We start from the raw sequence: 72,089 nt of genomic DNA on the forward strand, positions 1-72,089 counted from the left end.
TAATCATCTTTAACACATATGAGGTTTTAGATGATGTAACCAACACTTTGACAAGTGAACATTAGTTCATCGTCAAGGTTGTTTACTTAGATAATATATAGGATATATAATATATTAATATGTCTAATAGATCAAGCATGAGGTATGAGGATAAATCCTCCATTTAGGAACCTCTTAAGTATCACAGAAATCATGTAGGAGGTAAGAAGAAAAGTCTTCCATTTAGGCACCTCTAAGTGTTCACCACTACACTTGATGTTATGAACATTCAAGGAGGGTCATGAACTTACAAGTAATACAAGAATATGAACCACTAATCTATGAGAAATCATCAAGTAATGTGTGGATTTTATATAGGATAACCGAAGTAAATCCTAAATCACACAAACATCAAGTCTTGAACTTGAACATCACTTGTGGGTTAAACCCTTGAACAAAACAGAAAGTTTGTGAGGTTTATACCTCTGATTTTGAATGTCTCAACCTTGTTTTTAAGCCTAACTAATCATAGAAGTGGTTATAAGCATAAGGACATAGGTTTGAGATGAGTTAGACTTAAGTTTAAACAAGTTTAGTAAAGATTGAATCAAAACAGAAACAACCAGTGAACTTTGGAGCCCTTTTTGCGACGTTCCAGGGACTGGTTTTCTGTGCAAAAACCCATGGAATCGAAGCTAGGTTAATCCAAGCACATAGGAAAAAGAATGAGGTAAATCGGACAAGAATTTAGTGAGTTATGCTCACTTTAGTGAAGAGGTAGCAATCTGTCCGAACTTCAGAACTCAGCTGCGTTTTTGAGTGATTTGGGAGTAAGATTTGAGTTTGTAAAGTGGTAAGGAGGCTGATTATAAGTTGTATTTATAGGGGAAAGTATTAGGGTTAAGTTGGGTTGGCATTTAATACTAGTAGTTGGGTGGTAAAGTAATAAAAATAAATAAATAAAAAGAATGTTGTTGCTGTTTTGACACTTGCGGCCGGAATGGAACTTAGGTTTATTATGTTAGGATAAATTATTAAATCAAATGCCTATTCATTGGATTCTATTTTTAATATATATATATATATATATATATATATATTATATATATATATAATGTGACATTATAGTTAAGTGAGAGTTTAGTAAACAAAGCAAAAAAGAAAGACTTAAATGGCAGCCTTATTCCTATCGAGCTATTGACTTCTTTCTTTTTTTATTTTTTTTTTATTTTCTTTTTTTTTTGTGCAAGATAACATTTGAAACAATAATAACATCAACTTTACATTGATGTTTATTATTATTATTATTATTATTATTATTATTATTATTATTATTATTATTATTATTATTATTATTATTATTATTATTATTATTATTAGAATTAATCACGTATTTAATAGTTAACAAGCATGTATAAGTCATAAGTACTAGTATGTCGGGTATCGGTTGCGCTTATGCATTCGAGATTGGTAACGTATAACCCAAGTATTGCGATACGTATAAGCATAAAAAAATTTCTTTACGATCGAAGTCTCGGTTTGAAACGAAATACGAAATACAAAAGGAACAAGCTTCCAAAAATAGAAATACAAGACACGTTTTCTAATTAAGGAGGGTTACGAAAAAGCGGAGCGTTACAGTAACTAAACTTACTAAACAACATGTTAAAATACTACAAATTTTTGCAAACTTTCAAGTTCATGACAAAGTGTAAATTGCATGATTTTGGCTCATGGTAAGTCTTGATTTAATTGTTGATGATTGGTGATAAATTTTAAAAGAAAATGATATGCTTTTAAAGCATGGAAACCTCCATTTTCTAGGGGAAACTATGGCAAAATTTTTGTAGAAATTAAACACTTAGAAAAATATTTTTAAATAAGTGTTTACAAGTAAATTTTGATCAAGGATTTCATATAAAAATTTGCCATAATTTTTGTTACAAAAATTACAAATATTGAAGGTTGGTTTTTGATAAATAAAAATGACTAAGTATATATTTAGGAGAGTATATATTTAGATATCACAATTTGTGTGCTACTTGTATATTATGTGTATTAGTTATATTATTTTTAGGAACTTGAAAATAATATAACACACCAAAATACCAAAATTGTAATACAAAATATTACCAAAAATTCCAAGCAAACAAATATATAATCTATACCCAAATATTGGACAAACCGGACAAGGATTATGGACTATAAACATATATATATTCCGGAAGTAAATTCATATTTTGACAAATGTATTAAACGGTATTTTGGAAACCAAAGAAACGAAAAATATGGATTTTTACAAGTATTACAAAAATATATCATATTCGTCAAATAGGAAATATATTATTTTTGGGTGGAGAAAAATATATATTTTCTTAAACAAGTAAAAATATATTATTTTGGGTGAAAATGGAAATATAGATTTTCTAAAGTAATCTTAAAATATATATTATTTTTGAGATATATAACAAGGTATACTATTTTTTCAAGAAAGATTTATAGAGATTTTCTATAAAATTCTCTTAAAATATATGTATATTTTGAGAATATAAATTTGGTGATTTTTAGTTGTCTAAAAATGTATTCCGGAAAATTAAATACAAAATTAAGTATAAAAATACTTAATAAATACAATAAAATACGTATTCTCGTACGTACAAATACATACCGGAATAAGCCACCAATACTTGGCAAAATACACAAAGTACAAGTGCACCCATACTTGGGAGAATACATATGTAAAAATACATAATTCACCAAGTTAAAATATATTATTTTAACAAATATTCCAAATAATTGATAAATATAATTTAAGTTAAAATATTATTATTTTAACCAATAATTATATACTTTGGAATTATACAATGTACATCAAAGACGTAACTCAAAGGATACTAAGTCTCAACAAAACAACTAAGACTAAGAGTCGTCACACGACCTAAGCGTCTAATTAAACACAACACGTGTTTATGTAGTGATACGACCCAGGAAGTGAACCCTTTGAGTATACGAGACAGCAGGACGCAAACTTGTGAGTTCATGTCCCCCTTTTCTTTTAACTGTTTCCAATTTTATAACTTCGTAGGTGAAGTACATGTTTCAAATATTTCAAATGTTTACAAATGGTATGGTTAGCTAAGGAATAAACTGTTAGATCATGTGAATGGGTAGGCGCACACTTAGACCATTAATCCTTGTATAAGGACAGCGGGGCATGAGTGATAGATCTATTTGGGTGTTGCGAGCCCCACCCCTGGGCCGGAAGTGGCCGAAGGTGGTGACTATGTCTTCCAGCCGGAAGCCCGGTACAAAATCTGCTAGGTTTGAGCCTTCCTATGCCATTGCACACATATTAGTGTATTAGCTACACATTAATTGATCTGTTCATAGACGCGTTCATACCGGATTACAAAGGCATACATACAAATGTTTACAGGATTGTTCGAACTCTTACAGAAACACATGAACTCGCTCAACTTTTGTTGATGTTTTCAAAATTACATGTATTTCAGGAAACAAGATGGATCTTGGGCGTTGGCGTTGTTTTCAAGACATAAATTTTAAGTTTGGATGTCATCCACTTTTGTTTTGTAACATAACTTGAGGGTTTTGGTTGAAATTTAAATGACTTGTGTTTGTAACATTTCAAACTTATGGATGGATGAACATCATGTTTTAATCATATAGTTGTTTATGATAATTGAATACAATGATATGAAGCAAGTCACACATCATATGCTTCCGCAAAAGTCAGGGTGTGACACCTTATGGTCACGTCATTTGGTTAGTGTTATGATAAGTCGTTCCTATGTTCCTTAAAAATGACCAAAATGCCCTTTTTGCGCATAAATCCATTTTAAACATATGTAACCAAATTTTTCACATATAAACTGATGTTATAACATTTTCAAACATGTTTGGGCATCTAAGACTTATCATAGGACATGTTTAACCATCCGATCACGCGTTTACGCACACGACCCGTTAAAGTAGCATAAACTACCATAACGAGTCATGACGGGTAAAAAGCACTTAGGATCACTTTCAAATCAGAATGATAAGTTTATTAAATCATGCCATGTGAGTTCCAACACTCATTTAATTTATAAAACTTCATTCTATCTGATCCGCCGATTAAAGTCCCGACTTATTAACATAGTTATCCGATATTAGGAGCCACTTGAATCCTTGATCCTCCAAGCTTTGCTTGATCTTTTATGCAAGACTTATACGCAATCCCAAGTGAGTACATAGTCCCTTCTTTTATGTTTTTCAAACGTTTTGAGGTGATTCACATGTGCCTATCACTACTTTCTAGTTTTCATTGACATTATATATGCTTTGATTACATAGTACATATAGTACATGATTTAATTGCATTTTTGCTTCGTATGTTTACCTAGCATGCCTAGCACATTGATTTCAAATACACTTTTGCTTCGTATGTTTACCTAGCATGCCTAGTACATTGATTTCAAATAGACATTTGCTTTGTATGTTTACCTAACATGCCTAGCACATTGATTTCAAATACACTTTTGCTTCGTATGTTTACCTAGCATACCAAGTACATGATTTCAAAGACGTCTTGCTTCGTATGTTTACTTAGCATACCTAGCTCATGATTTCAATGACATTTTACATGATTTCAAAACATTTTCATGACATGCTTACATTGTTCAAGACGTATTGGTGCGTTGAATATACAATGATACATTCATTAACATTGATCACGCCGACCGGTAGTATGTAATGGTACCATAGGATTGATAATCCCGTTCCCGCTTCATAGGTTTGTTTGGAAGTGACCTTAGGGAATGACAGAATCCGATGAACATTTGATAAACCTTTGACCTGATAAAGGTTTATCCGACAGTCAACAAGGCTTGAATGTATTCGCCAACAATCCTAATATATGTTTTTACAATAAAAGTGATGGTTTATAAGACATAACTTTTGATTTAAACAAAACCTTTGTTTATTCAAGACATTTTCAAGACATTATTTCCTATGGTTTAAGCAAAGACCTTTTTGTTTACCATACAAGGCATTGGTTTATACACGATATTTGAATTACACAAGACATTGTTTATACATGACATTTGTTTACACAAGACATTGTTTACACATAGCATTTGTTTATACAAGACATTGATTTTAGTAAGTGACTTAGATAACGAGGAATATGTAATATGGTAAAAGCATGGTGGATACACCGCTGGTACTTCCTATATATAAGTGCTTTTATTATATTACATATCGTAGCGTTATCTATATCACTTCGAACAAAGACATCTTTGTAGCGTTATCTATATCACTTCGAAAACATCTTTGTAAGGGTTCATGGCTACTTTTTAGTTAAACATTTCTTTTAACATTCAAAGCCATGAATCTTCAACACAAAACCTATGTTACTCACAGGTATTTTTATATTGACGTATTTATTTTCACATATGTTTCTAGAGCAAATGTTTGATGTTGAGCATGCTACACTTAGGGCGGACTTGGGCCTTAGTGACTTAAAATCATGGAAGACAATTTAATTTATGTTATGTTATGTTTTCCGTTTAATCTAAGACAATGTAAACAATTTAAATTCAATAATACAAAACTTTAAGTACCATGGTTGTGAAACAATAGTTCTATTACGTGACTCCCCGACGTTTCTGCCGCGGTTTTGTTGTTCTACGCCCGCTTTTGTTAAAACTTTGGTCTAGGGCTTGTTGGGTCATTTTGAGTTTCTTTTGGCAGACGATGTCGGCAGCAGACTTCTTCACTCCATCGACATACCTCTTCACTTCATCCAAACATTTTTCATTTCCAACTTCTTTTGGTTGATATCATAAAATCGAGCGTTTTATGATCTTTAATACGAGTACCCTATTGTTATACTTTTCAAAAAAAATCGAAAACTCAATTGCATAAAACACAATGAGTATCAACCTAAAAACACAATCAACAACAACAGATAAAAGACGCAAGGGACAACATACTAAAACACAATGCAAATAATGTAAAACCCAATTACTATCAAACTAAAAACGCAATGGAAAGTAGACTAGAAACATAATAGATGACAGCCAATAAAAGACACAATGGACAGCAGACTAAAATACAATGGACAACAAACTAAAACACAATGAATAACAGACTAAAACATAATGAATAGCAGACTAAAACACAATGAACAACTGACTAAAAACACAATGAACAATAGACTAAAACGCCGTGAACAAGATTAAAATACAATAGACAACAGAACAAAATACAATGAACAAAATACTAAAACACAATGGATAGCAAACTAAAGACAATGTATAGGAAACCCACCCATCTGAAAAACACAATAATCACAACCAATAACACAATGTATAGAAAACCTAAATATAACACCATTTTTATTGTGTTAGGTTTTGATAAAAAAAACACAATGGACAAAACCCATATTAACGCATTAGGTTTTGATAACAACACAATGTATAAAAACTCTTAGTAAAAAACGTAATGACCAAATCCTAGTTAAAAAATACAATGACCAGAACCCTATAGCACAATGCAAAGAAAACCCAGTAAAAATGATTTTTTTATTTTATTTTTATATACCAATATCATACTTATATTAAAGATAGAAAATGTTCGTTATTACGGTGTGATTATATGAAAATGCTATAAACGTTTTAAAATGATGGGGGATTGACAAGTAGAGAAAGAAAGAAAGTCAATAAATATAGGATATTCATTTTATGCCCATCCACTAAATTTTTTCTCAAAAACTAATTTCAACCCTTTAAATCTAAGATCAATGGATTAAAATCCTTCTCAAATTTCTTATTTATTTATTTATTTTGCACTTTGTATTTGATCATAATCGATATTAACATATATTGATGACATTCCTATAGCCGATCATATGTGTAATTAATGAAGATTAGTTACTTAATTTTAGTTAATTACATATCTCTCCTAATAAAGTTTACAACGAAATATCATTTTCCCTATTAATCATAGTCAGTCGAATTTCAAAATTTCAGTTTATATTTTGCGGGTTCACACATTATGACGCATATGCATGATTCAATGTGTCTAATTTTTGTTTGTTTTAAGGTCCCGTCGAAACGCACGGACCCTAAATATTCGTTATTACTATTATTAAGAGTTTAATTTAATTAATTATCATCTTTGTAAACTTTATATAAATCAACTTATTCATTTAAAATATTTAAATTCTTTTGCCTAGTTATAAATCCTTGTAATAAATATGTTACATATTATTTGTAGTTATAAATCCTTGTAAACTAATATTATTTGTTTACATATCATTTAAATCTCTTTATCATTAAACAACTTATCACCTTTAACTTAAATGAGTTTTCACAAGTTGATATAAATACGGTCTCGAGATTTTCATTTTATTTTACTTTCTGAATATTTATAATCTAAAAGTTAAAGGGGCGGTTACGGCAAAGAAGGTGGTGAACCCCTTTATCACACGAAGAACACCGTCACTCTTCCCCTTTGCCACGAGTGATGGTGTAAATTCGGGGACTAGGGACCAATCCCTTTTGGATGATTTGACCGTTACCTTTTGAACGTTGAGATGTTAGATGACCGTTTGAGGGTATTTATAAAAAAATTGATTTACATATATTTAAACTATGTAAATCAACCCAAATTATAATTTATCTCAAACAATTCCACATCAAATTCTCACCAACCCATTTTCTCATTTCTCTAAAACTAATCTCTACCCCTATTTTAGAGAAAATTTCACTTTTTGTCCTTTATGTTTGTACTGAATTTTGAAACGTGCCCTTTAAAAGTTTTAGTTTCAGTTTATGTCCAAAAAACACATATTTTGTATCACTTTATGTCCTTTACACCAAACTGAGTTAAATCACTCAGTTAGGTTTATTTAATGCAAGGGTATAATTGTCATTTCATGGATGAGTTAAGTATTGTTGTTTAAAAACAAATAAAACCCACAACCCAACCATCTCTTTCTCTAAAAGTGCAGACTTTTTCTCTCTCTCATTCTGTCTCTCTCTCCTAGCCATGACCATCACCACCACCACCCCACCATAACTACCCAGCCACCACCACTACTACAACCAACTCCACGCAACAACCATCACCAGCCTGCCACGACCACTACAACCACCATGACGCAACCACCACCACCACGCAACCACCACCAAGCCTGATTCAGTCATTCCCACCACTATAACCACCACCACGGAAACACCACCACTACAACCGCCACCACACAACCTAATCCAGCCAGATCCCGTCGAAGTCGCCTGAGCTCGATCCACACTGATTCAACCAGATCCAGTCACCGTCATCAATCCACACTAATTCGACTGTATGTTGTTTATGTTCGCCGCCACCTGAGCTCGAGATCCCGTCGACCACTCATCGTTCTCTCTATGGGTTTTTTTGTTGGTGGTGAGTAAATATGTGGGGGTTAGGGATCTTTATTGTGTTTGAATTTGAGGTTTTTGTTGTGTTTGAATTAGGGATTTCGTAATTTAAATCCATATTGGTGGTTTGTTTGGGGGTTAGTAGCTTGAATCTAGATTAGGGATTGAATATGGATTTGAATCTGGCTTGGATGTTGCAGGTCTTGAGATGGTGGTGGTGGTTGTAGGATATGGGTCCGTCGCTGGGAAGAGAGAAACGAGTGGTGATTCTTGGTCACCGGAGGTAGGTGGTGATGGTGGCGACCGGAGATCTTGGTGAAGGGATTTGAAACCCTAACCTAATTGAGGAAGAAGATGAAGAAAGGGGTTATAAAGGGGCGATGAGTAAAGTAAAAACATGAAATGAGTGAGCTGAAGGCAATTCTGCAGTCCAGGTTATAAAGGGAGGGGACCGGCGGACGTTAGCCGGAAACAGCCGCTGGTGGAAAGAGGGAGCGGTGATGGCAAGAGTGAGTTGAAGGCAATTCTGCAGTCCAGTTTGTCATCAAAGGTTGTCAATATAAACATCCGGAGCCTCGGTCTCATTTTTATTAAAAAGAAGAGTTGTTTTTTGAATATTCTGCATTTTTTAGTCAAAAAATTAATGGTTTATCTTTTGTATTATTAATTAGAGTAAATTTCATTAAAATACCAATAATACCCTTGCATTAAATAAATATAACTGAGTAATTTAACTAAGTTTGGTGTAAAGGACATAAAGTGATATAAAACATGTGTTTTTTGGACATAAACTAAAACTTTTAAAGGGCACGTTTCAAAATTCAGTGCAAACATAAAGGACAAAAAGTGAAATTTTCTCCCTATTTTATTTAAAATGGTGGAAAAAATACCATTGTTTATTCCACCATATAGAAGTAACGACGAGTTAGCTTAAACCGATATTAGCATAATTTTTTTTCCAAAATCTCATCGAGGAAGCCGAGCTACAAGACACGGACACGTCTAGCGAAAAACGTTTTGTTCGTCGTAATTGTGAGAATGGCCACGAAACCTTTATGGCGGATTATTTTGTCGAGGACCCGAATACAACGAAGATATTTTTCGTCATAGGTTTCGTATGTCAAAACGTTTGTGTCTAAAAATTGTGAGCGACGTGGAAGCAAATAACCCTTGGTTTGAAGAGGGCGTCGATGCGAGAATGAAGAAAGGTTTTACACCATTGTAAAAAGATGTGGAACAGATTTTTGTTATTTTGAAGTCAAAATGGGGTATAATGAATCGGCCAATGCATGCTAGGAGTGTGAAAAAAATTAGGTACGTGGTGTATAAGTATATTATTTCACATAACATGATTTTAAAAGACGATGGAAACGCGATAGCACTAGTACACATTCGGGATCCTCCAGTCGAGCCCGCTCTCGACGACAGTGTGTTAAACGAGCTTATGGATGAAGATACGTATTCGAGACTAAAACATGATCTCGTTGAGCAACTCGGAATACTAGATTTACCCCACCTATTGGTGGAATCTGACGAAAAGTAGTAATTTTAGTGAGTTTAATTTAGTTTATCTTTAATTAAATGTTATTTTAATTATTTTTAATTTAAAGTAATGTTTTTTTATTTATTGTACTTTTATTTTGTTAAAAATATGTTTTATTTATTAATTAATAGTTTATAAAAAAAACAAAAACTAATAATTTACCTCTACCTAAGAGTAGTGACTACTCCTTATGTTTTTTGACAAGAAAGAACTTAAAAACGGAAGTTGACATGACAATAGATAATTGAGTGGGTGAAAAATTGATCTGTTCGAATGAGGTTACCACCTATTTCTCCTTAAATTATAACTTCACAACCAAAAATAAAAATGTATTTCAAATAATTATTTTTAAACTATAAAATATTACAACGGACAACTATAAATATATTATGTCACATTGATTTTTCCACGCATTATACAAGTCACGAGTGGACAAAGTAATCCGTCCGTTCTCTGTCAGTGATCATATCGAGAGGTGCAACACATAATCACTCCATTCCGTTCAATGCTTTTATAAAGCACTACGATTAATGCTTATCTCAATTCATTATGTTTTAACTTTTTTTCTTGATAAAGTAAACAAATGCACCACAATAGCTCATTAGCATATATTTGTGAATTAAAAGAGGTACGTCATATGACCTAGTTGATTAATGATTATAAAATAATTTTTTAATGGCTTAATATTATATTAGAGTTAAACCCTTACCTCATTTATCCAAATACCTAGAGACTTTCCTCTTTGTTATTGGATCAAAGCATCAATAATTACATACCTATTGTTTTTTAAGGGTTTTTTTTTTTTGCATATTTTCTCTTAAAAAACTTTGAAATTGCATATATGCCCGAGCCAAAAATTAAATTGCATATTTCCCCTCTATTAACTAGTAAAATTGCAAATTTACCCATTTTGATTTAATTTATTAAAATTAAATTATAGAAAGACTTTTTTACCCTTCATTTTACTAAACTTTAGAAAATTGCAAACTTATAAGTGCAATCATATTCAATCTTTTTAGCAAGCCAATCTCGAGTAACTAGCGAACGGCTTTGCCGGTGTACTCAAATAATTATAATCCGTTTTGTTGAAATTATTCCTAAATTGGTTATCCATAGATGAATCAAATGATTAATAGCAGTTTCACCATACTCAAACACTAAGAGATATGGATTATATGCCATTTAATTTGAAAACATGGTAATCAGATAATCACTTTCAGTATGTGTTGCCAAACATCTCTGAATCTTTTCATGTTTATACGTATGTTGCTAGATTTTGATTATCAGGGGTGCTTGGCAGTGGGTTTTGAAAGTGATAATTTGATGTGAAGATAACCATAATCAGCTGACTGAGTGTTTGCCAAATGATATCAGCTGACTGAGTCACATGTTCAGTAGCAAATTCACATTTTCACTAAAGATGTATCGCTGTTTCAAATAAAACAGACGCCGGCCGAACTAAAGTTTACAAATAAAACAACGATCACAGATGTGTCGCTGGAGATGTCGCCGTAGAAGAAATTACTGAAACCCCGGCTGAACTGAAGATGCTGCTGGAGTGTCGCCATAGAAGAAACTGAAACGTCGTGCGTGTGAATTAGAATGATAACTATGAACCTGATTTTTCTCTAAGCAAGATCTTTTAATTTTGAGAAGGGTAGTTTTGTCATTTTAATAGAGAAGAGGAAATATGCAATTTTTATTTAGGCTTGGGTAAATATGCAATTAAGGGTGTTTTTAAGGAGAAATATGCAATTATTCCGTTTTTTAATATCTTTATTGAATTTAATGAATAAAATATCCTACATGTTTTCACAAATAAATAAAAATAATGTAATCTAATATGTCAATTTATTTAAAACTGAATCCTCTCATTTGTGTTGAATCTTTTGGGTTTACTAGTTACTCTTGTAATTCTTAGGAATTTTCTTGAATAGAAGTTGATAGAAAGTGTACGTACGCTAGAAATGTTTACACATCTTGCTTACTACTAGATAGGAGTTGAGTCTACTCTTCTTAGGAACTAAGTTTTCACTTGTGTATTTTGGTGTGTGAATAAGTGAAGTATTTAATGTTAATAATGAAGTATAATGAAAAACAGAATGATGAATTGCAGCGGATATAATTGAGCATACAAGAGTGTAAAGTTTATCAAACTGTTTTATTTTGAAATCAAATTATTATAATTACAATAATGATTGTACAAACTCCCCCTCAGCCTGATCCCTCATGTTCTGTTCGTACAAAAGGAATATATGTGATGAAATAGATCTCTAACATGTGAGATATATTTATACTAAGTACAAACATCTGTTCATAGTCAGGGCTAACATCACCCTAATAGGGACATCTAACATTTCTAACACAAAAGATTCCACAGATGTTAGAAACATCTGATCGAACTAACAACTAATTAAATATGCTAAACATATGTTTTTGACTAACGCATTGTCACGTTTATAAGGTTTGTTCTTTAAACCTCTGTTGAGTAGTTCCAAATATCTGTTTAGGCCTAACAAATGTTTGGTCTTCACCATCAGTGCTTTGTCTTTAACAGGCTTTGGCCTTTGAATAGATGTTCTTTCTTTTTCAACAATGTTTTTCCAGTCTTCAACAGTGTTTTGTAATCTTCAAACAGATGTTTTGTAATTGTTCAAGATGCACTGTCTTTGGGGAGAGCTGTAGATCATTACTTGTTTATTTCTTGATTAGAGTAGTATGTTTTAGCTTTTGATATCATATGTTCTTTTGCAGGTCTAACAACTCTTATGAGGCCGCTAATTATATTCATCTCTGATATCTGATCTCAAACAGCCAGCTCAACATTACGTTACCATGTTCTCTCATTTCCTACTTCCACCACTTAGCCTATCTTATATCCGTCGGTCATATTTAACTCTTTTAATTATATGATAAATAAAGAGAAAGAAATGATAGAGAAAAAGAGACGGGGGGATTAGGAAGCCTGGCATGGAGACCACGCTCACATGGGAAAATCAAGGGACTTGGGGGGGGGGGGGTGATGCAATGTTCCCCGCGTCCTTTCCCTAGGGTACACCCGATGGTGTAAGATCGTATTTGATATGATGTGCCACATTTTAGAAGATCGTATATACTCAATAGCTACTCCTGCAATACTTAGGAGTGGTCTCAATAGATGGTGTCTACGTACCCCAAAAGTTTAGTTTTTACACATGACACACGAGTTGGCGTCACTCTCCTGATGAGTTCATAGTAAAACGATACAGCCGACCCATGTCAATAAGCGGGGCATAACGGTTTTTTCTTCATGAAACCACTGCACAAAGCCTAGAAACACAATCATGTGACATTAATAAATAATTGTTAAATTCTCCTAAGGTACATGACATATTAATATCAACAAACATGAATATGTAATCATAAAATAGTTAAGATTTAAGGTAACGTAAAGTTGAATTTATAACCTTTTATACTTTGTTCTTTGATTGTAATTTTAAATAATTTGACGTGTTATAAAGGCGTTAAGGCATGTTAATACCAGTCCATCCGAATATGGTGTGTTTATTAAACGTTATTGTTGCATGATCAACTCGTTTATAACCGCAACTTATTTAACCTCAACTAACAATAAATTTATTTTATTTAATTTATCTTATGTTGATATTGTATGTTACTTGGAATTACAGCCTTAATATTTTTTTATTATTATTTTTCTGTAATAACCCACGATAGGAGGCTATTTATTTAAGTATGCTAAATGTACCCCCTTTTATTATTTTTTATACATCATTTTCATAAAATCACATTAAAACTTGTAATATTTACACCCTATACAAATCATCATTATAAAAAAAAATATTCTTTTTGTTACAAAACAAATTCAAAACTGTAAAAAAAAAGATTACAACCATTTTTTCTTTTTTTTTTAATTTTTATTTAAAAACATATTTTTAAAAATTTTCATATATTGTTTCTAAAGACATTTTCTCAATTAGTATTTTGATTATGTCTTTTTATTGGACATCTTTACAAATAAATAAGAACATTTTTCTTATAAAATAATAAAAAAAACATTTAGAAATTTCTTTTTGAAAAAAAGTCTATATTATGTTTTTTCCTCGTCTAAGTTGTATTTTAAAGGTCTTACTTTTATAATTTTTAATAATTTAAATGTTTTTTATAAAATAATTAACATTTTTTATTTATTAAAAAAGTAAAAAGGTTTTCTTTTTTAAAATAGCTTATACAGCCCTAGCACATATTAATCACTCAAACCATCTATGTAATATGTAAGTGAACAAATAAACAATAGGTACTAAAATAATTTTATCAAACTATAAATAAACAATCTATATAAGTTCAAATTTAATTAGTGTAACGAGTATGTTATAATTTCAAATTCGATTCAATTCGAAATTCGAATTTTTAATCAAACAAGAATTGGGTTATTTATTCGAATACGAATTCGAATCCAAGTGGGTAGGTTTTAATCGAATCCGAATTCAAGGGAAAATAAAAGTTATTCGAATAATTCGATATTCTATTCGATGAACACCCCTAATTACAAACTAGACGGGGGAAAATATAGTATAGACTTTTTCAAAAAAAAAAAGATCAAAACTTTAATATTATTATTTTTATATGAAAAATGTTATTGATAATTTGTAAAGATGTTTAATAAAAGAAAGCATAGCCAAAATACTATTTGAGAAAGTGTAAACAATATCTGAAAACTTTTAAAAAATATATACTTTTTTAAATAAACATAAAAAACAAAAAGAAATTGAAAAAAAAAACGTTTATAATATTTTTTACACTTTTGAATTTGTTTTGTAACAAAATGGATACTTTTTAAAAAAAATGATGATTTGCATAAGGGGTAAATATAATAAGTTTAAATGTGATTTTATGAAAATTGAGGTATGAAAAGTAACAAGAAGAGGTACGTTTAGTAGCCCATTTCTTTTATTTAAGAAGTTCCCAATAAGTGAATGACAAGTTAACATAATTTTTGGGATGCGCATATGGAGGTCACTATCGCTCGCATTTCTATTTTCCACTGGCCCGAAGTGGACATTCTGTTTTAAGTCTTCGTCTTCGTCTTGTTGCTACCTGTTACCAAAAACAAAATTTGCTGTAAGCAACTAAGCATCATAGATTTGGGAATTTGCCATATCTTCATGATGATGTCATAATAAAGATGTTACGATGATGTCAAGCCTTATTTACAATTTCAGAGTTACTTTTCATGTATATGCGGACCATAAAAATTTTGTGAATTTCATTAAATTAAAACAAAATCAATACACGGATTACACGATTTACACTATGAAATGTTTGTGACCTATAAAAGTGATGCGGACCCAAGTGTGAATGAGCGGGTCATCTTGTATTTGGAGGCCTAAGATCGTGTAACAAAAGGGGTTTCACTAAAATGACTCTAACTTGGGCTACTGGGGATCCGTTTTGGGCGTGCGACCAGGCGAAACGAACATGAGAACGAGCTCCATCTTGCTGCAAGTCATCGTCCGGGCCAAAAAACACTTATTTCTATTAGTTATTTACATTTTTATGTTTTTTGAAGTGTTTTGGACATTTTGTTTTTGGGTTGTGTTTGGCCCGTTGTCTTTTTGAGGCCCATTTCGAATTTATGTTTCTATTTATATGTTTCTCTAGTAATGTGAAGAATCAGACTTGAATTTTGAAACTACTCAACTTTTCACTTCAAATTCCGTGCCTTTTGGGTTGAATTTTGGGGTTGGGAAAAGACCTACACGGGTATTCACAGAATCAACTTGTTTGTTCTTCGTTATCGTATCACGCGCTACATCAAAAAGTTATTTTAGTTATAACCAGTGGATTTCCCTCCCGCAACGCGTCGAGAATTCGATCGGTATCAGCTCGTTTCTTTTTGTTACGTCTCCAACATTCGCTATATAAACTGAAAAGGAAAACCAAAAAATAAAGTCATAATATGCTAAAAAAGATCAACACTTTTTTTAAACCAATTGCAAAAAATGATACTGACACGTGTTTGACATCGATCAAAACCCATAAAACAATCAACGGTCCAGTTTTGATAATGCCACTAGTGGTACTAGTGTTTTTATTTTTTTGGTCGGAATTGGTTAAGCTCGTTACAGTCCAATATGACACAGGCACTCGTTAGAGCTTACAATATTGAAAAAATACTTTATTTTGAATAACTTTTGTACATCACCCTCACAACTTGGTTGTGAAATAATTACAGAAACGTCGAAAAATATAGTCACGTCGCAATGTCATATCCCCAAAAATTTATAAAGTGTGGCGTCTTAAAAGTTAAAGAAAGAAAATATTATGTGTTAAAAAGTCATTATAATAAAACAGAGACCATGGGGGCTAAAATGGTTAGACTTAGGGGCCAAAATGGTTAGTTATAGAGACCATGGGGGCAGATATGTTAAAAAAATCTTATTTTAGGCCAATATAGTAAAAGTGATATAACCACAGGGGCCAAAAACGTAATTTACTCTAAAAATAATTTATTGTTCATGTTCTTTTGGCTTGGCTTGACTCAACTCGTTACGGTACAATAGCATTTAATTTAATTTATATTTACTTATTAATTCTCATTTAAACTCTCTAAATATATATCATAACTTTTTTTTAAAACCTGGTAGGTTATAACTATGACTTAGATATATCAAGATAATTAGCTATTATGACTAAAATATATCAAAGTTTGGCATTCAACCGATTAATAAAAGTGGTAAATAATAACCTACATAAATACAAAATTATTGGTCTTTAGATATACTAAATTATTGTTAAAAGATATATCTCATGTCACATTTAAAAGTCAAATATCAAATATTCAGTTATCAAACGATGACAAAAGACAAAATTCTAAAAAGAAAACCTCTAATAGGTGTTTGTATGGGTGAACTGGGTGCTTTGTAGGGATGGCTTGCGTGACCGCTTATTGCACACTAACATCAACGCCATCTCATATTTGGTGCGGCAAACTCAAACACCCAGGGAGCAGTCACCGCGTAAGGAAAGAGAAGGGAGAGAGGGTTAATGGTACGCCCCACTCTCTTCCACCAATCACACTTTTATCTATATAATTTTTTTATTTTTTTAAAGTAAAAAATTGTTTGGATGAAGTACTATCAATGTTTGAGTGCAAAATGAAGAGTTAAAAGAGGAGTTGAAATGGTAGATTATGATTGACCGAGGTGAAGAGGTGACTACTACCCTCGAGGGGAGGTCGAGAAATGAAGCTAGGTTCGATAATAAAGAGATTAAACTTGAGTTTATTTTTGGTGGAGTTAGCTGCCATTTTCGTCCCTGTGGTTTGGTCACTTTGGCCATTTCAGTCAATTTTTCAAAAATGCGCCATTTTCCTCCCAGACGTTCTGGAAAGGTGCCATTTCAGTCCAAAAATCATAACCCAGTTAAGTCAGTTAGTAAACAAGGACTGATTGTGTAAATTTGTAACATAAAGGACTGATTGTGTAAATTTGTAACACCACCACCACTAGCCCTGCCACCACCACCACTCCGCTGCCACCACCGCCACCACAGCCACCACCACCACCACCGCCACCACAGCCACCACCGCCACCATAGCCACCACCGCCACCACAGCCACACCGCCACCACAGCCGGGAATGATGTCCGATGATGACAACAATGGTGTCCGATGATGATAACAATGGTGACCGATGATGGTATGATGGTAATTATGATAAATGACGGGAATGATGTCCGATGATGACAACAATGGTGACCGGAGTTTGCAGGTTAGCCGGAGATGAGAAGGGTGGTCGGAGAATGGTGCTACGGTGGTGAAAGTGATCGACGGCGAGGTGTGCGATGGAGATATAAAGGTTGTCGGGTTATGCGGAACGATGGTGGTCGCCGGAGACAACCAGAGAGGAAGCTCGCAACATTAGAGACGTCGCCGGAACTCGAATTCTCGTCGAAGTCGTCACGTCGGAACTCACGTTATCCTTTTGTTCGGTATACTTTCTTTATTTTCTTGTTCCCTCGATTTAGCCACTGTTAGAGTATCTAACTTTGATTTTAAACACCGGAGGATTGGAGGAATCCAACTGTGACAACTGGCACAAAACCGGTAACTTCCGTACACTTTAATTATTATTTAATGACTGCTATTATGTGCTTAAATGTCATCATTTACTGATTAGATGCTAAGCAAGTGAATTCATGCACGTTGTATACTACAAAATATTGCTTTATGCAAAAACGAGAGCGTTGCGTCAGAAATATTAGTAAACTCACCGGTAAGACACACTGTGTCAACGGAACTGCAGAAAGCAGTCAGACATTAGAAATGAGGCCTAGTTGTAAGTCCTACGACAAAGGTACATTAAAACCCAAGAGTACATATCAGGGTTTAATTTATGGTCGTTACGAAAGCTAAAACACGCACTAAAAGGCACCCGAAACACACTTTAAGAGCAGAACTAATTACGACAAAACTGCAAAACGAACGTTGATGGCCGCCCGGATAATATTTAATCCCACAAATATTCTGTTATGATTAAAATTTAATCAGGTTCGTGTTGAAAAAAAAATAAGTTAAAACGCTTAAAAACGTTATTTTTTTTTCATGTTTAAGCGCGTATCGTGTGTTACTACGCGACACAGTGTTTACACTGCAAAACGCAGACAACGCAGAAAACCTAGGAATATGCTAGGAATATTCCAGGAATATGCTAGGAATATGCTAGGAATATTCCAGGAATATGCTAGGAATATTCCAGGAATATGCTAGGAATATGCTAGGAATATTCCAGGAATATGACAGAAATATGCCAGGAATATGCTAGGAATATTCCAGGAATATGCCAGGAATATGCTAGGAATATTCCAGGAATATGCCAGGAATATGCTAGAAATATTCCAGGAATATGCCAGGAATATGCTAGGAATATGCTAAATGGAATGTCTATAAATACCTTGAGATGGCACATATGAACTTTCACACATCAACACCCACCAAACATCTCTCTCTCTTGCTCTACATACTTCGGCCGAACACCCCCTTGTACATCCATCATATTTTCGGCTTCCATCGTCACATTTAAAGCTCATACAAACGTTAAGGATCAAGTATAAGGAGTCTTGGTGCACTCGGAGTTTGAAGGACCTCTTTCTCTTGCTTTTATCCACCCTATTTGCGCTTAGATTCTTCCCTAGCCTCGAGCTAGTGGTGAGTTACTTAAAACACATTCTTGAACTATATTGAAGTGGTTAATATGATATGTAACGGTTAAAACTCAAAATCTTGCAAGATAAAGCTTTAAAGTTTACTAAAAACATGAATAATAATGGTTAAAAGCTTACAAGTTGTGTAAATGTTGTAGTATTTATTTTGTGTGGTTATTTGGACCCGATCTATGTTGTGGTAGCTCGGATCATCATTTAACCCGGTTTGGTCATGATCATGAATCATGACATAAGGTTGTTTTGAATGAAACAAGGGTTAAAGGGTGAAGCTCTACCACACACGAATCATGAACTTGTGTAAAAGCGTTTTACTTGTGAAATAGTGTTTAAAACTAGCCGATCTATGTATCTACAAGAGGTATTTTCGAAAGACCAAGCGTCAAAAGAAATCACATGTTCTAAACCGGATCTTACACAAACAAAAGTGATTTTTGTGAACAAACAAGTGTGTGGACACTTGTGTAACAAAAGTTTTAAAAAAGAAATAATTTTCGTAAAAACCAACTAGAAGTTGTGGAACTTCATATTCTTTAAAAATAAAGTTTTTAAGATATTAAACTTATTTTTAAAGATAACAAGACTTACTAAATGTGCTAGTAAGTTACTACACAATTTTGGTAAATATCCAAGTTCATGAAATGGAGAAATTAGTGATTTTGTTGATGGTTATTGTTGAAAATTGTTGTTGATGATTATTGACGATTTAAAAGAAAATAAACACATGTTTTGAAAACATGGGAAACCTCCATTTTTAGGGGAAACTCTGTCAAAATTTTTATAAATTTTGACACTTAGAAAAATATAAATTTTTGAGAAAACTTGTTCCCTAAAAATGTATTTAAAGGTATTACCAAGGTTTCCCTAATTTTTGGTGATAAGAAATGAAGATTTCTTCAAGAATAAAAATGGATATAAGTATGTATATTTTTGAGAGAAAAATATATATTATTTTATCACCAACTTCTGTGCTAAGTGTATATAGTATGTGTTACACGAGCTAGCGTATTGAGACGTAAGAATACACTAAATACTCATGAGGAGTATAAACATGAAAATACACATACAATATACAAGACACATAATTCGGGTGCAAAGTGCAAAACACAAAAGACTTATATTTATTTGTGAGAAAATAATATAAGTAAGACATTTAGTTAAAAATATAAAATATTTTTAACACAAGAAAATATACACAAAAGTGAGTGACTGAACTTGTGCGACGCAAGTCTAGTGACTAACGTTAAGAAAACGCGTATAGGTTACGACGTTAATTAAGCAAATCTGGTGAAGTTTACGACGCACAGGAACGCAAAGTTGTGAGCTCATGCTCCCCCTTTTCTTTAACTGTTTTGTTTTACACTTCGGGGGTGAAATACATGTCACAAATTGAATATTGTTTGCATATGTTATGATGGGTACAAAAACATTCAAGTGAAACATTCCAGACCATGTCTCGAATAGGGTACCATAAGCACCATTAATCAACGTATACATTCAGACCGCGGAACAAAAGGTTAGATCTAATGGGTTTCAGGCAACCCCACTCTTGGCCTACTTCTACCAATGAGTGCTTCTGTGTCTCAGTCAAGTCGACAAAAATGCCTAGGTTTGGTGGCTTCCTATGTCGTGACATATGTTAGTGGCCTTGCAAACCACTAGCAAAACTCACACATTCAAACAGTCATAGTACCCAGTTATACATACGTTTTACGAGTTACATTCAAACATTCATTCATTCTACCAGTTTTATACTATGTTTTCATTCAAGGATATTAAACATTCAAAAACAACCACTGCATGAATTCACACCAACATTATGTTGATGTTTTTTTTCCAAAACTCACATGTATTTCAGGTAACTAAAGGTGGATGTGCGCATGGTCCTACGCATGCTCGTGGATGTCGTTTTGTTTATCGTTAAATAAAGTTATAACTTTTAAGACAATATGCTATCATGTGTTGTAAACACTTGACTTATGTTTTTGGTAATGTAATGTTTAAAGTTATTTTCGAGCATATAGTATGTTTACCTTTCGTATGCAATGAGAACCTTTCATGATCACACCTCGTGCTTCCGCCGCAGAAAGGGGTGTGACAGATTGGTATCAGAGCTGCGATTGTAGTGAACCAGGATTCCTTCTCGAGTCTAGTCTACAATCTCTAGGATCCTATCACGAAAACAATTTTTCAAAGAGTTTTCATTGCACAAAACATCCCGCGACATCCACTACCTGAAACTGTATACATGAGTCTAGAAAAGACGCTACGTGACTTAGGGTGCACTGGGGTAGCACTTGTCTATGATTAAGGATTACTTGCAATTATTTGTGATAATTAGCATATACATGTACTAGATGTAGAATACCACTAGTATACATGACTTTGCCTGAAAACAATGACTTAACTGAAGGAGGAAACACGAGGATGAAACGAACTGTGCAGACTGTGCAAGGAGTTACGTAATTATGGATGCATACATAATTATAGAATTCAGTGCACAGAAACCACAGCAAGTCTTATCACGTATAGATTCCCTCAGTACAAGAAAAGGGTCAAACGTGAGCACCCTTCCCCCAGCCTAATAAATACTCGGTGGAGTAATAATTTAGGGTATAAAGACAAGAACCGCCAACATTTATCTATTTATACATGCTTGTTGCTGTATGAATTGATTTAAATAGCGGATTGTTTGCTGTCACTTATGTGGGTATATGTCATACTACCACTGTCTAGTAAGACGATATCAAACAAATGTCTAAACCCTATTGGGTCGTGTTCTGTCAGAACATGGCACCCAGAAGAGCTGTGAACGCTCGTGATCAACCTCCTCCTCCCCCACTACCAAGAACTGCTGAAGAGTTGAACGCTCTACTGGAAGAGAGAATCTCTGCTGCCATCGCCCAGTACGAGGCGAACCGTACCCAAGACAGTGGAGGACCAAGCAATACTAGACGTGACGGACATGGAGATTCGTCAGGAGGAAACGTAGCCCAAGGCTGCACCTTCAAGCAGTTCCTCGACTGCAAACCAATGAACTACGATGGCACTGGAGGAGCAGTAGCATTTGTGCGTTGGACGGAGAAGACTAAGGCCACTATCCGCATGAGCAAGTGTACCGCGGATCAACAAGTCACCTTTGCTACTGGGTTATTTATCGATGAAGCTTTGACTTGGTGGAACCTACACGTCCAAACCCTAGGCGATGATGCTGCGTATGGCATGACTTGGGATGAACTGAAAGAGAAAATGCGAGAGAAGTATTGCTCTCGTGCTGAACTCCAAAGGTTGGAGACAGAGTTCTGGCACTTGACTATGGTGGGTGCTGACATCACTGGGTATACTCGAAGGTTCCATGATTTATCCAGAGTGATTCCCTACATGGTGACTCCGGAATTTAAGCGCGTTGAACGCTACATTTGGGGACTGGCCCCAGAGTTTCGCGGCATGGTAACGTCGGCCAAACCTCAAACAATCACCGAGGCTGTAACTCTGGCTGTCAGTCTTACTGAGGATTGTGTTCGTATGGAGAAGTTATCGTTGAACCCAACAGAGAAGACCGAGACACATGCTGAGTCGTCCGGTGACAAGAAGAGGAAGCATTCGACTCTGACTCAAGCAACTCGCAACAACAAGGGTTCAAACAACAAGAAGCGTGACACTAACCCACCTAGGGAGGCAAAAGCCTTCGCAGCTGCAAACGAGTCTGGAACTAGGAAGTATCATGTGACACCCCAGGAAAACCAGTGAACGATGTAACTTACCTAGTTTCCTCAGTGAGTGCGTACCAAATTTCGGGACGAAATTTCCAATTAGTTGGGGATAATGTGACAACCCAAACTTTAGACATACTTTGATGTAACGTTACGTGTCTAGGTGATACCTTGATTAATGAATGTTATGACGTATGTGCACGATATGTGTTAATATGAACTTGAACGATTTATTGAAAGTATGATTTCTATGCTTGTCTATGTAATGTATTTATGTATGGTTATGACCCGATCGCACAAGACCCACTCGACCACACAAGCCTACTTGGACTTTACATTTGGACGCGGCCCCTTATGGGCGGCCTAAGTGGGTTTCGGCCCACCTACTTTACACGATTAACACAAAGGGGTGTTAGTAATTTGCACGCACTTTTTGGCAAAACATTCTCACACAAGAAACCCTAGGCGCTACCCCTCTCTCTCTCGTTGTTTGGAAACCGACGGCACCCACACACTCTTTCTAGCCGAAGGCTATTGTGTGAATCACCTTTCCTGCCATTAGTCGGTTAGTATGATTGTTCGTGTACATGATTGAGATAATGTTAATTAATATTGATGTCTTAAAAATCGGCTCACATGCGTATGATTAGATCGAGATGCATAGTAGTAATTGGAGGTAATCATTATGTCATGTTTTCGGATTAGGTTGCATGATCTGAATTATTTTAGAGTTGTATATAATTAATTTAGATTATAGCATGATGTCATGAGGATACGTGTTGATGGGACTGTTGAAAAAGGATAGTTGCTATTCGAATTGTTTACATGAATGATGATGGGCATGTGACTTGAATTGTCAGTATATGTATTCTTAAATCTCAGTACATATTCAACTCAATATATATATAATAGTCTTAGTTTTCATGTGAGTGAATGATATGTATGCATTAAAAGTCAAATGAAAAGAAAATGAATAAACTGACATACTTGGTACATGTGCTTCAATATGCAAATTCTAAATTGGGAACCATTGGTTCATTTTGCGGCGAGATCAAGTGTGGCCCAATGGGGTTTTTTTTTGGCATATTATACTTTTCAAGTGCATCAAAAGTCTAATAGGCATATCACGTGATTTCAAGGAATGATGCATATGGGCGGCTATAAGTGTCCAAGATTTGATTGTTCTGATGTTGTTTGTTGGTTCACACGATTGCACATGTTGGTCCAATCAAAATTGCCGACCACCCCATCATACCCCATGTGAACTTTATGTCCTATATTTGCACATGGGTATGTCAGAGACCATGTGATCTATGTTTTTCAACCTTGTTTATTGTTAACTGATTGTAACCGAAGGATTTAAGTTATACGAAAGATGGTTATTGTGACCGAAAGTTATGTGTTCTCCGAAACATAAACTTGACCGAAGCATAGCTGGACTGGATCGAAGGATAGCTATGGTCGATAGATGACTTATAGTTCGAAACATAACATTTAACCCGAAAGATGACTGTGATAAATAATATGTCGAAAGATCACTAATATGTCGAAAGATAACAGTTGGAATCGAAAGATGTTAGGGATTATGAACATACTTTGAATGATGGAATGTATGCTTGATTTATTTGGCATGCCATGCTTGGTGTTGAATGTTAACATTTGTTTTCGGGTACACTAGCTGATGATTCAATGTGAAATGATACGTGTTGTGCCGATACGCAACTGACTGCTATGTGAACATTAATTTGCATGCGTGTAATTTGCGAGCATGAACTGATTTGTTATACGTGCATACAATAGGTCGTGATTAATTACTTGTGAGTGCATAACTTGGCATACCGAGCAAACCAAGGTGAGTTCACACTCTTACCAAGGCATGGGGTTCCCGGGGTTGGGAATGGGATTGGAAGGTTGATTATATACTCTATTGACTCTATGACTAGACTACCACATCACTATCCTCGGTTGTGAAGGATACCTATAGTTACGAGTAGTCTAGTGGTTAGGAAACGTGGAACACCACCACAGGAAACGTGGAACACCACCACAGGAAACGTGGAACACCACCACAGGAAACGTGGAACACCACCACAGGAAACGTGGAACACCACCACAGGAAACGTGGAACACCACCACCAGTAACACATACAACGGCCCAGTAGAGCCACCTATTACAAACGAACTTACTATTACGCATTTCCTTTATGTGAACTCGCTCAACTAGTTTGTTGATCATTCTGTTACATGCCTTGCAGATCGTTAGGTACTTGGAGCTTGCACACGGAGGAGCTGGTCGTTGTGGGGCTTGGATCGTGATCACCTTGTTAAACACTTTTGATGTTTGATACTTATTTGCTATGGGTTTTACAATAATACGCTTCCGCTAAACAATGTCAACTTACTTATGTTTTGGAAACACCTTTCATATGGAAATGGTTTGGATTATAATGTGTTTACTTTTACTTTATGCAATGTTCTGTATGATTGGTGGCTTGATCCTGGTCAGTCACGCTCCCAAGCGGTGATACTCCGCAGGTGGATTTTGGGGGTGTGACAGATTGGTATCAGAGCCATTGGTTATAGAGAACTTGGTTTTAATATGGGGAAAACGTTTTTATTAAAACCAGACTATAACCAGAACAGTACTCTCAACGATCCACAACGACGCTTCGCTCCACGTGCAAGGCTCAACTTCCTAGGTAATAAGGTTTATGTTTATTGTCTACATGCTAGAATTTGCATAGAACTTTGCTCGTAGTATGCTTACATTACTTTGCTCACAACTTGTTACTGCATGAGAATACTTATGTGCCTACACTTTTCTGTCACCGCACTACTCGCGAACACTGCACACTTATGCTACATTTACTACTCGATCATGTTTAGATGTGTTAACATGACTCAAGCCCAGTTGACGGCTCTCATTAACGAACAAGTTGCTGCGGCACTTGCAGCCGCACAAGCAGGAGGTATAACCTGCTAATCCAGACCTATCCTAGGATGTTAGATCCTACACTCGTGACCCAACTCTCGCGCTTAACCTTGACCTAACTTTCTCGCGCAACGGGTCAGAACGCACATCAACCTCTCTGCACATTCCAGAACATCATGGACTGTCGTCCAAGCACATTCTGTGGCACATTCAAGAACTTCATGTGTGAACGCCCTGAGGCTCGCAGGGTCAAGTACGACACGGGTACTTTGGTAGGAATCGCGCTAACCAGGTGGAACGCGCAAGTACAGATACTAGGGTTGGCAGCTGCTAACGCCACCCCCTGGAACGAATTCAAAGAACACATTAAAAGGGAATACTACACGCGTGATGACATCCACAAGTTGGAGGTGGAGCCTTACCATTTGAAAATGACGGGGTCAGAAATTGAAGCTCATACGAAACGATAGAACGAGCTGGCCATCTTGTGTCCAACCATGGTGGACCCTCCAAACAGGCGTATCGAATTGTACCTCAAGGGTCTAGCCTCAGAGATTCAGAGCCAAGCTACATCGGCTAACCTCGACAAAATCCAAGACATTCAGTGTCTTGCTCATCGCCTCACGGATCAGGCAGTGGAACAGAACAGGCTGTCTAGTTGTATCAGCGCTATTACTACCACTACCACTTCTGCTACTCCCGCTACTCCTAGTGACAACAAGCGGAAATGGGATGGGTATTCCAGCAAGGGTTCAGCTACCGTTCGGTCTCAAGCACAACAGCAGCACAAGAATAGTGATCGCCAGAGCACAGCAGAAGCTAAGGATTCGGGAGCCCACGGTTTACACATCGGAATCGCCAGCAGCAACAGCAAGCAGAAATCCTATACAAAGAAAAGATTGTTCGCATTCCTCGTTCTGGTCAAGAACCTCTCGAAGCTCAAGGCGACAAGAGTGGTGCCGTGATTGGCATCACCTCTTTCTTGAAGGCTCAGGAATGTTTGCAGAAGGGCCACACCGCAACTTTGGCTCTCGTTACTGACTCATCAGCGAAAGAAAAGAAGTTGGAAGACTATCCCAGTTGTACGTGACTTCCCTCAGGTGTTTCCTGAAGATTTACCAGGCTTACCGCCTCATCGTCAAGTCGAGTTTCAGATTGAGTTAGCTCCTGGAGCAGCACCAATAGCCCGCACACCGTATCGTTTAGCTCCAACCGAACTGGAAGAACTGTCGAAGCAGCTGCAAGAGCTCTTGGAAAAGGTTTTTATTCGTCCAAGCTCTTCGCCTTGGGGAGCTCCAGTGTTATTTGTGAAGAAGAAAGACGGTACGTTCAGGATGTGCATCGACTACCGTGAACTCAACAAGGTGACGGTGAAGAACCGTTATCCTCTTCCACGCATTGACGACCTATTCGCCCAGTTGTAAGGGTCGAGTTACTACTCCAAGGTTGATCTACAGGCTGATTATCATCAGCTGAGAGTCCGGGATGAGGACGTCTCCAAGACAGCTTTCAGAGCTCGCCTGCAGTTTTTCATGGATCTTATGAACAGGGTGTGCAAACCCTACCTTGACAAGTTTGTCATTGCCTTCATCGACGCCATTCTGATCTACTCCAAGAGTCAGGAGGAACACGAGCAGCACTTACGTCTTATCTTGGAACTTCTTCGAAAGGAACAATTGTACGCCAAGTTTTCAAAATGCGACTTCTGGCTTCATGAAGTCCACTTCTTAGGCCATGTGGTGAACAGGGATGGGATCCATGTTGATCCATCCAAGGTAGATTCGACCAGGAACTGGCCAGCACCGCGTACACCAACAGAAATACGCCAATTTTTGGGTTTGGCGGGTTACTCTAGACGGTTTATCAAAGGTTTTTTTCAAAGATTGCTCAGCCGCTTACACTGCTAATACCGAAAGATGTCACCTACCGTTGGGGAGACTCCCAGGAAACGACTTTTCAGTACTTAAAGGATAGGCTTTGTAGCGCACCTATTCTCTCATTTTTAGAGGGCACGGACGATTTTGTAGTATATTGTGACGCATCGGTACAGGGTCTTGGTTGTGTGTTGGTGCAACGGGATATGGTTAATCGCTTACGCTTCGCTACTTATGTTGGCAAGTGTTTGACTTGTGCGAGAGTCAAGGTGGAATATCAGAAACCAGCAGGGCTACTACAACAACCCAGTATACCACAGTGGAAATGGGAAGAAATTTCCATGGACTTTGTTACAGGCCTACCTAGATCTCAGCGGGGAAACGATACAATATGGGTCATAGTTGATCGACTCACAAAGTCTGCTCACTTCTTGGCTATCAAAGAAACGGATAAGTTTTCTACCTTAGCAGACATCTACTTGAAAGAAGTTGTCTCGAGGCACGGGGTGCCCACTTCCATTATTTCGGATCGGGATGCACGATTCACGTCAGAGCTATGGCGAGCGATGCACAAAGCGTTTGGCTCTCGTTTAGATATGAGTACAGCATATCACCCTCAGACGGATGGGCAGTCTGAGCGCACGATTCAAACTTTAGAAGACATGCTTCGAGCATGTGTTATTGATTTCGGCAACGGCTGGGAAAAGCACCTCCCTTTGGTGGAGTTCTCATATAATAACAGTTACCATACCAGCATCCAAGCCGCTCCATTCGAGGCATTGTACGGGCGTAAATGCCGGTCACCTCTTTGTTGGGCGGAGGTGGGGGATAGCCAGATTACGGGTCCAGATATTGTAGTGGACACTACAGAAAAGATTTCACAGATACGACAACGCATGGCGGCAGCACGTGACCGTCAGAAAGCCTACGCGAATAAGCGTAAGAGACCATTGGAATTTCAGGTCGGGGACCGGGTTTTGTTGAAAGTCTCACCCTGGAAGGGTGTGGTTCGATTTGGTAAACGAGGCAAACTTAATCCACGGTATGTTGGACCGTTCGAAATCACGGAAAGAATAGGCCCAGTAGCCTACAGATTGAATCTACCAGCTGAACTCGGTGCAGTTCACAATGTATTTCACGTGTCGAATCTGAAGAAGTGCCTGTCAGATGAGACCCTCATAGTTCCTTTTAAGGAACTCACTATCGACGAGCGGTTGCAGTTCGTCGAAGAACCAGTTGAAATCATGGACCGGGATGTTAAGGTCCTCAAGCACAAGAGAATCCCTCTTGTTCGAGTTCGTTGGAACTCCCAGCGTGGTCCAGAGTATACCTGGGAACGCGAAGATCAAATGAAAGAAAAGTACCCCCAGTTATTCGAAACCAATGCAACCACTACTGAGGCTGAAGCTACTACTACTGAATTTCGGGACGAAATTCCAAATCAACGGGGGGATGATGTGACACCCCAGGAAAACCAGTGAACGATGTAACTTACCTAGTTTCCTCAGTGAGTGCGTACCAAATTTCGGGACGAAATTTCCAATTAGTTGGGGATAATGTGACAACCCAAACTTTAGACATACTTTGATGTAACGTTACGTGTCTAGGTGATACCTTGATTAATGAATGTTATGACGTATGTGCACGATATGTGTTAATATGAACTTGAACGATTTATTGAAAGTATGATTTCTATGCTTGTCTATGTAATGTATTTATGTATGGTTATGACCCGATCGCACAAGACCCACTCGACCACACAAGCCTACTTGGACTTTACATTTGGACGCGGCCCCTTATGGGCGGCCTAAGTGGGTTTCGGCCCACCTACTTTACACGATTAACACAAAGGGGTGTTAGTAATTTGCACGCACTTTTTGGCAAAACATTCTCACACAAGAAACCCTAGGCGCTACCCCTCTCTCTCTCGTTGTTTGGAAACCGACGGCACCCACACACTCTTTCTAGCCGAAGGCTATTGTGTGAATCACCTTTCCTGCCATTAGTCGGTTAGTATGATTGTTCGTGTACATGATTGAGATAATGTTAATTAATATTGATGTCTTAAAAATCGGCTCACATGCGTATGATTAGATCGAGATGCATAGTAGTAATTGGAGGTAATCATTATGTCATGTTTTCGGATTAGGTTGCATGATCTGAATTATTTTAGAGTTGTATATAATTAATTTAGATTATAGCATGATGTCATGAGGATACGTGTTGATGGGACTGTTGAAAAAGGATAGTTGCTATTCGAATTGTTTACATGAATGATGATGGGCATGTGACTTGAATTGTCAGTATATGTATTCTTAAATCTCAGTACATATTCAACTCAATATATATATAATAGTCTTAGTTTTCATGTGAGTGAATGATATGTATGCATTAAAAGTCAAATGAAAAGAAAATGAATAAACTGACATACTTGGTACATGTGCTTCAATATGCAAATTCTAAATTGGGAACCATTGGTTCATTTTGCGGCGAGATCAAGTGTGGCCCAATGGGGTTTTTTTTTGGCATATTATACTTTTCAAGTGCATCAAAAGTCTAATAGGCATATCACGTGATTTCAAGGAATGATGCATATGGGCGGCTATAAGTGTCCAAGATTTGATTGTTCTGATGTTGTTTGTTGGTTCACACGATTGCACATGTTGGTCCAATCAAAATTGCCGACCACCCCATCATACCCCATGTGAACTTTATGTCCTATATTTGCACATGGGTATGTCAGAGACCATGTGATCTATGTTTTTCAACCTTGTTTATTGTTAACTGATTGTAACCGAAGGATTTAAGTTATACGAAAGATGGTTATTGTGACCGAAAGTTATGTGTTCTCCGAAACATAAACTTGACCGAAGCATAGCTGGACTGGATCGAAGGATAGCTATGGTCGACAGATGACTTATAGTTCGAAACATAACATTTAACCCGAAAGATGACTGTGATAAATAATATGTCGAAAGATCACTAATATGTCGAAAGATAACAGTTGGAATCGAAAGATGTTAGGGATTATGAACATACTTTGAATGATGGAATGTATGCTTGATTTATTTGGCATGCCATGCTTGGTGTTGAATGTTAACATTTGTTTTCGGGTACACTAGCTGATGATTCAATGTGAAATGATACGTGTTGTGCCGATACGCAACTGACTGCTATGTGAACATTAATTTGCATGCGTGTAATTTGTGAGCATGAACTGATTTGTTATACGTGCATACAATAGGTCGTGATTAATTACTTGTGAGTGCATAACTTGGCATACCGAGCAAACCAAGGTGAGTTCACACTCTTACCAAGGCATGGGGTTCCCGGGGTTGGGAATGGGATTGGAAGGTTGATTATATACTCTATTGACTCTATGACTAGACTACCACATCACTATCCTCGGTTGTGAAGGATACCTATAGTTACGAGTAGTCTAGTGGTTAGGAAACGTGGAACACCACCACAGGAAACGTGGAACACCACCACAGGAAACGTGGAACACCACCACAGGAAACGTGGAACACCACCACAGGAAACGTGGAACACCACCACAGGAAACGTGGAACACCACCACAGGAAACGTGGAACACCACCACCAGTAACACATACAACGGCCCAGTAGAGCCACCTATTACAAACGAACTTACTATTACGCATTTCCTTTATGTGAACTCGCTCAACTAGTTTGTTGATCATTCTGTTACATGCCTTGCAGATCGTTAGGTACTTGGAGCTTGCACACGGAGGAGCTGGTCGTTGTGGGGCTTGGATCGTGATCACCTTGTTAAACACTTTTGATGTTTGATACTTATTTGCTATGGGTTTTACAATAATACGCTTCCGCTAAACAATGTCAACTTACTTATGTTTTGGAAACACCTTTCATATGGAAATGGTTTGGATTATAATGTGTTTACTTTTACTTTATGCAATGTTCTGTATGATTGGTGGCTTGATCCTGGTCAGTCACGCTCCCAAGCGGTGATACTCCGCAGGTGGATTTTGGGGGTGTGACATATCAGGGCACTCTGCCCAAGTGTAACCGCTGTGATTTCCATCATGTGGGAAATTTTCGTGTTGGGAAGTGTGGGAACTGCGGAAAGGCAGGCCATCGTACTGAAGATTGTTGGGGTAAAGGTATTGGAGGCCGCAATGGCAATGGTAATAGGGACGGAAATGGGGATGGCAAACATAACCGAATTGGAAATGAAGCCGGGCAAAACCAAGGATGCTTCAATTGTGGAAGCAACGATCATTTCATGAGAGACTGCCCAAAGAAAGACAATGCTCAGGCTCGGGCATTTGTGATTGGAGCAAAGAACGCACGCGAGGACCCTAACGTGGTCACCGGTACGTTTCTCATTAACAATCACTTTGCATCCATATTATTTGACACTGGCGCCGATTATAGCTTCATGTCTGTGGAATTTAAACGCATACTCGGAGTAGAATCTAGTAGATTAGAAGTCCCATATTCCATAGAATTAGCCAATGGAAAACTTGTTGAATCGGGCGAAGTAGTTAGAGGGTGCACGCTAGAACTTGGTGAACGAAGCTTTAGCATCGACCTCTTACCTATTCAATTGGGTAGCTTTGATGTAGTAGTCGGAATGGACTGGCTGTCCAAGAACAAAGCTGAAGTCATTTGTCATGAGAAAATCATTCGCATCCCTTTGGTGAATGATGAAACTCTCATCGTGCATGGAGAAAAACAAGACGCGCCTCTAAGAATCATCAGTTGTATGAAGGCACAGAAGAGCTTAAGGAAAGGATGTGTTGCCTTCCTAGCACACGTGATAGACAAGAAGGGTGTGGAGCCAAAACTCGAAGACATTCCTGTGGTGAAGGAATTTCCTGATGTGTTCCCTGAGGATCTGCCCGGACTACCACCGCAACGACAAGTCGAATTCCGTATAGACTTGGTTCCGGGAGCTGCTCCTGTAGCCAAGGCACCGTATAGACTTGCGCCATCCGAAATGCAAGAATTATCTACACAACTCCAGGAGTTGTTGGATAAAGGATTCATAAGGCCAAGCTTCTCGCCATGGGGAGCTCCAGTTTTGTTCGTGAAGAAAAAGGATGGAACCATGCGGATGTGTATCGATTACTGGGAACTGAACAAGCTAACGATCAAGAATCGGTACCCACTACCGAGGATTGACGACTTGTTTGACCAGTTACAAGGGTCAAGCTACTATTCCAAGATCGACCTTCGGTCTGGATACCACCAGCTGAGAATCCAAGAGGAAAGCGTACCAAAGACTGCATTCAGAACGCGCTATGGGCATTACGAGTTTCTTGTGATGCCATTCGGGCTGACGAATGCACCAGCGGTCTTTATGGATCTGATGAACCGCGTATGCAAACCATATCTCGATAAATTCGTGATTGTATTTATCGATGATATCCTGATTTACTCTCGGACGAAAGAAGAGCACGAGCAACACCTCAGAACCATCTTGGAACTACTGAAAAAGGAGAAACTTTATGCAAAGTTCTCGAAATGCGAATTCTGGATTCGCGAAGTACAATTTCTTGGTCACGTTGTGAATGAGAAGGGCATTCATGTAGACCCTTCCAAGATTGAAGCAATAAAGAATTGGGAAGCTCCCAAAACCCCGACTGAAGTTCGGCAATTTTTGGGCTTAGCGGGCTACTATAGGAGATTCATCGAGAATTTCTCGAAAATAGCTCAGCCGCTAACTGCCCTTACGCAGAAAGACAAGAAGTATGACTGGGGTGTTAAACAAGAGGAAGCTTTTCAGCTACTCAAAAGCAAGCTATGCGATGCACCAATATTGTCACTACCCGAAGGCACGGAAGACTTCGTGGTATACTGCGATGCTTCGCGACAAGGCTTGGGTTGCGTGCTCATGCAACGCCAAAAAGTCATCGCTTACGCTTCAAGGCAACTGAAGGTGCACGAAAGAAACTATGCCACTCATGACCTGGAGCTGGGCGCAGTGGTATTCGCCTTGAAAATCTGGCGACACTATCTATATGGTACTCGATGTACAATCTTCACAGATCACAAAAGCCTGCAACACATATTTGATCAGAAGGAATTGAATATGCGCCAGCGGCGATGGGTCGAGCTGCTAAATGATTACGACTGTGAGATTAAGTACCACCCAGGAAAGGCAAACGTTGTAGCAGACGCGTTGAGCCGAAAAGAAAGGGTTAAGACCCTAAGGGTTCGAGCATTGGAACTGACTATTCGAACGAACCTCACTTCACGTATTCGCGATGCACAACAAGAAGCCCTTAGGTGGAAAACCGCAAAGCGGAATACCTCCGAGGTGCATTGAAGTACATGGCGCCAAATGAAGAGGGAGCCTTATACTTTAAAAAGCGTATTTGGGTTCCGCTCTATGGTGGCCTACGAAAAGTCATCCTCGATGAAGCACACAAGTCAAGATACTCGATCCATCCAGGATCGGACAAGATGTATCAAGACTTAAAAGAATACTATTGGTGGCCGAGACGCAAAAGCGATGTTGCTGTCTATGTTGGAAAATGCCTAACCTGTGCTAAGGTTAAGGCCGAATATCAAAAACCGTCCGGTCTACTACAACAACAAGAGATTCCCGTGTGGAAGTGGGAACAAATCTCGATGGACTTCATAACGAAATTACCCAGGACCCCGAGAGGGCACGACATGATATGGGTAATAGTTGATCGGTTGACGAAATCTGCGCATTTCGTGCCAATCCGAGAGAAGGATAGCACTGGAAAGCTTGCAGAAATATACTTAAGAGAAATTGTGGCACGTCATGGAGTGCCTATCTCAATCATTTCAGACAGAGATGGACGCTTTGTCTCAAGAATCTGGCAATCATTTCAGGAAGCCTTTGGATCTCAGTTAGATCTAAGCACGGCATTCCATCCGCAAACAGACGGCCAGAGCGAACGGACTATACAAACGTTAGAAGATATGCTTCGCGCATGTGTCATGGATCTAGGCGGCAGCTGGGATACTCACCTACCCTTAGTTGAGTTTTCCTACAATAACAGTTATCATACAAGCATAAAGGCCGCGCCGTTCGAAGCTCTGTATGGCCGCAAGTGTCGATCGCCCTTATGTTGGGCAGATGCCGGAGATAAACGTATGGTTGGTCCTGAACTCATTCAAGAGACAACCAACAAGATTGCGCAGATCCGAGAGCGCATTAAGGCGGCTCGAGATCGACAAAAGAGCTACGCTGATCCGAAAAGAAAATCAGTAGAATTCGAGGTGGGAGACAAAGTGTTGTTAAAGGTCTCACCTTGGAAGGGCGTAGTCAGATTTGGAAAGCGTGGAAAGCTGAATCCACGATACATCGGACCATTCAGAATATTGAAAAGGATTGGTACCGTGGCATACAAGTTGGAGTTACCGGAAGAACTTAATGGAGTACATGATACGTTTCATGTATCCAACCTGAAGAAGAGTCCAACACAAGAAAACGTGATCATCCCAATGGATGAAGTGCATATTGATGAAGCCCTCCGATTTACAGAACAACCCGTTGAGGTTACCGACTGGAAGGTCAACAAGACCAGGAGGAGCAGTGTGAAGCTTGTCAAAGTACGTTGGAACTCTAAGCACGGACCCGAGTACACGTGGGAACGTGAAGACCAGTTCAAAGAAAAGCATCCCCACCTATTCAAGAAGACTCCTGCGAGAGTTAGTTCAACCTGAATTTCGGGACGAAATTCTTTTAACGGGGGGAGACTGTGACAACTGGCACAAAACCGGTAACTTCCGTACACTTTAATTATTATTTAATGACTGCTATTATGTGCTTAAATGTCATCATTTACTGATTAGATGCTAAGCAAGTGAATTCATGCACGTTGTATACTACAAAATATTGCTTTATGCAAAAACGAGAGCGTTGCGTCAGAAATATTAGTAAACTCACCGGTAAGACACACTGTGTCAACGGAACTGCAGAAAGCAGTCAGACATTAGAAATGAGGCCTAGTTGTAAGTCCTACGACAAAGGTACATTAAAACCCAAGAGTACATATCAGGGTTTAATTTATGGTCGTTACGAAAGCTAAAACACGCACTAAAAGGCACCCGAAACACACTTTAAGAGCAGAACTAATTACGACAAAACTGCGAAACGAACGTTGATGGCCGCCCGGATAATATTTAATCCCACAAATATTCTGTTATGATTAAAATTTAATCAGGTTCGTGTTGAAAAAAAATAAGTTAAAACGCTTAAAAACGTTATTTTTTTGATGTTTAAGCGCGTACCGTGTGTTACTACGCGACACAGTGCTTACACTGCAAAACGCAGACAACGCAGAAAACCTAGGAATATGCTAGGAATATTCCAGGAATATGCTAGGAATATGCTAGGAATATTCCAGGAATATGCTAGGAATATTCCAGGAATATGCTAGGAATATGCTAGGAATATTCCAGGAATATGTCAGGAATATGCCAGGAATATGCTAGGAATATTCCAGGAATATGCCAGGAATATGCTAGGAATATTCCAGGAATATGCCAGGAATATGCTAGGAATATTGCAGGAATATGCCAGGAATATGCTAGGAATATGCTAAATGGAATGTCTATAAATACCTTGAGATGGCACATATGAACTTTCACACATCAACACCCACCAAACATCTCTCTCTCTTGCTCTACATACTTCGGCCGAACACCCCCTTATACATCCATCATATTTTCGGCTTCCATCGTCACATTTCAAGCTCATACAAACGTTAAGGATCAAGTATAAGGAGTCTTGGTGCACTCGGAGTTTGAAGGACCTCTTTCTCTTTCTTTTATCCACCCTATTTGCGCTTAGATTCTTCCCTAGCCTCGAGCTAGTGGTGAGTTACTTAAAACACATTCTTGAACTATATTGAAGTGGTTAATATGATATGTAACGGTTAAAACTCGAAATCTTGCAAGATAAAGCTTTAAAGTTTACTAAAAACATGAACAATAATGGTTAAAAGCTTACAAGTTGTGTAAATGTTGTAGTATTTATTTTGTGTGGTTATTTGGACCCGATCTATGTTGTGGTAGCTCGGATCATCATTTAACCCGGTTTGGTCAATCATGACATAAGGTTGTTTTGAATGAAACAAGGGTTAAAGGGTGAAGCTCTACCACACACGAATCATGAACTTGTGTAAAAGCGTTTTACTTGTGAAATAGTGTTTAAAACTAGCCGATCTATGTATCTACAAGAGGTATTTTCGAAAGACCAAGCGTCAAAAGAAATCACATGTTCTAAACCGGATCTTACACAAACAAAAGTGATTTTTGTGAACAAACAAGTGTGTGGACACTTGTGTAACAAAAGTTTTAACAAAGAAATAATTTTCGTAAAAACCAACTAGAAGTTGTGGAACTTCATATTCTTTAAAAATAAAGTTTTTAAGAAATTAAACTTATTTTTAAAGATAACAAGACTTACTAAATGTGCTAGTAAGTTACTATACAATTTTGGTAAATATCCAAGTTCATGAAATGGAGAAATTAGTGATTTTGTTGATGGTTATTGTTGAAAATTGTTGTTGATGATTATTGACGATTTAAAAGAAAATAAACACATGTTTTGAAAACATGGGAAACCTCCATTTTTAGGGGAAACTCTGTCAAAATTTTTATAAATTTTGACACTTAGAAAAATATAAGTTTTTGAGAAAACTTGTTCCCCAAAAATGTATTTAAAGGTATTACCAAGGTTTCCCTAATTTTTGGTGATAAGAAATGAGGATTTCTTCAAGAATAAAAATGGATATAAGTATGTATATTTTTGAGAGAAAAATATATATTATTTTATCACCAACTTCTGTGCTAAGTGTATATAGTATGTGTTACACGAGCTAGCGTATTAAGACGTAAGAATACACTAAATACTCATGAGGAGTATAAACATGAAAATACACATACAATATACAAGACACATAATTCGGGTGCAAAGTGCAAAACACAAAAGACTTATATTTATTTGTGAGAAAATAATATAAGTAAGACATTTAGTTAAAAATATAAAATATTTTTAACACAAGAAAATATACACAAAAGTGAGTGACTGAACTTGTGCGATGTAAGTCTAGTGACTAACGTTAAGAAAACGCGTATAGGTTACGACGTTAATTAAGCAAATCCGGTGAAGTTTACGACGCACAGGAACGCAAAGTTGTGAGTTCATGCTCCCCCTTTTCTTTAACTGTTTTGTTTTACACTTCGGGGGTGAAATACATGTCACAAATTGAATATTGTTTGCATATGTTATGATGGGTACAAAAACATTCAAGTGAAACATTCCAGACCATGTCTCGAATAGGGTACCATAAGCACCATTAATCAACGTATACATTCAGACCGCGGAACAAAAGGTTAGATCTAATGGGTTTCAGGCAACCCCACTCTTGGCCTACTTCTACCAATGAGTGCTTCTGTGTCTCAGTCAAGTCGACAAAAATGCCTAGGTTTGGTGGCTTCCTATGTCGTGACATATGTTAGTGGCCTTGCAAACCACTAGCAAAACTCACACATTCAAACAGTCACTGTACCCAGTTATACATACGTTTTACGAGTTACATTCAAACATTCATTCATTCTACCAGTTTTATACTATGTTTTCATTCAAGGATATTAAACATTCAAAAACAACCACTGCATGAATTCACACCAACATTATGTTGATGTTTTTTTTCCAAAACTCACATGTATTTCAGGTAACTAAAGGTGGATGTGCGCGTGGTCCTACGCATGCTCGTGGATGTCGTTTTGTTTATCGTTAAATAAAGTTTTAACTTTTAAGACAATATGCTATCATGTGTTGTAAACACTTGACTTATGTTTTCGGTAATGTAATGTTTAAAGTTATTTTCGAGCATATAGTATGTTTACCTTTCGTATGCAATGAGAACCTTTCATGATCACACCTCGTGCTTCCGCCGCAGAAAGGGGTGTGACACCAACGCCGTTGGAGAAGACGACCGGAGTTCATCGGAGTTCAAGCTTTCGCCGGTTAAACGGAGGTCGTCGGAGGTTCACGACGGGAACCACGTCAAACGTCGTCTCGGTATACATCGGAGGATTGGAGGAATCGAACGCCGTTGCTTAACTGGTGGCGGTGGTGGCTGTGGTGGCGGTGGTGGTGGTGGTGGCTGTGGTGGCTGTGGTGGCGGTGGTGGCTGTGGTGGCTGTGGTGGCGGTGGTGGTTGTGGTGGCTGTGGTGGCGGTGGTGGCGGTGGTGGTGGTGGCAGCGGAGTGGTGGTGGTGGAAGGGCTAGTGGTGGTGGTGTTACAAATTTACACAATCAGTCCTTTATGTTACAAATTTACATAATCAGTCCTTGTTTACTAACTGACTTAACTGGGTTATGATTTTTGGACTGAAATGACACCTTTCCAGAACGTCGGGGAGGAAAATGACGCATTTTTGAAAAATGGACTGAAATGGCAAAAGTGACCAAACCACAGGGACGAAAATGGCAGTTAACTCTTTTTGGTGAGATTAAGAAAATGGGGTTCTTATGGTACAAAGCTAGGAATAAAAATGTAGATACGTTATGGTCTGATTGGTGTAATTTTGTAAATTTGTAGGTGTGTTGTTGGTTTTGGTTGCCTCGGTTTGAGGTGGCTTTTGTGTTTAATGAAGTTTACTTTTCAAAAAAAAAAAAAAAAACTACCCTCGAGGGAAGCACCCATTATGTCACACCCCCAAAATCCACACGCGGAGTATCACCGCATGGAGGCGTGACTGACCAGGATCCAGCCACCAATCATATTGAACAATATAAATTAAGTAAATAGAAGTCCAATCCAATCAATATAATTGGTGTCAAAACAATTCAACCAAGTTAAAGTTATCAGCGGAAGCATAAAGTTTAAAACCCAAAACATAAGTTAAAAGTTCATAAGTTTAACATGGAACTCAACAGTCCATGTCCCACAACGTCCACGCCTCCTCGTGCAAGCTCCTGAAATACCTAACGACCTGCAAGGCATGTAACAACGAGTCAACAACAAAGTTGAGCGAGTTCACAGTTGGTGTTCATTAATTAAGTTGTTTCAAAACCAGGAGTTCATTTGTAAGTTGTAAGTTGTAAGTTAATCCGTTTACCCTGTTTCCCAAACATATCCATAGTTGGTGGGGGCTTCCCCATGTTAACCACTAGACCCGTTTACCATATCGACCACTGACTAAAGTAAGTTGGTGCCCTGACGTCAATGTCTATCATCATTGACTAGTGCCCAGATCCATTAGTTCACGCCCGTCCTCTGCGGCACGGTGTGAGGCTTGTCAAACCTAAATAGCGCTATCTAACTAATGACCCGCTCGCCATTGGCCCGGCGATTAAGTCGATATAAAAAGGAGGGACTTCATGATAGAGAGTTTTGGTCTAGTATTCGTGTTGTCACCCTTCAATAAAGAGGGTGTGTACGAAATCCCCAAACCAGGAGATTACGTAGGTTCCAAGTTAATTCCTTATCACATGTTGTCACCCTTCAATACAGAGGGTGTGTACGTGTTCCAAACCAGGATATCACGCAGTTTTAGTTTAAATCCTTTACCCATTCCCAACCCCTGGGAATCCCATGCCTTGTAGAAAGTGTGAACTCACCTTTGGTTGCTCGGTTGAACTCTTAAAATAGCTAACGGTCAGGATTGGTCAATCACGTCCTATTTATGGTTACCAAGTCTTAATCAGATTCGTATACAAGTATTTCACGTATTGGCACACATTATAGATCAAACAGCATACCAGGTACCACACATCACATAAGTACACGTATTTAACACATGGCATACAACTCGTAACATCACATATAAGCACATGGACCGTTTATAATTTATAACATAGTAATTTATATATATTACAATCTAATCACATGTTCCAAGTGTGCGGTCCAATCTATATAACATACAATCCGGCCTCAGGAGTGCTCGGTCCGTGCGACCCAATAATGGTGTGCGTCCCATTTGTCAGTTGTGCAGTCCACACAACATCGGCACACATCGAAACCCCAAATCGATTAACATATGCTCAAATCTATAATTAGACGGTTCAACATTATTAATAAAATCCTACCCACATCATGAGCATATTTTAATAACAAATATTATATCCCCTTTTATAATTCATATACAAAACAATTGGTGCCTAAACTATTCTAACATGTTTTTAAACCTCCTTTCTACCGAACAATATCTTTGTCAAGTTTTATCAATCAAAACATATTACCAGTATTTCAAATACCATTCCTAATTTGCTTCATTTACAGTGAACAAATCATGCAAATTCCTAATTTGCTTCATTTACAGTGAACAAATCATGCAAATTATAAACACCCACATTCAGTATATGTATAAATAATTATGTGCACCGAGAATATGTTCGAACTAATTTGTGCTCATCACAAGACATACTTTTAATCCTATTCTTACCAAATCAGTTAACACACTTTCGTTCAAGACCAAGAAGCCACGAAACGCAAGAAGATCAAGACGGTCAGCAGTGGTTATAGAATATCCTAAACAACAAACGTCTATTTTTTTTCTTGCATTTATGCCCATCCCATCGAACAACACAGTAAACAATTTCAAGATATACATATAATACGACATATATACATTACAGCTTCCTTACTAGACCACATGCATTCATACATATACGTTCAATTTTTGAAGCCTAGACACTCCATAACCGCCAACGATCGACCGAGCACGACATCCAAATCATCACATACGCAAACACTCATGCTTAAACCAAACATGTCGGTCCGTATCCGTGGTCTTATTATTATGCCGAAATCGAACCGAAACTATTATACAAACCTACTCCCTACGACTTCTATCGGATAAAATATATAGCACATATATATATATATATATATATATATATATATATATATATATATATATTCAAATACACGGTTATGTATATATATTCTACACAGGTTTACGATCACTAAATCATGTTCGCATGAATATATATACACATATCGACATGGTATTCTGTACATGTAACTTCACAATTTTTTTTTCCAATCCTTTGTTGTATACATATATATGAGCATGTATCTATAACCCTCATCTTTGCCATTGTTCATATAGACACATAGATATAGCATCACATACACACACACATGAAAAATCTAACCGTGATCACGAACCACGTCCCGAAACCAAAACCGCAACAAGTCTATTACTAAATCTACGGACGAGAGAGAGAGAAATCTTACCGGTGTTCGCCGGTGAACTCGCTGGAGAAGAAGGTAGTGGTGCCTGGTTCGCGGTAGAGTTTCGGGTGCGGGAGCGGATTATGTGACGCGGCAGGTAGGGTTTGTGAGGGTTCAAACATGATGCATGACAACGAAACCTTAAAATAGGGATCAAGGGCGGTTAATGGTTTGTACGTGTGTGGGCCGAGGAAGGTAAAAGAGGTGGGGTATGCAGTCTAACTTGGGCTCCGAGGGGTTAATTTGGGGTGTGGGCCGATAACTAGTCAAAGTACAAAAACGAAAAGAATAGTTGTTTCAGTCGATCACAATGTATCCTGTTTCTTTTTTTTATTTTTATTTTTTAAACCTACTAATGAATAGTTAGTTAATTATTTATAAAAAGAATAGTGATCATGCTAAAGTTCGGGCCCCATAAGTTTCCGAGCTACGCGAGTGGGTTTCAACAGTTCGGGTCGGTTCAACGCGATGTGGATTAATTCAATAAATAATAAAAGTGTATGATTCGATTAATACAAGCAAAATAAACGTTTTCTACCTTGAAGTCACGGGTTGTCACATCATCCCCAAGTTGAAAGAAATTTCGTCCCGAAATTTAGCACATAGTCATCGGAGAAACTAGTTGTGTTGTGCGTTTTCCTGGGGTATCACATCATCCCCCTGTTGGTTTGGAACTTCGTCCTGAAATTCCGCAGTAGCTTCAGTAGTGGACTCACTTTCCTTAAACAACTGGGGATACTTGCGTTTCATTTGATCTTCTCGTTCCCAGGTGAACTCTGGGCCACGACGGTAGTTCCAACGAACTCGAACAAGGGGGTATCCTGGTACGCTTGGGAACCTTAACGTCTCGGTCTGTAATCTCTACTGGTTCCTCGACGAATCGCAGCTGATCGTCGATGGTGAGTTCCTTGGAAGGAATTATGAGGGTCTCATAAGACAGACACTTCTTTAGATTTGACACATGGAATACGGTGTGAACTCCGCTGAGTTCTTTGGGTAGGTTGAGTGATCCGTATCTCCATTCACGAGTGCCCCGAAGGCTATCCCGTCATCAAAATGCATCCATTTTCCAGGTTAGGTATACGAAGGTGTAGATCGAAGTGGGATAAGAATCATCCACCCAACAGGGTGATGGGGAAAGAAATCTTGTGTTATGGTTGTTAGCGTTTCATTATATCAGTTGCCGATCGAAGAGACAGTAAATTAGTGAGGTTCATACGAAGAATCGAGTGAAAACAGGGGTCCAACAATAACTGAAGAATTCAACCAAGAAATCTGTTGTCTAGAAGCAATTCCAGTAGTGATGTATGGCGACACGGCACAAAAGGGAAGTTTGTTGCATCACGGTCCCGGAAGTATATCACTTGTCCAAAACAAAATTTGGTTGGTAGGGTTTCGAGTTGCAAAAAGACGAATGCGTGTGATTGTGACTGCTTCGTTTCTGGTGATGACGACCGGTGGAGATGATAAGGTTCGTCAACAGGGATGCGTGGGTATAGTTCTCCTAAACCCGGGTTCGTTCAAGCGAGGTCTTCGTGAATGTTGACGTACAACCCAGCGTACAGAGGGTCAGATAGCGACGTCATGTCGAGGTAAGCGTATGAATAGATAGATCACATAGACAGTCATCGTAGCAGGGTGACGAGAAATCAGAAAAGAATTTGACCACCATTTGTCAAATTGCAAGTAAACAAATGTGTGTCATAAAGAACGCAGCAGGGCTAATAGAAAACATGCTACTACCCTATTTAAACATGCCATAACATCACACCATGCAAAAGTAATCTAGCAAGTAGGCAATATAAACTTAAATCATACCACCTAAAGTGTTGAGCCTTGCACGTGGGGCGAAGCGTCGTTGTGGATCGTTGAGCACTGTACAGGTTATAGTCTGGTTTTATCAAAAAGCTTTTCCTTTTTTTTAAACCAAGTTCACTATAACCAATGGCTCTGATACCAATCTGTCACACCCCCAAAATCCACACGCGGAGTATCACCGCATGGAGGCGTGACTGACCAGGATCCAGCCACCAATCATATTGAACAATATAAATTAAGTAAATAGAAGTCCAATCCAATCAATATAATTGGTGTCAAAACAATTCAACCAAGTTAAAGTTATCAGCGGAAGCATAAAGTTTAAAACCCAAAACATAAGTTAAAAGTTCATAAGTTTAACATGGAACTCAACAGTCCATGTCCCACAACGTCCACGCCTCCTCGTGCAAGCTCCTGAAATACCTAACGACCTGCAAGGCATGTAACAATGAGTCAACAACAAAGTTGAGCGAGTTCACAGTTGGTGTTCATTAATTAAGTTGTTTCAAAACCAGGAGTTCATTTGTAAGTTGTAAGTTGTAAGTTAATCCGTTTACCCTGTTTCCCAAACATATCCATAGTTGGTGGGGGCTTCCCCATGTTAACCACTAGACCCGTTTACCATATCGACCACTGACTAAAGTAAGTTGGTGCCCTGACGTCAATGTCTATCATCATTGACTAGTGCCCAGATCCATTAGTTCACGCCCGTCCTCTGCGGCACGGTGTGAGGCTTGTCAAACCTAAATAGCGCTATCTAACTAATGACCCGCTCGCCATTGGCCCGGCGATTAAGTCGATATAAAAAGGAGGGACTTCATGATAGAGAGTTTTGGTCTAGTATTCGTGTTGTCACCCTTCAATAAAGAGGGTGTGTACGAAATCCCCAAACCAGGAGATTACGTAGGTTCCAAGTTAATTCCTTATCACATGTTGTCACCCTTCAATACAGAGGGTGTGTACGTGTTCCAAACCAGGATATCACGCAGTTTTAGTTTAAATCCTTTACCCATTCCCAACCCCTGGGAATCCCATGCCTCGTAGAAAGTGTGAACTCACCTTTGGTTGCTCGGTTGAACTCTTAAAATAGCTAACGGTCAGGATTGGTCAATCACGTCCTATTTATGGTTACCAAGTCTTAATCAGATTCGTATACAAGTATTTCACGTATTGGCACACATTATAGATCAAACAGCATACCAGGTACCACACATCACATAAGTACACGTATTTAACACATGGCATACAACTCGTAACATCACATATAAGCACATGGACCGTTTATAATTTATAACATAGTAATTTATATATATTACAATCTAATCACATGTTCCAAGTGTGCGGTCCAATCTATATAACATACAATCCGGCCTCAGGAGTGCTCGGTCCGTGCGACCCAATAATAGTGTGCGTCCCATTTGTCAGTTGTGCAGTCCACACAACATCGGCACACATCGAAACCCCAAATCGATTAACATATGCTCAAATCTATAATTAGACGGTTCAACATTATTAATAAAATCCTACCCACATCATGTGCATATTTTAATAACAAATATTATATCCCCTTTTATAATTCATATACAAAACAATTGGTGCCTAAACTATTCTAACATGTTTTTAAACCTCCTTTCTACCGAACAATATCTTTGTCAAGTTTTATCAATCAAAACATATTACCAGTATTTCAAATACCATTCCTAATTTGCTTCATTTAAAGTGAACAAATCATGCAAATTCCTAATTTGCTTCATTTACAGTGAACAAATCATGCAAATTATAAACACCCACATTCAGTATATGTATAAATAATTATGTGCACCGAGAACATGTTCGAACTAATTTGTGCTCATCACAAGACATACTTTTAATCCTATTCTTACCAAATCAGTTAACACACTTTCGTTCAAGACCAAGAAGCCACGAAACGCAAGAAGATCAAGACGGTCAGCAGTGGTTATAGAATATCCTAAACAACAAACGTCTATTTTTTTTTTCTTGCATTTATGCCCATCCCATCGAACAACACAGTAAACAATTTCAAGATATACATATAATACGACATATATACATTACAGCTTCCTTACTAGACCACATGCATTCATACATATAAGTTCAATTTTTGAAGCCTAGACACTCCATAACCGCCAACGATCGACCGAGCACGACATCCAAATCATCACATACGCAAACACTCATGCTTAAACCAAACATGTGAAGGATATCCGTGGTATATATTTTAGTTTTATTTTATGAACCCGGTTCATATTAAATATGTGTTTATTTTGTCACAAGGATTTAGTCAAAACATTTTTGACAAAAGAGTGCATCTAGAAATAGGTTATTCAAAATAAACTTTAACTAGTTAAAAAAATATATACACATTTTGGCAACGGAAGCGAATGTAACAAAATTAACATAAACACTTTTATACCAAGGATTACCCGTAATGGAACAAGGTCACCAACATGCAAACACGAAATAGAACATCAACCATAGGGGGTTTAGATATACCTTCGGTTAGTAAATAACCGGTTGAGACACCGAAGTTCAACGATCGAATGCTAGTTACACGAGCGAGAGATACGCGAATGTGAGCCGGGTCTCGGCGGTGGTGGCCGGCGGCGGGCGGCGGCGACCGGCGGAGAGCGGCGGCGGCGGGCGGTGGTGACCGGTTTGGGTGTGTGAGTTGAGAGAGGTTTTTAATCTTCTCTTGCATCTTCCACCAAATACAAGACCCACTTATATAGAACATGGACATTCATGTATGTTAGCCAAGTGTCAATCATGCAAAATTGCATGTAATTCTATTGGCCAAAAAGGGTGGCAAAGTTGCATGTATTTCTATTGGCCAAAAAGGGTGGCAAGTGACAAGTGGCGGTGGGTGAGAATACCCGTGTCACCCGGCCCATGTACCCGTCTCTCCGTTCAATACCCGCGTATCGTTCGTAATTACCAGTTATTAGTTAAGTGGATTTTTAGTTCGTTGACCACGGTGTAACTCTTACGGGTCAAGACCCGGTCGGCAGCGTTGACTTATCGAACCGGACATAAATATCCAACAGCTCCCACTTGGACGGTCTCTGATAAGATCTCAAAGCAGACAGCCAGCGGTGCTCTAGCTACACATGGCTGCCCCCAACAGGTCATGACCCTTTAAAGTCACTAACCAAGGTATCTTCCCTTTAGCAATGGCTTGCTACTTGAAGACAATAGACTTATGGCAATCGTTGTCATCTATCCCTTCTGTAAAAGACATCAATTGAACAATGAGACATGGATCAGATTCAATCTCATATGGCGTTCAATCATTATCGTTCTCGTTCAAGAATCAAAGTGGTCCAATCAAACATACAGTAAGTTTGGGTAAGGCCTTACACTTCACCAGTTTGAATCAACGAGGGCGCCTAGATGTCTAACTATTACATATAATGTAAGAGTACAGAATCCCATCTTGACTACATACAACTCCCACTGAACTTCAGAACCACTCCCAACCAATGCCTTTATGACTGGCAGTTACGTGACAGCGATTGACACTGATCAAGGAATAGTCTTTAGTAAACGGAAGTTCTAGTATGTATCTCTGGTCAGAGGATACTAAATGAGTATGCCCAAATCAAAACATCTTATGACTAAGATCCATGAAGATGATTTGATGCGAGTTACATCCAGCATCATTCATAATGAAGCCTGTGAATTTGGAAGTCAATTCCTTGAGTCCAAAATCAGAATAGTCTTAATTCAGAGTCGTTCCCACGAGTCTGATCGACTACGGATAATTTAGAATACAAGATTCACGGATTAAACGTATCAAAATCGAACACAGTTGTAGGATTCAAGAATTGCATTTAACTAGTAAATCAAAATGAATACAGGAATACAACTGTTTGATGTTCGTACATCCAAATACTAAATCAAAACATTTCACTAGCTAATCTAAGCCCAATAGCATCCATATGATGGTCATGTTTCTCTTGAGTCATTGGCTTAGTAAATGGGTCAGCTAAGTTTTGATCTGTGTCAATTTTGCTTATAACGATGTCTCCACGTTCCACAATCTCACGTATGTAGTGAAATTTTCTCAAAATGTGCTTGGCTTTGTGATGTGATCTAGGCTCCTTGGCTTGAGCAATAGCACCTGTGTTATCACAAAATATCTGGATGGGTTTCATGATACTTGGAACCACATCGAGATCGGTTATGAACTTCTTCATCCAAGCAGCTTCCTTTGCGGCATCTGATGCGGCAATGTACTCAGATTCCGTGGTAGAATCAGCTACAACACTCTGCTTGGAGCTTTTCCATGAGACAGCTCCTCCGTTGAGAGTGAACACGAAACCCGTTTGTGAGCGAGAGGTATCTCGATCAGTTTGTAAACTAGCATCAGTGTAACATTTTACAGTGAGCTCCTCATTGACTCCTCCAAATATCAAGAACATATCTTTTGTCCTTCTCAAGTACTTAAGGATGTTCTTAACTGCAGTCCAGTGGGCAACCCCAGGGTTCTGCTGGTAACGGCTGGTCATGCTCAAAGCATACGAGACGTCTGGTCGAGTACATACCATAGCATACATGATAGAACCAATCGCTGAAGCATATAGAACTCCTTCCATTTGCTTTATCTCTCGATCCTCAGAGGGAGCTTGCGATTTGTCCAAAACGGTTCCTTTAGTCATTGGAACACCTCCTTTCTTGGAGTTTTCCATCTTGAAGCGTTTCATTACTTGATCTATGTATGTGCTCTGAGTTAGCCCAAGAAGTCGCTTAGATCTATTCCTATAGATCTTGATTCCTAGAATGTAAGCAGCTTCTCCAAGATCCTTCATTGCAAAACAAGATCCTAACCAATGTTTAATTTCCTTAAGCATGGGGATGTTGTTTCCAATGATCAATATATCATCCACATACAAGATGAGAAATGATATAGCACTCCCACTAGCCTTTCTGTAAACACAAGGTTCATCTTCGTTCTTGACAAAGCCAAACTCTTTGACTTTCTGGTCAAAACGAAGATTCCAGCTCCGAGATGCTTGCTTGAGTCCATAAATGGACTTGTTTAGCTTGCATACCCTATTAGGATATTTTGGATCGATAAAACCGTCAGGTTGAACCATATAAACATCTTCGGAAAGATGTCCATTAAGAAAGGCGGTCTTAACATCCATTTGCCAAATTTCGTAATCATAGTACGCAGTTATGGCAAGTAATATCCTGATCGATTTGATCATAGCAACGGGTGAGAAGGTTTCATCATAGTCAATACCTTGAGTTTGAGTGAAACCTTTCGCTACTAGCCGTGCTTTATAGGTTTGTATATTTCCATGCATGTCAGTTTTTCTCTTGAAAACCCATTTGCTCCCTACTGCCCGAGATTCGGGGGGTAGCTCAACCAAGTCCCAGACTTGATTGTCACGCATGGATTGCATCTCGGCTTTCATGGCCTCTAGCCATTTTGCAGAATCTGGATTAGAAATAGCAGATTTGTAACTAGTAGGCTCGTCATCAGACTCGGCTACTGTCAGGACTTCAGAACCCTCAACAGGCCAAAGGTATCTATCGGGTTCTTTACGAGTCCTGATGCTCCTGCGAAGGCTTGTGTTCGGGTCCGATTCGGTATCAACAATTTGTTGTGGTTCAGACGTTCCGACCTCGTCAACGGTTGCTTGTAGTCCTTGGACTTCTTCAAGATCTACTAATTTACTTCCAGTTCCTCGACTAAGAAGTTCATCTTCAAGGAACCTTTTAGCCTTCCTTTTGATGGAAATCGTATTTGCATCAGGATGGTAGAAGTAATAACCGCATTGGTTATAGTATCCGACGAAAACAACCTTTTCGCCTCGAGGGTCGAGCTTGTCATCAGAGTCACTTGTGATGTAAGCATCACACCCCCATACTCTTAGGTAACTCAAATTCGGCTTATGCCCATGCTATGGAGTTTTGTTTACCTTTTTGGTCGGCGCTAGATTTACGAGTCGAGCAGCAGTCATAAGAGCAAAACCCCAAAAGGAGTGAGGTAAATTTGTTCTACACATCATCGATCGAATCATATTTAGTAAGGTTCGATTTCTCCTTTCACACACGCCATTAAGTTGGGGTGTGCCTGGTGGAGTGGGTTGTGAAACTATTACACGTTCCTTTAGATGATCGAGAAATTCCAAGCTGAGGTATTCACCGCCTCGATCTGAGCGAAGCATTTTAATCTTTCTATTAAGTTGGTTTTCAACTTCGTTTTGAAACTCTTTGAACTTTTCAAAAGTTTCATGCTTATGCTTCATGAGATAGACATAAGCATATCGACTATAGTCATCGATGAACGTAACGAAGTATCTCTCGTGATTCCTAGTCATGGTTCTAAAAGGACCACATACATCTGAGTGTATGAGTCCTAGTAGATCGCTAGCTCGTTCACCAACATGGGTGAAGGGATCCTTGGTGAGTTTGCCAGCTAAGCAAGACTCGCAATCATCAAATGAGTCCATTCCGGTGGATTCAAGAATCCCCTCAGATTGGAGCCATTTTACGCGTGCCTTGCTTATATGGCCAAGTCTACAATGCCATAGGAATGAATCACTAGTACCATTTTTCTGACATTTAGAAAGGTGATATATGTTACTGCTAGGCTGAACATTAATTTCATAGATACCGTTTCGAGGTTTAGCCTCAAAATAGTAAATACCATTTAGATAATCAGAAATAGCAATACCATTAAAAACATATCTAAATCCTTGTTCATAAAGCAACGAAACTGAAATGATGTTTCTGGTTAAACCAGGTGCATAAAGACAATTGTTCAAAACAACAATAAGACCAGAAGGACATGTAAGATTAAATGTGCCAGTTGCCAGAACTGGGACTCTTTTCCCATCGCCAACAATGAGCTCCATGTCTCCCGGCTTCAGTTTCTTCCACTTCTCAGGCTCCTGCAAGACATTAATGATGTGATAACCACACCCGGTATCAAATACCCATGTGTTACTTGAAACAGTGAAAAGTTCGATAACATATATTAGAATACCTGAAGAAGTGCCTTCTCCATTAGCCTTCTTCACTTTGAGCTTGGCAAGATACTCGGGCAGTTACGTTTCCAGTGCCCCATCTTGTTACACTCATAGCATTGCCGCTCTTCTGGAAGAGGGGCTTTCACAGCTTGCTTGCTCTTGTTGGTGGCAGGTTTGGCAGCAACAGGAGCCTTTCCTTTGTTTTTGCTGTTATAACTTTTCTTCTTTGTTTTGGGCTTTTTAACACCACCAGATCGAACCATTAACACTTGGCTTACTTTGTTGGAAATGTTCATCTCTGCCGTTTTGAGCATGCCATGTAGCTCTGGCACTGTCTTTACCCAGTCATTCATGTTAAAGTTCATAACAAATTGATCATAGTGACTAGAAAGAGAGTTGAGAATGAAGTCAACAGCCATCTCATCTTGGAGAGGATAACCAAGTTTGTTTAGTTGGTCGATGTAGCCTTTCATCTTGAGGACATGAGCACTAACTGAGGAACCCTCTTGCATTTTACAGCTTATGAGCTGTTTCATGGTGTCATAGCGTTCCTGATGGGCTTGTTTCTGAAACATGCCCTTGAGTTGTTCAATCATGTCGAAGGCATTCATGTCTTCCATATTCTTCTGAAGATCTGGAGACATGGTGGCTTGCATGAGGCAAGCAACTTCCATGGCATCTTCTTTATGTTTGTCGAAAGCCTTCTTCGCAACCACAGTGTTGTTTTCGGGTGCGGTTGGGATCGGGGTTTCCAGAACATAAACCCTTTTTGCCATCTTGAGAACGATTCTCAAGTTGCGGTGCCACTCAAGAAAATTGGTGTTATTCAGCTTGTCTTTCTCAAGTATGGACTTGAGAGCAAAAGAGGAGTTGTTTTCAGATGACATCTGTTAAGCAAAAATTATTTAATTAGTATTTTCAATGTATTTCCTTATTTAGTGAGGTGAGACGATAAGGAGCGAGAATCCGGTTAGAAGCTCTTTCTAAAGGCAGCTGGGGCATGCAACATTAGCAAGAGGTTCAAGCGGACTGACAACGATTGTCAATTGTGAGAAAAGCACAACTCCCGGGGTTTATGAGGCTGCGAGGACAATCTTTTGTCCTTGCATTGATACGTTTGGCCTCATCTATGCCACTTTTGTTCTCGAGACGGCTGGGGCACGCAACACGAGAAGAAAAGTAATAGTCGTCCTAAAACGGTCACATGTGGAAGGGCCGGATGTGTCGACGGAACCCTTGCACCTTGGAAGGATAAACTAGACACCAAGTGTCGTGCTGTGGCTCCAACACTGATGGTTCGCATTATGCCCCAAGTGTTACTAGTAGTAGGATGGCATAGACTATTGATTTTAATTTTTACCAAATAGGGTCGTTATAGTCGGTTTTAATCTAAATATTATATTTGCGACATAACCAAAAAGACCCTTTCACCTCTCGGGACAATTAGTTTTAGATAACCTATAAAACTAAGTTTGTCGCGACTTGGAATAACCAATTAAAGTTAATAGTGAAAACTATTAAGTTTATGAGTTTTAAAGATGTGAGAAAAAAAACATGTTATAAAACTCTAGTGGTTAAAAAAAAATTTATCCAAGTTGCTAGAACTTGCTTTTTCCGATTTCTTTTAAAAAAAACTTTTAAGAATACATTTTGGTATTAAGTTGAAGTGTGATAACATTTATCAAAAGGCAACCATAATAGCAAAAATGAATATGTAAATCATATGGGCATGATTATGATCTTGCTAGAGCCAAGTAGCAAGATCAAAGGGGTCACGGTCACAAAACACAAAACAACCACAAGGATGGACTTGAGTGCATCTTGTTGTCTTGAGCGACTCCCACTAACTCCAAGACTCCTCTTGGCATTCGGTCTTGCTTCGGGTCTTCGGTTCAACAATATTTAACAAGTAAATATAACAAAGACAAAGAACCTTATCTATTACAACTTTGAACCACAAAGCGGGCCAAAACCATAAACTAATCTATTACAACTTTGAGCCGCAAAACGGGCCAAAACCATGAACAAAACCAAATATAAACACAACCACAAGGTCGGGCCCGATTTACATATTCAACACAACCAAAAAAAAAAAATTGGGCAATTTTGGTCAACAAAAAAAAAAAAAAACTAACAACTAAAATATGACCAAAAATATATATAGCCCAAAGATAAAAATAAATCAAAAACTTTAGACTTTTAAAGTTTGTGATTTATTATTCCGGTAAAAAAAAGACCGGTTTCAATTTGCATGTGGTGAGCATCGGCTCTGATACCACTGAAGGATATCCGTGGTATATATTTTAGTTTTATTTTATGAACCCGGTTCATATTAAATATGTGTTTATTTTGTCACAAGGATTTAGTCAAAACATTTTTGACAAAAGAGTGCATCTAGAAATAGGTTATTCAAAATAAACTTTAACTAGTTAAAAAAATATATACACATTTTGGCAACGGAAGCGAATGTAACAAAATTAACATAAACACTTTTATATCAAGGATTACCCGTAATGGAACAAGGTCACCAACATTCAAACACGAAATAGAACATCAACCATAGGGGGTTTAGATATACCTTCGGTTAGTAAATAACCGGTTGAGACACCGAAGTTCAACGATCGAATGCTAGTTACACGAGCGAGAGATACGCGAATGTGAGCCGGGTCTCGGCGGTGGTGGCCGGCGGCGGGCGGCGGCGACCGGCGGAGAGCGGCGGCGGCGGGCGGTGGTGACTGGTTTGGGTGTGTGAGTTGAGAGAGGTTTTTAATCTTCTCTTGCATCTTCCACCAAATACAAGACCCACTTATATAGAACATGGACATTCATGTATGTTAGCCAAGTGTCAATCATGCAAAATTGCATGTAATTCTATTGGCCAAAAAGGGTGGCAAAGTTGCATGTATTTCTATTGGCCAAAAAGGGTGGCAAGTGACAAGTGGCGGTGGGTGAGAATACCCGTGTCACCCGGCCCATGTACCCGTCTCTCCGTTCAAAACCCGCGTATCGTTCGTAATTACCAGTTATTAGTTAAGTGGATTTTTAGTTCGTTGACCACGGTGTAACTCTTACGGGTCAAGACCCGGTCGGCAGCGTTGACTTATCGAACCGGACATAAATATCCAACAACAGGTCGGTCCGTATCCGTGGTCTTATTATTATGCCGAAATCGAACCGAAACTATTATACAAACCTACTCCCTACGACTTCTATCGGATAAAATATATAGCACATATATATATATATATATATATATATATATATATATATATTCAAATACACGGTTATGTATATATATTCTACACAGGTTTACGATCACTAAATCATGTTCGCATGAATATATATACACATATCGACATGGTATTCTGTACATGTAACTTCACAATTTTTTTTTCCAATCCTTTGTTGTATACATATATATGAGCATGTATCTATAACCCTCATCTTTGCCATTGTTCATATAGACACATAGATATAGCATCACATACACACACACATGAAAAATCTAACCGTGATCACGAACCATGTCTCGAAACCGAAACCGCAACAAGTCTATTACTAAATCTACGGACGAGAGAGAGAGAAATCTTACCGGTGTTCGCCGGTGAACTCGCTGGAGAAGAAGGTAGTGGTGCCTGGTTCGCGGTAGAGTTTCGGGTGCGGGAGCGGATTATGTGACGCGGCAGGTAGGGTTTGTGAGGGTTCAAACATGATGCATGACAACGAAACCTTAAAATAGGGATCAAGGGCGGTTAATGGTTTGTACGTGTGTGGGCCGAGGAAGGTAAAAGAGGTGGGGTATGCAGTCTAACTTGGGCTCCGAGGGGTTAATTTGGGGTGTGGGCCGATAACTAGTCAAAGTACAAAAACGAAAAGAATAGTTGTTTCAGTCGATCACAATGTATCCTGTTTCTTTTTTTTTATTTTTATTTTTTAAACCTACTAATGAATAGTTAGTTAATTATTTATAAAAAGAATAGTGATCTTGCTAAAGTTCGGGCCCCATAAGTTTCCGAGCTACGCGAGTGGGTTTCAACAGTTCGGGTCGGTTCAACGCGATGTGGATTAATTCAATAAATAATAAAAGTGTATGATTCGATTAATACAAGCAAAATAAACGTTTTCTACCTTGAAGTCACGGGTTGTCACACATTACACCCTAATTGATTACAACACAATGTCATAAAGATATTAAAGGCGCTATAAATAGCATAACTTTCTTGAACCATATGCAATTGAAGTATGTCTCCCAGCTCATCAAACATGAAAACACACCAAAAAATGTGCAAAACTAAAGTAGTGTCTTTTTACATGAATTAAGATGATAGAAGACTAACGAGGAATTTCATCTTCATACGGAATCAAACAAGGGTAAGTGCAAACACGCTCACTGAGATCAAAGTTTTCTTTTTAAGAAAAAATAGAAGCCTAAAATCAACACACCTAATAAAAGAAGTTACGAAAACATAGACACACATAAATCACCAATATTAAATGAATTAATTATATAATAGAACTAATGTGTCTGAACGAATGAACAATTTCGCCGTGCATTATTGAGCCCTAAAGAGAGAAATCTTTCGCATGTAGTCATCTAGAGTTTAAAAAATATACCTAATTAAGAAGCTTAATATATCATGAGAAGTAAAAGAAAAAAAACCACAGAGTTTGACACTCGTTCAGTTGATTCAACTTGCATCAGCCTACAATCATATGGAATTAAAGTACGTCTCCCAATGTCATCAACATAAAAACACACCAAAAAAATGTGCAAAACTAGAGTAGCATATTACCATACAAAATTAATTACAAAGATAGTCTCCATAGTTAAAATAACACATTTGAGTACTAACCTTTTTTGTAACATGTTGAGGTTTTGTTTTTGTAACACATTTAAGGTATTAAACCTAATGCCATTAAATCATAACGGAATTAACCTTCACGTGAGGGCATTATGTCCATTCACTTTATTTGTTTATTATATACTTACAACTTGGATCCTCCTCGTTACCATTGTTCAAGGTGAATGGGCAAAAATGCTCTTATGTAAGGGTTAATTCATGATTTAACAGTCGCTGGGCTTAATACCTTAATGTATTACAAAACTAAAACCACGAACCCTCAACATGTTGTAAAATTAAATATATTATGTTTATAATATTTAATCATGTTGTCATTATAATCATTTATATTATATTAGATCATAATACATTAATCCTATTATATATTAGTTGGTAATTGTTGATGAACCATATTACCCTTACTAACTAATTAGGGTTTCCTCTTGATAATTGTTGATGGACCATATTACCCTTACTAACTAATTAGGGTTTCCACTTAATTAATCAGATTATTTTTACAAAACCGAAATAGCTTAACTTGAATAAGCTTCTGATGTATCACTTCTGGCGAAAGCTGATTTGATACATCTATTTATTGTTCAAGTATAATAAAAGCTATGTTAATTATGCATTACAAACGTGAATGTTTTATTTCTGGCCAAAGCTGATTTAATTCATTCATGTCTCACATTATTAACAAGTGCATAACTAAGGTGATTGTCTCATTTCTGGTCAAAGCTGATTTGTCACGATTACTTTTGTGACAACTCGAATTTCCACAATTTTTATCTTCGCATTTATTACACGTTCATTGTTTGGATTGTTGTTTGTTTGGATTGTAGTTTATATTTATGGAGGTGCAATATAAGTGTTACTGTAATGTATATATTATGTGTGTATATGTATACATATCTTGCTAAATAATAGAACCTTGGCCAACAACTTAACCCACCCGAAAACACCCCTAGTGGCGAAAACACTTTAGTGTTTTCGTCCACTAGCTGATCAACGAAAACAACATTTGGGCTTTGGCCCAGTAGCGATCCGATAAAGGTTTGGTTTTAAACCACGCGCAGAAAATTATAACTGGTGGAAACCCTAACCACTCCACACATTCTCTCTCGTTTCCTTTGAACCTAGCGGCTGCCTTCACCTCGATCGAATCAGATCCTCTTCGCGCGATCATTCCGTGTTTGGTTAGTGATTTATTTGTTTATATCTGATTGCAATTCTGAATGTATGCGTAAATTGTAAATGTGTCTTTGACTGCGATATATCTGAGAAGTCGGCTTTGTGACTCTATGCAAACTGTGATGTTGAGTTAGGGTGTCATTGTTACGAAGACTGTAATAAATAATCTTGTTTTTATTCAACTAAATGGATGATATATGGCAACAGGATATAGTTTGTTGTTGTGATGAATTGATATTACTGCATGTTGGACTTGATGATCATAGCAAACATTATGGATGATTGAATGATATTTGAATCCTAAGTATGATTGTATTGCGTTTTAGTAAGGTTGCATTGTATCAGGTTTTCTGGTTGATCGACTATACTTCAAAGCCGTCGAATCTGTTAGGTGATGATTAGGGTTGCTGTTATACGTAACTGATGATTAAGATTTGTTTTGTTGCGTAACTGATGTTTGTTGTTGATAGGTGATGAAGCCGGCGAAACCCCCCCCCCCCCAACGAAAACCCCACCTCAACGAAATCACCTTGGGGATTTCGGCCCAAAGTGATTTCGTCACTCAAAGGGTTTTCGGCCCAATCAGTTTTCGGCCCAACATGTGTTTTCGGCCCAAGCTTGGTTTTCGCACATTAAGTGATTTCGCTTGGTGATCTGTAACTGTGTATCTCGTATGATAAATTGTTACTTGATTAACCCTGTTATATGTAGTAATTTAGTTAAACGGGTTAACTCTGCTATGCATGTTTAGAATGTAAACTCAGTTAAGACTATTAACTCTGGTTAGTTTAAGTACCCTGTTAAACTTGTTTACCATAACTCGGTTAAGAGTGTTATTGGATAATATGCTAGAATAAACTGTGAAAGACTGTTATGTGAAACACGAAATTGTATGCGCATGACTAACTGTTTGTGCTGCATGATGATTAACTGTCAAACATACTCTGTGATATTACTGCGATACTAAGTACATGTGAAACATTACGAACGTGAACTGATTGAGTATACGTGCACTATAGGACGTGACTGATTATTTGTGAGCTTGCATTTCTTTAGCATACCGAGCAAACCGAGGTGAGTTCACACAGCCAAGGCATGGGGTTCCCGGGTGGGAATGGGATTTGTTGAATTATTGTACATACTCCTACTCAGCTGATAGAACTGAACGATATGACACGACTAGACTAGTAACACTTACTGAACTGATCTTCGCACACCTGCCAAGGGTTGGCCGTGATATTATGACTGTCTTCGCACACCTGCCTTAGGAAGGCCGCGAACTGAATTTTACTAATCTTCGCACACCTGCCTTAGGAAGGCCGCGAACTAAATCTACTAATCTTCGCACACCTGCCTGGGAGGCCGCGATACAAACAAACCTAGTCTAGAATACTTGGGAGGAACATCCCCTAATATCTTCGCATACCTGCCTGGGAGGCCGCGATGGAAATACGATATATGACATAACGAACGAACATACTACTCACACTATACTATTACTGAACTGTTACTGAACTATTAACTGTGAACTCGCTCAACTAGTTGTTGACTCTCTGCTGCATGCCTTGCAGGACCTTAGGTACTTATGGAGCTTGCACAAGGAGGAGCAGGTCGTTGTGGGATTCAGATCGCAGACATTATGCTAAACAATTGAACTTATAACTTTACTTTGGATTTTCATTATTACGCTTCCGCTATTGATACTATGTTTGGTTTAGAACATCAATCGTATTGATTTGGGTTTTACAAACTATCTTATTTACATTATGCTATGTTCAATATGATTGATGGCTTGATCCTGGTCAGTCACGCTCCCAGGCGGTGGTACTCCGCGCGTGGATTTTGGGGGTGTGACAGATTGGTATCAGAGCCATTGGTTATAGAGAACTTGGTTTTAATATGGGAAAACGTTTTATTAAAACCAGACTATAACCAGAACAGTGCTCTCAACGATCCACAACGACGCTTCGCTCCACGTGCAAGACTCAACATCCTAGGTAATAAGGTTTATGGTTATTGCCTACATGCTAGAATTGCATAGAATTTTGCTCGTAGTATGCTTAGATTACACTGCTCATTACTTGTAATTGCTTGAGAACACCTACTTGCTTACACTTTTCTGTCATCGCACTACTCGCGAACCATACATACTTATGCTACCTTTACTGCTCGATCATGTCTGGACGTGTTAACATGACTCAAGCCCAGTCGACGGCTCTCATTAACGAACAAGTTGTTGCGGCGTTTGCAGCCGCACAAGCAGGAGGTATAACCTGCTATTCCAGACCTATCCTAGGATGTTAGATCCTACTCTCGTGACCCAACTCTCGCGCTTAACCTTGACCTATTTTTCTCGCGCAACGGGTCAGAACGCACAGCAACCTGTCTGCACGTTCAAGAACTTCATGGACTGCCGTCCAAGCACATCCAGTGGCACAGAAGGAGCAGTGGGACTACTCCATTGGTTTGGGAAGCTCGAGTCAGTATCCAAGATGGGTGAATGCCCTGAGGCTCGCAGGGTCAAGTACGCCACTGGAAGGGATCGCGCTAACCTGGTGGAACACGCAAGTACAGATACTAGGGTTGGCAACTGCTAACGACACCCCCTGGAACGAATTCAAAGAATGCATTAAAAGGGAATACTGCACGCGTGATGACATCCACAAGTTGGAAGTGGAGCCTTACCATTTGAAAATGACGGGGTCAGAAATTGAAGCTCATACAAAACGGTCAAACGAACTGGCCATCTTGTGTCCAACCATGGTGGACCCTCCAAGCAAGCGTATCGAATTGTACCTCAAGGGTCTAGCCTCAGAGATTCAGAGCCATGCTACATCGGCTAACTTCGACAATATTCAAGACATTCAGCGTCTTGCTCATCGCCTCACGGATCAGGCAGTGGAACAGAACAGGCTGCCTAGTTGTATCAGCGCTATTACTACCGCTTCCACTTCTGCTACTCCCGCTACTCCTAGTGACAACAAGCGGAAATGGGATAGGTATTCCAGCAAGGGTTCAGCTACCGTTCGGTCTCAAGCTCAGCAGCAGCGCAAAAATAGTGATCACCAGAGCCGAGTCAGCCAACTTCTGGCGATCAGGGGCAGGGTGGATATCGGGGAATTCACCCGACGTGTAACTAATGCAACAGACACCACGGTGGTTAGTGCAACGAGGGACGTTTCCAGAGGTGTCTCAAGATGGGCCTTGGAGCTAAGGATTCAGGAGCCCACGGCCTGCAAATCGGAATCGTCAGCAGCAACAGCAAGCAGAAATCCTATGCAAAGAAAAGATTGTTCGCATTCCTCGTTCTAGTCAAGAACCTCTCGAAGTTCAAAGCGACAAGAGTGGTGCTGTGGTTGGCATCACCTCTTTCTTGAAGGCTCAGAAATGTTTGCGGAAGGGCCACACCGCAATTTTGGCTCTCGTTACTGACGCATCAGCGAAAGAAAAGAAGTTGGAAGACCATCCAGTTGTACGCGACTTTCCTCAGGTGTTTCCTGAAGATTTACCCGGTTTACCGCCTCACCGCCAAGTCGAATCTCAAATCGAGCTCGCTCCGGGGGCAGCACCTATAGCTCGAGCACCTTATCGTCTAGCTCCAACCGAACTGGAAGAACTGTCGAAGCAACTACAAGAGCTCTTGGAAAAGGGCTTTATTCGTCCAAGCTCTTCGCCTTGGGGAGCTCCAGTGTTATTTGTGAGGAAGAAAGACGGTACGTTCAGAATGTGCATCGACTACCGTGAACTGAACAAGGTCAAAGTGAAGAACCGTTATCCTCTTCCACGCATTGACGACTTATTCGACCAGTTGCAAAGGTCGAGTTACTACTCCAAGGTTGATCTAAGGTCTGGTTATCATCAGCCGAGAGTCCGGGATGAGGACGTCTCCAAGACAGCATTCAGAACTCGATGCGGCCATTACGAGTTTCTTGTCATACCATGCGGGCTTACGAACGCACTTGCAGTTTTCATGGATCTTATGAACAGGGTGTGCAAACCCTATCTAGACAAGTTCGTCATCGTTTTCATCGACGACATCCTGATCTACTCCAAGAGTCAGGAGGAACACGAGCAGCACCTGCGTCTTATCTTGGAACTTCTTCGAAAGGAACAACTGTACGCCAAGTTTTCAAAATGCGACTTCTGGCTTCGTGAAGTCCACTTCTTAGGCCATGTGGTGAACATGGATGGGATTCATGTCAATCCATCCAAGGTAGATTCGATCAGGAACTGGCCTACACCACGTACACCAACGAAAATACGTCAATTCTTGGGTTTGGCGGGTTACTACAGACGGTTCATCAAAGACTTCTCAAAGATTGCTCAGCCACTTACACTGCTGACACAGAAAGGTGTTACCTACCGTTGGGGAGATTCCCAAGAAACGGCTTTTCAGTACTTAAAGGATAGGCTTTGCAGCGCACCTATTCTCTCATTGCCAGAGGGCACGGACGATTTTGTAGTCTATTGTGACGCATCGATACAGGGGCTTGGTTGTGTATTGATGCAGCGGGATAAAGTTATTGCCTACGCCTCTCGACAACTCAAAGTTCATGAACGGAATTATACGATGCATGATTTAGAGCTGGGAGCTGTTGTTTTCGCGCTTAAGATATAGCGACACTACCTGTACGGTACCAGGTGCACGATTTACACCGATCACAGGAGCCTCGAGCATATCCTTAAGCAAAAGGATTTGAACATGCGTCAACGAAGATGGGTTGAACTACTGAACGACTACGAATGCGCCATCAAATATCATCCAGACAAGGCCAATGTCGTGGCTGACGCCCTCAGTCGGAAAGACACTCTACCAAGACGCGTACGAGCCTTGCAGCTCACCATCCAGTCCAGTCTTCCCGCACAGATACGAACTGCCCAGATAGAAGCTTTAAAACCCGAAAACGTCAAGGCTGAAGCCTTACGCGGTTCAAGGCAACGAATGGAACAAAAGGAAGACGGCGCCTACTATGTAACGGGGCGTATTTGGGTCCCACTTTATGGCGGTTTACGAGAGCTTGTGATGGACGAAGCTCACAAGTCACGCTACTCGGTACATCCAGGGTCGGATAAAATGTACCACGATCTCAAAACAACATATTGGTGGCCTAGCATGAAAGCCCACATCGCTACTTACGTCGGCAAGTGTTTGACATGTGCAAGAGTCAAAGTGGAGTATCAGAAACCAGCGGGCCTACTTCAGCAACCCAAGATACCGCAATGGAAATGGGAAGAAATTTCCATGGATTTCGTTACAGGCCTACCCAGATCCCAACGCGGGAATGATACCATATGGGTGATCGTGGATCGACTCACCAAGTCTGCACACTTTCTGGCTATAAAGGAAACGGATAAGTTCTCCACTCTCGCAGACGTTTATCTTAAGGAAGTTGTTTCGACGCACGGGGTGCCCACCTCCATCATTTCGGATCGGGATGCACGATTCACGTCAGAGCTATGGCAAGCGATGCATAAATCTTTCGGCTCACGGTTAGACATGAGCACAACATATCATCCTCAGACTGATGGGCAGTCTGAGCGAACGATCCAAACTCTTGAAGACATGCTTCGGGCATGTGTTATTGACTTCGGCAACGGCTGGGAAAAATATCTCCCTCTGGTGGAGTTTTCATATAATAACAGCTATCACACCAGCATACAAGCCGCTCCATTCGAGGCATTGTACGGGCGTAAATGCCGGTCACCTCTCTGTTGGGCAGAGGTGGGGGATAGTCAGATTACGGGTCCAGAGATTGTAGTGGACGCCACGGAAAAGATTGCACAAATACGACAACGCATGGCGGCAGCACGCGACCGTCAGAAAGCATACGCGGATGAGCGTAGGAAACCGTTGGAATTTCAGGTCGAGGACCGGGTTTTACTTAAAGTCTCACCCTGGAAGGGTGTGGTTCGTTTTGGCAAACGGGGCAAACTAAATCCGCGGTACGTCGGACCGTTCGAGATCATTGAGAAAATAGGCAAAGTGGCCTACAAGCTAAACCTACCAGCTGAACTCGGTGCAGTTCACAACGTATTCCACGTGTCGAATCTGAAGAAATGTTTGTCAGATGAGACCCTCATAGTTCCTTTTAAGGAACTCACTATCGACGAGCGGTTGCAGTTCGTCGAGGAGCCAGTTGAAATCACGGACCGGGATGTTAAGGTCCTCAATGAATCCCTCTTGTTCGAGTTCGTTGGAACTCCCGTCGTGGCCCAGAGTACACCTGGGAATGCGAAGACCAGATGACAGAAAAGTATCCCCAGTTATTCGAAAACCGTGCAACCACTACTGAGGCTGAAGCTACTACTACAGAATTTCGGGACGAAATTCCAAATCAACGGGGGGATGATGTGACACCCCAGGAAAACCAGTGAACGATGCAACTTACCTAGCTTCCTCAGTGAGTGCGTACCAAATTTCGGGACGAAATTTCTTCTAAGTTGGGGATAATGTGACAACTCGAATTTCCACAATTTTTATCTTCGCATTTATTACACGTTCATTGTTTGGATTGTTGTTTGTTTGGATTGTAGTTTATATTTATGGAGGTGCAATATAAGTGTTACTGTAATGTATATATTATGTGTGTATATGTATACATATCTTGCTAAATAATAGAACCTTGGCCAACAACTTAACCCACCCAAAAACACCCCTAGTGGCGAAAACACTTTAGTGTTTTCGTCCACTAGCTGATCAACGAAAACAACATTTGGGCTTTGGCCCAGTAGCGATCCGATAAAGGTTTGGTTTTAAACCACGCGCAGAAAATTATAATTGGTGGAAACCCTAACCACTCCACACATTCTCTCTCGTTTCCTTTGAACCTAGCGGCTGCCTTCACCTCGATCGAAATCAGATCCTCTTCGCGCGATCATTCCGTGTTTGGTTAGTGATTTATTTGTTTATGTCTGATTGCAATTCTGAATGTATGCGTAAATTGTAAACGTGTCTTTGACTGCGATATATCTGAGAAGTCGGCTTTGTGACTCTATGCAAACTGTGATATACGAAGACTGTAATAAATAATCTTGTTTTTATTCAACTGAATGGATGATATATGGCAACAGGATATAGTTTGTTGTTGTGATGAATTGATATTACTGCATGTTGGACTTGATGATCATAGCAAACATTATGGATGATTGAATGATATTTGAATCCTAAGTATGATTGTATTGCGTTTTAGTAAGGTTGCATTGTATCAGGTTTTCTGGTTGATCGACTATACTTCAAAGCCGTCGAATCTGTTAGGTGATGATTAGGGTTGCTGTGATACGTAACTGATGATTAAGATTTGTTTTGTTGCGTAACTGATGTTTGTTGTTGATGGGTGATGAAGCCGGCGAAACCCCCCCCCCCAACGAAAACCCCACCTCAACGAAATCACCTTGGGGATTTCGGCCCAAAGTGATTTCGTCACTCAAAGGGTTTTCGGCCCAATCAGTTTTCGGCCCAACATGTGTTTTCGGCCCAAGCTTGGTTTTCGCCCATTAAGTGATTTCGCTTGGTGATCTGTAACTGTGTATCTCGTATGATAAATTGTTACTTGATTAACCCTGTTATATGTAGTAATTTAGTTAAACGGGTTAACTCTGCTATGCATGTTAAGAATGTAAACTCAGTTAAGACTATTAACTCTGGTTAGTTTAAGTACCCTGTTAAACTTGTTTACCATAACTCGGTTAAGAGTGTTATTGGATAATATGCTAGAATAAACTGTGAAAGACTGTTATGTGAAACATAAAATTGTATGCGCATGACTAACTGTTTGTGCTGCATGATGATTAACTGTCAAACATACTCTGTGATATTACTGCGATACTAAGTACATGTGAAACATTACGAACGTGAACTGATTGAGTATACGTGCACTATAGGACGTGACTGATTATTTGTGAGCTTGCATTTCTTTAGCATACCGAGCAAACCGAGGTGAGTTCACACAGCCAAGGCATGGGGTTCCCGGGTGGGAATGGGATTTGTTGAATTATTGTACATACTCCTACTCAGCTGATAGAACTGAACGATATGACACGACTAGACTAGTAACACTTATGTAACACCCCAAAAACATAAGCCCGTATATTATAAAGTTCAAAGAATAGATAAACAAGAGTTTACCAACTAGGAATTTAACCTAGTTAAATTCCAAGTCTTGAATTAATGCATGTTATGGTTAAATAATTAAAATTAAAGAAAAATCATAGTAAAGGGACTAAACTTGTCAAAACCCAAAGTTGTGTTACTAATAGTAACAAAAATTAAACCAAACCTCCCAAAATTGGGAGTCTGGTCGATCAAGAAACAAGCAGGGGGCGACATCCCCATATCCAAACCCTAACTCAAGTTAAATCTCTTCAATTGAAGCCCTAAATCAGTTCCAAATCGAGCTCTGATCACATATTAGTAAACACCTCGTTGTGAGGATCAAAAGGTATGTGAAATTCAGTGATTTTGTTACATCACAAATTCTAGGTTAATTGTGAAACATGAGAAATTTAGTTTGATTGTTGATGCATGACAGTAATTAGTTAGATTAAAGATGATATAGTGTTTAGGATTAAAACCTAGACAACTATATATGAAATCATGCCCTAATTCAGGAAAATTCCATGAATCCATGGATGTTAAGTTATGGGTTTTGTATGTTGATGATGAATATTAGGATTTTGAGTGTAATCCTAGTATAAATTTCATTATAAGAAGTAATTCCAGTGATATTGATACTAAATGTGTAAAAAAATTGTTGTTATAGTGAAATTTGATGGCAAATCATAAAGTCATGAACTTGTTTATGAAGGTGGGAAAATCCGACCCGCTAGGTGTTTGTAGAAATGCCTAAGTGGGGATTTAAAAGTGAAATTTGGATAAAAACGCAGATTTGATAATGGTCCATAATTATGTGATTATGGTCATAAAAAGGAGTTCTAAACATGTTATAAAAACTGAATTTTCTAGGCAAGGAGTCCGGTTCATCTAGCGGACAAGCCGGAGGGAGTTCACGAGGAAAAGACGCGCTCTAAAAGGTACGAAATTTATTGTTTCGTTACATTATACCTAATTGTTAGTTTATGTAACAAATTCTGAAACATGACAATCAAGATTACTAAAATGCCATGAAAATGATTAGAGACCTAAACATGCGAAATGGGTCAAAACAAGGGACAAACATGGATACTTACTTGCCCTGAATGGTGCTTAATTCAGCACCTAAACGGGTCAAAACAAGTTCTGGAAATAAACACGAAGCATGACTTATTATATTGTGCGAATATTATTTGAAGTGTAGGTCGTGTAGCTAATACCATAGACAAACTCATAAACCTTGTTCTTATTATAGATGCTACGTTTTGGTTTGGATGCATGATCATAGTACGAAAGATCAATTAGAAATCTTGCAATTTAGCGTGTATGTTAACTCCCGTTACATGCCCAATTAAGTTATAATTGAGTAATGTGATAACCGAAATACAAATACGAAGAACTAGCCCAGCCGTTTAATGATTTATGCGAAAGTATGCTATATCGACTCATAAAGAACCAGCAAAAATCCTGCATTTTTAACAAGGGAGTTAAGTGCAGAGTCCACCGTAAATTACGGGGGTACCGTAAATTACGGTACCCCCGTAATTTACGGTGACCTGCAATTCTGTTACGGTGGATTCCTACTGAGTTACGGTAGGCCCCCAAATGTCCAGAAGTCACCGTAATTTACGGTGACACCGTAAATTACGGTGAAGCCCTGTTTGATGAAATTTATTTCTTGCTTCGAATAAGTTTTCGAATCTAATCCAATTTCGTGATCTACCATGCTTAATAATACTAATGCTTGTTAAACACGTTAGCTTTCAGGTACCCAAGTGATGGATGGTGATTAAGCATGACAACCCGAACCGAACACTCTAGCAAAACGCTTCCGCATAAGATCTTTTGTTCTAAAAACCATGTAAACTATTGTAGTTAATGTCTTGGTTATGATTTTGTAAGAATTGTTCATGTTTATGGTGTCTAGTTTGGATTAAATGATGAAAGTTTTGTTAAGTCAATATTTTGACATTAAATGCAAGGTTTTTTATGTATATAAATCTGGTTTTATAAGCTGAGTCTTACAAGTTGGTAATCAGAGCTTAAGGTTGCCAATAAGTGTTCGGTTCAAGCTTGATCAACATCCGGTAAGAGTAATTGCTTAAGTAAAATTTAAGGAGTATAGAAATAATTCACGAACGAATATACATGGAAAAGAGTGTGTAAACACACTCAAACACAAGAAAAGCATGAAACAAGAATAATAGAATCAAGAGTGTGTAAGCACACTCAAACACGAGAAAAGCATGAAACAAGAATGATTGAGCCAAGTTACGAACTTGATCAAATCAAAACAAGTAAAACATGTATTACAAATGAAATGTTTAACAATGTATGTAAACATTTCAGTATCAAAGATGGCAAGCGGAGGTGATGGTGATGCGGTGCCAAGAGTCACCGAACAAATGAGAATAGTGATTGCCGAAGAAGTTGGAAAGGCAATCGAAAACAGTTTGTCGAACTTCATTGATAAAATCCAAAATACGGTTTTATCAGTGGTAGAAGAGAGAATCAAGAAGCTAGAAGATAATTCAAATGTAGCAAAGGAAAAATCTGGGGAACGAAAACCTTGTTCATACAAGGAATTCATAGCTTGCAAACCACCTATATATAATGGGGAGGTTGATCCAATCGTGTGTCAGCGATGGATAGGCGATATCGAGGGAGTGTTCGAGAGAACACATTGTGATGAAAATGACTACGTAGCTTATGGTACGGGTCAGTTAAGAGGTCAAGCGAAGGATTGGTGGGATAATAAAAAGAAGGAGATTGGAAACGAAGCGGCTAAGGCCATGACGTGGGAGGAGTTTAAGACGATGTTTCTTAAACACCATAGCCCCAAAGCGGTTATAAACAAGATCAAGGAAGAGTTCATGCAACTCAGACACAAGGGTGAATCCATAGACAAGATCACGGGGGTGTTTATGGACAAAATGAAGTTCTGTGACGATCTGATCACGAACGAAGAACAAAAAGTTTATTACTACCATAACATGCTGAGCGCAGAATATAGGGAGTTCATAACCCCTTCAAAGTATGAGACTCTTACCGAGATTGTCAATGCTGCTCGGGAAAGGGAGATTGAGTTGAAGAAGAGTATAGAGCGGGGTGAACGAAGGGCACAAGATATAAATCCAAGCCCTACCAAGAAAGCAAGAACGAATGAAACGACAAAGAAATCAGACGCAAAGAGCGGTACACCAAGTTGCAAAATCTGCGGCAAGAATCACAAAGGTGAATGTCGCTTCAAGGATAAGCCATGTCCTATATGTCGAAAAACGGGACATATGGCTATATCATGCCCGGAAAAAGTGACCGTTTGTTATAACTGTTACCGAACGGGTCACAAAAGATCAGAGTGCCCAGAATTGGCGGGAAAGAAAGAAGGGCAAGACTCAAAAGGTGAAGCCGCAAAAGCCAAAGCAAGATCCTTTCAATTGACCGCTGCTGAAGCAAAGGTCGAACCTGACGTGGTCTCAGGTATATTCACTATAAATTCAATTCCCGCACGTGTGTTATTTGATACTGGTGCGAATAAATCCTTTGTTTCATATGGGTTTATTCGACAACCTTGATTCGTTCTAACAAAATTACCTATGCCTTTAGAGGTAGAGATAGGTAATAATAAAAGCTATATTGTCTGTGATGTATGTAAAAAACTGCACGATGAATATTGATGACGAGGAATATGCAATACACTTGATCCCGATGTCGATGGGAGAATTCCAAGTGGTAGTGGGAATGGATTGGCTATCCCGTTACCACGCAAAAGTGGTTTGTTTCCGAAAGGAAATAAAACTAACGTCTCCTAGCGGAAAGCAAGTTACGATATATGGAGAAAAGGGAGGTAACCCGGTGATATGCACAATGCTAGAAGCTCGCAAACTCATGAAACATGGATGCAAGGCCTTTATGGTATATGCGAGCGAAACGGAAAAGGAACTCCTCAAAATTGGGGATGTACCGGTCGTGCGAGATTATGAAGACGTGTTTCCGGAAGAACTACCGGGGATACCGCCAGAACGGGAGGTAGAGTTCGGAATCGAGTTGGTTCCGGGCGCGAAACCCGTGGCCAAGGCGCCATACCGACTTGCACCATCCGAGTTACAAGAATTGATGTCTCAAATTCAGGAATTTCTTGACAAGGGATTTATCCGACCGAGTGTGTCTCCGTGGGGCGCACCAGTCTTATTCGTGAAAAAGAAAGATGGCAGTATGCGCATGTGTATCGATTACCGGGAGTTAAACAAACTCACGGTGAAGAATCGATACCCACTTCCAAGAATTGACGATTTATTCGACCAACTGCAAGGAGCAAGTTGGTTTTCCAAAATTGATCTCCGATCCGGTTATCATCAATTGAAAGTCAAGGAGGAGGACGTACCCAAAACGGCTTTCCGTACGAGGGACGGGCATTATGAATTCCTCGTAATGCCTTTCGGATTGACCAATGCGCCCGCGGCTTTCATGGACCTCATGAACCGGGTTTGCAAACCCATGCTAGATAAGTCGGTAATTGTATTTATCGACGACATTCTGGTATATTCAAAGAGTGAAGCCGAGCACGTGTGTCATTTGCGGGAAATATTAGACACACTCAGACGAAAGAAGCTGTATGCAAAATTCACAAAGTGTGCCTTCTGGCTACAGGAGGTACAGTTTCTTGGACATCTTATTAGTGCTGATGGAGTACTAGTAGACCCGTCCAAGATAGAAGCTGTGTCGAAATGGAGCCCTCCAAGAAATCCCTCGGAAATCCGAAGCTTTTTAGGGCTTGCAGGATATTACCGGAGATTCATACAGGATTTCTCCAAAATTGCCTTACCATTGACCAAATTAACTCGTAAGGAGGAAAAGTTCGTGTGGGGCATTAAGCAAGAGGAAGCTTTCCAAACACTCAAGGAAAGGTTGACCCACGCTCCGGTACTGACTTTACCGGAAGGAACTGAAGACATGGAGGTTTACTCGGACGCTTCTCAATTGGGGCTCGGGTGTGTATTAATGCAACGAGGCAAGGTCATCGCCTATGCCTCGAGGCAATTGAAGATACATGAAAATAAATATCCGGTTCACGACTTAGAGTTAGCGGCGGTGGTGTTTGCCTTAAAGATATGGAGACATTACTTGTACGGAGTAAAGTTTACCATCTTTACCGACCATAAAAGTTTGAAATATTTCTTCGACCAGAAGGAATTAAACATGCGGCAAAGACGGTGGTTGGAAACCGTCAAAGACTTCGATTGCGAAATACATTACCACCCCGGTAAGGCCAATGTAGTGGCCGATGCGCTGAGCCGCAAAACAGATTATGCCCCGATACGGGTACGATCAATGCAACTGGTTGTGACTTCAAGTTTACTAGAACGAATTCGAGAAGCACAAGATGAAGCTGTAAAGGCGGAAAACTGGAAAAAGGAAAGAATTATTGGTCAAGTTAAAGACCTTGAAGTGGGCAGTCACGGCCTAAAAACTCGTTTTAATAGAATCTGGGTTCCTAACACATGTGGGGTTAAGAAGCTTCTACTTGATGAAGCTCATAAATCCCGTTATTCCATTCACCCGGGAGCGACCAAGATGTATCATGACTTGAAGCAAAGGTATTGGTGGCCCGGAATGAAGCGAGACGCTGTGAAATACGTGGAAAAATGCTTGACATGCCTACAAGTCAAGGCGGAACACCAAAAGGCGTATGGTAAACTCCAACCGTTAGAAATTCCGGTTTGGAAATGGGAGCAAATCACGATGGACCTATTGACCAAACTACCTAAAACAAGTCGTGGTTTTGATGCTATTTGGGTAGTCGTGGATAGGTTAACTAAAAGCGCCCACTTTATTCCGATTCGTGAAACTTATACATCTGAGAAAATGTCGGAGGTATACACCAATGAAATCCTAGCAAGGCATGGGGTACCGATATCCATTGTGTCAGACAGAGATACCCGGTTTACTTCGAAATTCTGGCGTGAATTCCAAGAACAGATGAGAACTAAATTGTTCCTTAGCACTGCTTATCATCCACAAACGGATGGGCAGAGCGAAAGAACAATCCAAACATTGAGTGATATGCTGCGGGCTTGCATTATTGACTATGGGGGTAGTTGGGATATCCATTTACCCTTGGTCGAATTCGCATATAATAATAGCTATCACGCGAGCATTAAAATGGCCCCGTATGAGCTATTATATGGCAGAAAGTGTCGGACTCCGGTATGTTGGAGAGAAGTGGGCCCACGAGGGCTAGCACCAACTGATATAATCCGAGCTACAAATGCGAAAATCGACATAGTTCGGACGCACTTGAAAGCGGCTCAAGACCGGCAAAAGGCATACGCAGATAAAAGAAATAGACCAATTGAGTTTCGGGTTGGCGATATGGTCATGCTAAAGGTTTCCCCATGGAAGGGTATTATCAGATTCAGAAAAAGGGGGAAGTTAAGCCCGAGATTCATTGGGCCATTTAGAATCATTGAACGAGTTGGTAAGGTAGCTTATCGACTTGAATTACCCGAAGAGTTGAGTGGGATTCATAACACATTCCACGTATCACATCTCCGGAAATGTTTGGCCGACGAGACCGCTCATGTCCACTACGATGATATCGAAGTGGATAACAGTTTCAACTATGCAGTAAAACCGATTGCGATTTTAGATCGTAAAGAGAAAAGCTTGAGGAACAAAGTTATACATCAAGTCAAGGTCAAATGCGACCACAGAAAAGGACCAGACACTACTTGGGAACCCGAAGAGGAGATGCGGCGTCTCTACCCTACATTATTTGGTACGTAATTCGGTTTCGGGGACGAAACCCTTTTTAAGGGGGGTGGACTTGTAACACCCCAAAAACATAAGCCCGTATATTATAAAGTTCAAAGAATAGATAAACAAGAGTTTACCAACTAGGAATTTAACCTAGTTAAATTCCAAGTCTTGAATTAATGCATGTTATGGTTAAATAATTAAAATTAAAGAAAAATCATAGTAAAGGGACTAAACTTGTCAAAACCCAAAGTTGTGTTACTAATAGTAACAAAAATTAAACCAAACCTCCCAAAATTGGGAGTCTGGTCGATCAAGAAACAAGCAGGGGGCGACATCCCCATATCCAAACCCTAACTCAAGTTAAATCTCTTCAATTGAAGCCCTAAATCAGTTCCAAATCGAGCTCTAATCACATATTAGTAAACACCTCGTTGTGAGGATCAAAAGGTATGTGAAATTCAGTGATTTTGTTACATCACAAATTCTAGGTTAA

The sequence above is a fragment of the Helianthus annuus genome, chromosome 14 (genome assembly GCF_002127325.2).
Source record: "Helianthus annuus cultivar XRQ/B chromosome 14, HanXRQr2.0-SUNRISE, whole genome shotgun sequence".
NCBI classification, from domain to species: domain Eukaryota; kingdom Viridiplantae; phylum Streptophyta; class Magnoliopsida; order Asterales; family Asteraceae; genus Helianthus; species Helianthus annuus.